The sequence below is a fragment of the Hoplias malabaricus genome, chromosome Y (assembly GCF_029633855.1).
Source record: "Hoplias malabaricus isolate fHopMal1 chromosome Y, fHopMal1.hap1, whole genome shotgun sequence".
In the NCBI taxonomy this organism is placed as follows: domain Eukaryota; kingdom Metazoa; phylum Chordata; class Actinopteri; order Characiformes; family Erythrinidae; genus Hoplias; species Hoplias malabaricus.
In genome coordinates this window covers 21,769,046-21,841,134 of record NC_089820.1, presented here as the reverse complement: position 1 = coordinate 21,841,134, position 72,089 = coordinate 21,769,046, and the positions used below count along the sequence as shown (strand labels likewise).

General features: G+C 42.9%; 1 protein-coding gene and 1 non-coding gene across 2 annotated transcripts; one reads left to right on the top strand and one right to left on the bottom strand.

Annotated features, from left to right (window-relative positions):
* Nucleotides 1–49,864: 49,864 nt before the first annotated feature.
* trnal-caa (transfer RNA leucine (anticodon CAA)) lies at nt 49,865–49,974 on the bottom strand. Its single transcript has 2 exons — nt 49,937–49,974; nt 49,865–49,910 (listed from the first exon to the last, which is right to left on the bottom strand). It is a non-coding gene; the product is annotated as a tRNA-Leu (tRNA).
* Nucleotides 49,975–50,326: 352 nt separating this feature from the next.
* Nucleotides 50,327–53,663, top strand: LOC136678700 (growth arrest-specific protein 1-like). The gene is made up of 2 exons (XM_066656801.1): nt 50,327–50,793; nt 51,419–53,663. The coding sequence occupies exon 2, from the start codon at nt 51,556–51,558 to the stop codon at nt 52,327–52,329; it is 774 nt and encodes a 257-aa protein (XP_066512898.1). The 5' UTR covers nt 50,327–50,793; nt 51,419–51,555; the 3' UTR covers nt 52,330–53,663.
* The last annotated feature ends 18,426 nt before the right edge of the window (nt 53,664–72,089 follow it).

Sequence of the window (72,089 nt, the reverse complement as noted above, 5' to 3'; positions counted from 1 at the left end):
CATTTAGAATTGACTCTTGTAACACACTCCAATAAAGTTGGGACGGAGGCTTTTACTAACACCGTTCAATCATTTGGGAACTGAGGATACACATTGTTAAAGTTTTGTGGTATTTTGGCCCATTCTGAATTGATACAACACTCTAGCTGCTACTGGATTCTTCTCTTCATGATCCACATAATCCACAGATCTGGACTGCTGGCAGGTCAGTCAAGCATATGCACTCTGCATCTAAGTAGCCATGTTGTAGCACATATAAAATGAAGCCTGACATTGTCCTGCTTCAGCCCACTGAATTGATTTCTTTTGTGATTTGCATGTTACATTTTCCACAGAAAACAGAGTCTCAAAGAGTGATCATTTACATATATATAAATGAGGCAATTTCTATTGCATCTGCCATGTTGGACAGAGCAGTTATTAAGTATAAGCTGAAGCGAAAAAAAAAAAAAAAAAGTTTAAAAAGCAGGTGAATTTGTAACAGGAAAATGTAAATTGTGTAAACATTCTGTAAACATTTAAAGTGTTAAATGTGAATTTTAATGTGATTTAAAACTAACATAGTTGTCGAAAGACATCTTAAAGGGTTTTCAGCTCATTGTATATATTTCCTTTTACTTAAGATGATACATCCTACCCCTCAGTGCTGCAGAAACTCCACTATGTATCTTCTGTTGAAGGGTAGGAAACCACCCCCTGCCCTCCCTGAGGAGGAGGTTGGGCAGTTGTAATGTGTCTGCACTCATAATGTATATAACGATACGAAGCACAAAATCTGATCAACGTGTTTTATCCCATGTTGTTTAAAAATTAAAAATGGATCTCTGAAGTATTGAAGGCCTTTTGTTCTCATCAAAACTGTGCTTATCTGCTGGGCAGGTTTTCTCCCAGTTTTCAAGAAGCACTGATTTACAATTTTGTATCTTTGCAAGGAAACTAAATCTTGTATCAATATTTAAACCTGAGCCCAGGATAAACTCTGTGCTTCAGCAGCTATAAACCCTGAAACATAAACAGTTTATCTGATGTGGCACCATCTTGTCCATGCGACTAGAAATGTGACTCGTTTTTCATTGACTGTGGCATCCGTGTTCATAAACTCAGACAAACATCAGACTGAAGTTGATTCTGACGGCGGGGCTTTAAATAGTTCAGGGCGTCTTTACTGGTAACTGTTTCTTGCACAACATTGTCAAAGCAATACCTACAACAGCAAGAAGAAGCATGAAGATAATAACCAGAAGTATGCCATCGTAACGTCTTTACAGCATCTTACAATCCGAATAATCCCACATATAAAGGTGTTAATTCAATACAAATTAAAATAAACAGTAATAACAAAAGTATTTGCAAAGTTATTTCTGTGGACTAGTGGACGGATGATTACATCTGTCCTCTCTCCAGAGATTCCAGTTGTTTTATTGCGGACAGTGACCTCAGAATAACAGGTGCAGAAAAGCCACCTCACCCCCCAGCTCTGATCCCCTCATGCCACTCCACATCCTGTCTAGACGCACATCATTTCCCCTGCTTTTTCATTTTTATTGACGATGGAAGAAAAAAATGCTGCTTGCTTTGGATCCGAAAACAATGCTGTCTTTCAGCACGCTCCCGTCTCTGTGAGACGTAAGGCTACTGAGAAGTGTCCCGCATAATAAACACAGTGAACCCGAGGCTGTCGCATCCATACACAGTCCATTCTTCACTCTGTGTTTAATGGCACTGCTGTGCCAAAGCCAGGCCCAGTGTCCAGGGTCTTAATACGTTTAAGCCACGCTTCCAAACAACCTGCCACTGCAGCCATCGGTTAATATGGGCCTACAGGAGAGTCCTATCAAAATACCTAGAGGGCAGTTCCACTATACGGCCACAAATTAGGATTTTGCTTCTGAAATAAAGAAGCTACTTATCTAGGAAGGCTTTATGCTACTGAAACATTACTGTGAGAGTTTGATGGCCTCACAGATCTGACACTGATGTTGGTTGATTAGTTCCAGATCACAAGCACCACTCAGACTCACCCCAAATGTCCTGCATGAAACTCCATCACATCAAAGAATGTGATTTCTTTTTATGTTTAAATACATTTACACATATTTCTTCAATTCAGACATCATAAGATCATCTCTCCTTCTTTAAGGTCTTGAGGGTTCATCTCTGCTGTCTCTATTATGGATATAAATTCTAGTTCTGATCCTAGATCAGCAGCTGCAGGATATTATGAGACTTCTCTCCTCCAGACCGCTTTGGACGGCCTGGTTTCTCCCACCGTCCACAGGAAGCTGCACCGCCTGAGAGCACGTCTAAATTGATTTGGCTCTGGCAGTTGGGGAGCAGACTTCTGACCCCGTGTCCTTGGGGGGAAAGCTGCAACGGCTTCGCCATTTGGTTCAGGCTTATTTTTAATGCCACTATCAGAGGACTCGCAGGGAAATATGTAACCTCTGTGCTTGCTCGGTGTCTCTGCCCTGGGAGAGTAGTCAGGGATCATTTGTGAACGAGTGTCTCTTTATGAGTGAGTCCTTGAAGTGACACGGTTCACATCCTTTCAAAGAGTCCAGTTGTTATAAGAGCAGTGATATCAGCTTGTCTTGAGACGTATGACAACTATGCATTACTGTATGAGTGGAAGGTAATGATTTTGGTCAATTCTGTGTTAATTTGGTTTGTTTTTTTCCCGCCCCACCCTGGCATCAGGTCTGAAAGTAATCCAGAGGTGTTTCTAAGAACACTTGATTGAATATTACGTTCATGTGTGGTGATTTTTGTGCAGCATTGAATGTATTCAGTGATGTTTAATTAGGAAATGTAATGGTACCTGATTGTTTCTTGAGCATTCAGGAAACAGAGTGAAGCGTTTCAAAGTGATGAGTGCCTATTGTTACGCAACACTCCTGGAACTTAGAGTGGTCTCTAGACCACCCCTTATCAAAAAGTATTTTATTCCCCCTCAATAACGGCACTGTTCCCCTGCATCTCATCTAGCTCTACTCAGGGTAGGGTACCTGGTATCTGGAACCTTTTTCTCTTTTAGTGCTGGCTCACTCATGGTTTCAAATGAGCCGAGTGGAGACTATATATAAAACGTGTAAACCTTGCAGAGCACTGACTGACCAGAAATCCGGTTGAAACACAGACATCCAATGTTTCATCCAGTGACCAAAAAGGCGTGTAGATCCGTGCCTAGCCGAGCCGTGTAGGTACCATGCAGTGAAAAAGCAACATAATATTTTGACTTTTCCTGCCTTTTGGGCTAGTTTAATGGTGCCTTGTCATTACAAATAGAACAGAAATATAAAATAAAACAACACCATTCCCCACCTTCTCCTTGAGACCCCAGTCTGGTCTTACAGTGAAATTGACTAAAGAACAATTTCCAGGATTTGTACAATGTGTAGAATATATACTTTGCCCTTTGTGGAGGTTACTTTGTGACACATGCCAAAGATGACAAATCACCCTACAGAATCATAACCAGGATCAACCCAGAATCACAAATTGACCAGTGTGAAAATACACTGAAAACCCTAATGCTAACCTCGGGTTAGTCTTCTGACATTGTGTTGTTCTCCGAGCTTCATTAAGGCATTGACACAATGACGTCTGAATAACTCTGAGTGTGAAGTAGTGTAAGATTCTTTCTTCAGCAGATGCAGACAAATTCATTCATTCATTCATTCATTCATTATCTGTATCCGCTTATCCAGTTCAGGGTCGCGGTGGGTCCAGAGCCGACCTGGAATCATTGGGCGCAAGGGAATACACCCTGGAGTGGGCTGCAGACAGATTCACTCCCAACAATTTAGACACACTCCACGACAAATTTACACACACCACAATGAGCTGAGGAGTGGCAGAGATGACATGGAAGCAAGAACATATGGACATGTGGTGAAAGCATTATGCAGTATCAAATTCCAGGCTGATTTAAACATGCCAAAACCTTCAATCAGTGTCTTGAAAAGTGAATGTGCTATTAAACCAATAGCTCTAACAGGTGAGAGTGAGATGTCGAATGCAGAGTGTGTTTGCAAAAAGAAGGAAGTGAAAAACTGTGGTCATCCACCTAGAGGTTCCATTTTAAAATAGACGAAGATAAATTGACAAAGATAAAGTGGATTGTTCTCTCAACATGAGACACAAAGTCATAAAAGTCACATCTGTGCTAAAACCATCAAAGTTCAGCTCTTTTATTTTCCATGAGTGCATGCCAGGTCTCAGGGGGTGATTGCTGCTTTCTTCCATTATTATATCTCTTCGGCTCCAAATACAACATGCTTCTCACAAAGTCCCTTTCCAGCCCAGCTTTTCCCTCTCCAGTGGTAGTCTATGTAGTCATCAGTGAATTTGGTTCAGTAACTCAGAGCCGCTGTGATGCCCATAAGCCTGTGTTTACATGTGCTCTTCATCCTCCAAGTGTATGTTCAAGTGTGTGGATATTGACTCCAGGAGAATGTCTCAGGTCCAGGCGTATATAGCTGCACTTTTAAAAATGTAATCAACTTTCAAAACTCAGGCCCCATAGGAATAATGTAGTGTTGTTAAAAGGGAAAGTGCAATAACAATGTTAAAATCTACTCCAAAATGGTTCCAAATGAGTTAGGAAAGTGTTGGAGGCATCAAACTGAAATGAGCTTCAGCAAGAAAAACACCCAGATTCACAGAGAGAGAGAGAGAGAGAGAGATCATATCAAACTCTGCAGTTCTCCAGTGATAGCTCCACATCCTTGGACAGTAACCTGGCAAGGAGCTTTTTCCCAAGATTTTAAGTCATTTTTCATGTTCTCGCTGTTGAGAAACATCCCTTGGCTCAAAGAACAGTCCTGAAAAAGTGGAAATGTCCACTATGGCCTCTGTAGCACAAACAGCTGGACACTTTGCAGCACCCTGATGTTTAAAGGCCTGCTCATTTAAAGTGTGCCTGTAAAAATGGCCCCCGCTGAGCTATAGGCTCTTCACGAACTGTAAATTCTGCACATTGTTTCTTGTAGTGCTCCTTTTCAGCCCCCCCCCCCCCCCCCCTCGGCTCTTTACTTTGTTGGAGTGTGTAACGTGGCACACAAACAGGCGTCACGACTGTAACAACAATTAGAACGATAAAATGGAAACTACTGCCATGTTACATCTGGTGTACTTCAAGCCCAGGCTGAGGCCGAAATAAAAAACACTATGTTCATTAGCTGCACCTTAGCTCTTGTGAAAGGAAGGTTTGTCTGGTCTTAGAAGTCCATATGAACACACCCAAAGGCGTCGGGTAATGGTAGGTCCCATTCAAACAGTTGGCTTGAGCAGCATCTGGAGGGAAATTGGAATTGATTACTAGGGCATTTTTTTGTGCTCCAAGAATCGCATGTGTAGGAATGCAGGTGAAGGCAGATGATTTATTGCCTGCGGAAAATAAATGCAGGAAAAAAAAAAAACAGGAAACCATTTGTTGTTGCGTGCAAAAAAGCAGGGGAATTCTGATTCAGTTTTTGGCCTGAATGAAAGACCATGACTTTATGTTCCCATCTGAGCACCCCTCAAGAGCACCCCTCAAAAGCTTATACACGCACACACAAGTGTTACCAGAACACATCATTTCACTGCACACATTAAATAGGGACAGTGTTGTATAGTCCCTATTAAGGTGGTAAGGACACATTCTTAGCAACACATGTATTTCCACCCTTTTTTGACCATTCTTTGAGCTCCCACTTTTTACAGATACGCTACATTCATTCATTCATCCACCCACCCACCCATTAATTAATTAATTAATTTGTTTATTCCATCATTTGTTGGTTTGTTTCTTTGTTCATTCATTCAGAAACACACACACTGGTTGGGGCACTAGTACATTACAGGGCAGCAGACACTCTCCCAATGACCCTTTCACTTACCCCAGTGGACAGTTTCACACAGTGAACACACCTACGTTTTTGGACTGTGGAAGGAAACCGTACCACCCAGAGGAAACCCACACAAGCACAGGGAAACCCCCCCCCCAACTCCTCACAAACCCAGGACCCCAAGATCCTGTTGCTGTGTGTCAGTGAATCTATGCCACAGTTCCCTGTATACGTTATATGTTCAAATATATATTGACACCCCTTATAGTCAGTGACCAGCTGTTTTAGATTATCTGTTTGTATAATTATCATAAAAAGACTGATATGAAAAAGAATGCTCTGTTGCCGCTGCACGTGGTCACTATGCTCAATGGCAAGTGTTGGGAACAGGGGCATAAACTCCCCGCCCAATACATCTGGGCTGAGATGGAATCAGCCAGCATCAGTACCTGACCTCACTAAAGTTCTCACGTCTGAATGTCATCAAATCCTCACAAAAACAGTCTTAGCTTTTCTTCATTTCACCGAGGTTATGAAATCCCAGTAGAGAGGCCTTTAGGTTTTGATGTGTTCCATTTTGCTCTGAGTATTGAACCCATACTTTATGCATTAAACAATCTCCATTAGAACCATTTGAGCAAATAGCACTGGCGCTGCTCTCGGATGGTGTTTATATAACACCTTCGAGTTTATTGGAGTTTATTTAACATTTTATCCTTGGTCTTTATCATCTCCCCCATGATTTTAGAGCCTGTCTACCAACAAAAATATCGTCTGCAGTGGAGCAGCTGTACTACACATCGCTATTCTAATGTTGATCTTGTAACATTACAGTATATAAATAACGTAAAAAAACAAATGTCCATGCGTATTTATAGAATATTACCCTTGACAAGCGGGAGTGCATGTGAAATACAGGCTTTGGTGCTTTCACTTATCTCCGCCGAGCTTCAACCTTTTTCCCAGACCTTTTGTCAAGAGCAACAAACACGCTCAGGCCCAGAATCAAAGAGGCTCAGCCTAAGACAAACGACATGCCCGAGACTGCGTGGGGACCTGGCCTGTTGCTCTGGTTCAGACTTGCCTTCAGGGGATAGAACTTGAGCAATGACCTATCAGTCTAATGGTCCCAGGGCCCACCATTTTACTTCCTGCTTGGCCTTCATGGTCATCAATTGAGCAGCTGTGGAACTGTGGTCATGTGGATGTAATGAAAATGTAACAGGGCATCAAGCATATGTCCATATTTGAACATGACCTTTCAGGCAAAAGGTTTCTTAAAGCTTGTATATCTTGTTCTTTAAACGGTTCCTTAAAGAACCCTCTACACTGTTGTGTTTGTTTGGAAAGTCCAGTGTCCAAACTGAGTATTCCCTAAATATTGAATTTAAAATGCATTTGCTTGTAAATGAGACTTAGCACTTGGCTTTTCAGTCTTCAATTCCGGACTTTTGATCAAGCTTCCAGGCCAGGATTTTACAAAGGCCGGCTGGTTATACACTATACCAGGACGAGGTGCATTAGCAGTTGTAGTGATAGTGTCATGCGGCATTCCATCTGTACTCAGAAATTTCAGCTACTACCCCACAAGTCATATTTCCTACCCAGAAAATAGGGAGAGCCTCATCAACCCCGAGTTCAGAATGCAAGGCTGCCTGCACATCGACAGTGTGTAAAAGCAGTAATATCCATTCATTCATTCATTCATTGTCTGTAATGGCTTATCCAGTTCAGGGTCGTGGTAGGTCCGGAGCCTACCCGGAATGTAAGTGGGAGCAAGGCAAGGACACACCCTGGAGGGGGAGCAAGCCCTTCACAGGGCGACACACACTCACACATTCACTCACACCTACAGACACTTTGGAGTCGCCAATCCACCTACCAACGTGTGTTTTTGGACTATGGGAGGAAATCGGAGCACCCGGAGGAAACCCACACGGACACAGGGAGAACACACCACACTCCTCACAGACAGTCACCCGGAGCGGGACTCGAACCCACAACCTCCAGGTCACTGTGGACTCACCGTGCCTCCCTATTTGGATCATGAAAAGCCAAAAAGGCAAACAATGTATTCAACTAAACTTTGCAGGCGTGGAAATATATCCTAACAGCTTTTTTTTATTTTAAAGCCACTCTTTGGCCATCAAACCGCTAAACACAAAACTACACCTGGCTTCACCTCTGGCTTCTTCACCGTAGCATTAAACCAATGACAGGAAAATCACCCCTGTGGCTCTGACTGCGTATTTCGCTCATGATTCGTCTTCTAGCGTATAAACAACACCACAGGGACATGTTAATTAGATTAAACACTAGATTTTTACTGAAGGGAGGCATGGTGGAGCAACAGGTAGTGTCTCTGTCACACAGCTCCAGGGACCTGGAGGATGTGGGTTCGAATCCTGTTCCGGGTGACTGTCTGTGAGGAGTGTGGTGTGTTCTCCCTGTGTCTGCGTGGGTTTCCTCCGGGTGACTGTCTGTGAGGAGTGTGGTGTGTTCTCCCTGTGTCTGTGTGGGTTTCCTCCGGGTGACTGTCTGCGAGGAGTTTGGTGTGTTCTCTCTGTGTCCGCATGGGTTTCCTCCGAGTGCTCCGGTTTCCCATGGTCTACAAACACATGTTGCAAGGAGAATTGATGACTCAGAAGTGTCCATAAGTGTGAGTGTGTGATGCCCTGTGAAGGACTAGCGCCCCCTCCAGGGTGTGATCCTACCTTGCACCCATTGATTCCAGGTAGGCTCCACTCCCATCGCGACCCTGAACTGGATAAGCGCTTACAGACAAAGAAATAATGAATTGTCACTGGAGACATCAAGTCTCCTGGATGTGTTGGACGTTGTGATAATTCTGATGTTATATTTGATGTTACATAATATCTATTTCACAGTGAAAAAGTAATAGTGTTTACCTAATGTCTGTTGTAACTTTAAATCAAATCAAATCAAATTTATTTATATAGCGCTTTTCACAACTGGTGTTGTCACAAAGCAGCTTCACAGAATTCCAGTAAGACAAGATTTGACATGAAATGTAAAGACAAATGTAAAACCCTCAAGTGAGCAAGCCAGGGGCGACAGTGGCAAGGAAAAACTCCCCCAGCTGAGGAAGAAACCTTGGGAGGAACCAAGGCTCACAAGGGGTGACCCATCCTCCTCTGGTCAATCTACTGGTGATGATAGTTAGTAGTCCATGAGAACTTCAGTGTAGGGACAGCTTCAAGGCACTTGGTGGTTGCTGGAGCGTGGGCAGCTGGTCTGAAGCGTGGAGGAGGATCTCGACAGTCATCCATCAGTGTCCAAACAGACAGGTGGGCAGTCGTTTACTCGGAAAGATGTAAAGGGATGGAATTAGTTTTGAACTGTTTTGTGTTTGTAAAGTAGAAAATATGAAAATTTCCAGAGTGTGGCTAATGACTCCGGCAGATCTGACTATGACAGCATTAACTAAAAGGAGAGAACCAGAAGGACACACAGACACGGGAGCATCCTGAAACACTGGCATCCCTCCGCTCCACCGTCAACAAACCTGAGTGATCGCGAGAAGCGGCGGGACGACAGCACCAGCGTCTCAGTATACTATAATTCCCTGTGTCCATGGACCCCCCGGATCTGCCGCCTTTATCTATGGGGGAGCATTAGCTACCAAATGATAAACTAAACAAATGAGTTTTTAGCCTACATTTGAAGATTGCGACTGTGTCTGAGTCCCGAACATTTTTTGGAAGATCATTCCAGAGTTGGGGGGCTTTATAAGAAAAGGCTCTTCCCCCAGCTGAGGCCTTCTGAATTCTGGGAACATTTAAAAATCCAGTATTCTGTGATCTGAGTGAACGTGGAGGCTCATAATAGGAAATTGTATCTTGAAGATATTCAGGAGCAAGCCCATGTAGAGCTTTATATGTTAATAACAAAATTTTGTAGTCAATGCGGAATTTAACAGGCAGCCAATGAAGTGATGATAAAACTGGGCTGATATGTTCAAATTTTCTAGTTTTAGTGAGGACCCTAGCTGCAGCATTTTGAACTAGTTGAAGTTTTCTTAAATTGCTGCTGGTGCATCCTGACAGTAGTGCGTTACAGTAGTCAAGCCTTGAAGTAATAAAGGCATGTACTAATGTTTCTGCGTCCTGGAGGGATAAGGCATTTCTAATCTTAGCAATATTGCGAAGATGTAAAAAAGCTGTCCTAGTGATACTACCTATGTGTTGATCAAATGATAAATCCGGGTCAATTATGACACCAAGATTTTTTGCTGCTGAACCAGGTTTAACTGGAAAGTTAGCTAGATCTAAAATTAAATCTGATAATTTATTTCTTGTCACTTTTGGACCCAAAAGCAGGACCTCTGTTTTGTTGCTGTTTAGAAGGAGGAAGTTACGCAACATCCAGCCTTTCACGTCTTTTACACAGTCCTCTATTTTCTTTAATCTGTGTTTGTCATCGGGCTTGGCTGAAATATACAATTGTGTGTCGTCTGCGTAACAGTGAAAGTTAATGTCATGGTTTCTTATAACTGTGCCTAGCGGTAACATGTATAATGTAAATAATAATGGTCCTAAAATAGAGCCTTGTGGAATTCCAAATCTTACTTTAGAATAATTTGAATTTAGATTGTTTACTTTTACGAATTGATAACGTTCCGTTAAGTAAGATTTGAACCATAATAGGGCTGTCCCTGTGATTCCAACCATGTTTTCTAACCTTTCTATGAGAATATTGTGGTCTATTGTATCGAAGGCTGCGCTTAGGTCAAGAAGCACCAACAGGGATACGTGGCCTTGATCAGAGGCAAGAAGAAGATCATTTGTTATCTTGACTAGAGCTGTCTCTGTACTATGATGTTGCCTGAATCCAGATTGGAATTTTTCATATATATGATTCTTATGTGGATATGAACTAAGTTGTTGGGCCACAGCTCTTTCTAAGATCTTAGACAGAAATGGCAAATTAGAAATAGGCCTGTAATTAGACAGTGTACTAGCATCAAGATTTGGTTTCTTGATCATAGGTTTAATAACTGCTAGTTTAAAAGCTTTGGGTACATGGCCCAGACTAAGCGATGAGTTTACTATAGTTAAAAGAGGATCAATAATAGCTGGTAGTACTTCTTTGAGCAACTTTGTGGGAATTGCGTCAAGTGTGCAAGTTGTACAGTTTGCGGAGGTGATAATCTTCTCTAGTTCTAATTGTGGGAGTGGGTAAAAGGTTTCAAGTCTTTCTTTTACAGTTATATTATGTTTTATTTCATTCACATCAGGTGGCAGCCAGGATGGATTTGATCCTGTGGCTAGAGTTTGTTGTCTAATATTCTCAATTTTATTATTAAAAAAGTCCATAAAATCTTTACTGGTGAGAGTTGCTGGAATTAGTTGTTCAGAACCTGCTTGATTTTTTGTAATTCTAGAAAACACACTAAACAGTGCTCTCGGATTATTTTTATTATTGGAGATCAGCGAGGCCAGATATGCTGAGCGAGCTTTAGTGAGGGCATTTCTATACTCTATAAGGCTGTCCTTCCAGGCAGAATGAAACACTTCAAGCTTGGTTGATCGCCATTTCCGCTCTAGTTTTCGTAATGTTTGTTTTAAAGTACGGGTCTTATCGTTATACCATGGTGCGAGCTTTTTCTGTCTTATACTTTTATGTTTAAGTGGTGCTACCTTTTCTAAAGTAGATCGACAGGTATTTTCTAGGTAGTCAGTTAGTACATCTAGGTCCATTGGGTCTGATGGAGTTGGAACTGGGGTCGATAGTTCTGGTAGGTTTTCTATAAATTGTAGGGCGGTAGATGGTTTTATTATACGCCTTGTAGAATAGCGAGGGTTCTTACATAGATTATGGATAAAACGTAGCTCATATGAAATTAAGTAATGATCGGAGATTGCTGAGGATTGCGGTAAGATATTAATTTTGTCAATGTTAAGACCTAGTGTCAGAACTAAGTCTAAAGTGTGGCTGCAGTAGTGTGTAGGCCCTGTTACATTTTGAGTAATACCAATAGAGTCTAAGATTGAGGTAAATGCCTTTTTTAGTGGGTCACTTTCCTTCTCGAAATGGATATTGAAATCTCCTACAATTATAACTTTATGATTGCACACCGCTAGGTTTGTAGCAAAATCGCTGAATTCTTTCAGAAATTCTAAGTAAGGCCCTGGTGGTCTGTAAATGTTGCATAATAAAAATGCGTCCTTTTTTGTGACCGGATTTGTAATAATAGTGGAGAGAACCTCAAAAGAAGAAAAGGTGTCACATTGTTTAAGACTAATTTCTAGGGTATTTTGGTAAATTACACATACTCCACCTCCTTTGCCTGATATTCTTGGGCTATGTGCATAATTATAGCCTAGGGGGGTGGCTTCATTTAGTGCTAAATATTCATTTGGTTTAACCCACGTTTCCGTGAGACAGAAAACATTGAATTTATGATCACTTATAATATCATTTACGATGAGTGCTTTTGAGTTTAGCGATCTTATGTTGAGTAACCCAAATTTTAGTTCTGAGGTGTTGCTGCTAGGTGTTGTGTATGATTTAATATTGATTAGGTTGCTGAAACAGGCTGATTTTGTTTTTCTACTTTTACATTTAGTTCGGGGGGAAGACACAGTCTCAATACAGTTGAACCTGGGTGACGCCTCAAGACAGTTCGCAGACGGTCGGTTTAGCCTGTCTGTCTGCGGCCTGGTCCCGGCTCTGGATTGTCAGCAGCTATCTACACTACTCTGCCGACTAACTAAAAGACTATGTGCTATACTGCAAGAAAGTAAGGCAGCACCCTCCCGCGTGGGGTGGATACCATCCCTACCTATAAGACCAGGCTTGCCCTCAAAACGTAACCAATTGTCTATAAAGCCCACTTGATTTTCGGAACACCACTTGGACATCCAGCAGTTTAACGCCGAAAGTCTGCTGTAAGCTTCGTCGCCACGCCGCATTGGTATGGGACCAGAGCAGATTACGGCATCGGACATCGTCTGGGCCAGTTTAATCACCTCTGTAATATTACCCTTAGTTACCTCAGACTGCCGCAGACGAATATCATTGGCCCCTACATGAATGACTACCCTCGAATATCTCCTATTAGCTAACAGTCTAAGGTTGCCACTAATATCCGGCGCTCTGGCTCCCGATAAACAGCTAACTGTTACTGCCGGCGCCCCTAAAGGAGTAGCTAGTTTCACGTGCCGAACAATAGAGTCTCCTATAACCAGAGCACTCTTAACAGGCTCCTCAGCGGGTGCTTCGCTGAGCGGGGCAAACCTGTTTGACACGCGAATCGGAGGAGCGTGGTGTCCCGGTGGGCTAGCTTTGGCCTCAGCGTTAGCATCAGCCTTAGCTTTCCGGCTATGACGCCGAGACGTCACCCATTCACCCCGCTGTGAGGGCTCTAAATGTGAGGGCTCTAAATGTGAAGAGTTGTCTGTGTCTGTGTCTTGTATACGTATATATACACATGGGATCTATGTAAAGATCTTGTGTACTGACAAGATATGAAACAAACGTGTGCATGTGTTTGAGAGATGGGGGTGATAGAATCCTGCATCTGGTTTCTGACCCCTATCATCGTCATCATATGCCAGAGTTGCAGCTGCATCTGTCCCCATTCCAACCCTTCAGCACACACACACACACACACACACACACACACACACACACACACACAGCAGCTGTCACTGCAGAAGTTGTGAGATCACATTTCTCCTGCAGTAATAGCCCCTCTCGTGGATTCACACTGCAGTGATTGTGATAATATGCCCTAGGTTTTGTTTGACTACATTTCCGTCAAACACTGCTCCTGCCCTCAGCACAGTTGGGTCCAGCAGCTAAACCCCACACTCCAGAGAAAATGCTGTTTTACAGACAGAACCATCCCCAAAACAACTTGAGACAACGTAATATAGCAGAACCTTTTAATCAATAATAAGGGTTTCCTCCGGGTGACTGTCTGTGAGGAGTGTGGTGTGTTCCCCCTGTGTCTGTATGGGCTTCCTCTGGGTGACTGTCTGTGAGGAGTGTGGTGTGTTCTCCCTGTGTCTGCGTGGGTTTCCTCCGGGTGACTGTGTGTGAGGATTTGGTGTGTTTTCCCTGTGTCTGCGTGGGTTTCCTCCAGGTGACTGTCTGTGAGGAGTGTGGTGTGTTCTCTCTGTGTCTGCATGGGTTTCCTCTGGGTGACTGTCTGTGAGGATTTGATGTATTCTCCCTGTGTCTGCGTGGGTTTCCTCCGGGTGACTGTCTGTGAGGAGTGTGGTGTGTTTTCCCTGTGTCCGCGTGGGTTTCCTCCGGGTGGTTACCTCCCACAGTCTAAAAACACACGTTGGTAGGTGGATTGGCGACTCAAAAGTGTCTGTAGGTGTGAGTGAATGTGTGAGTGTGTGTGTTGCCCTGTGAAGGACTGGCGCCCCCTCCAGGGTGTATTCCCGCCTTGTGCCCAATGATTCCAGGTAGGCTCTGGACCCACCGCGACCCTGAACTGGATAAGGGTTACAGATAATGGATGAATGAATAAAGAACAGTTTTAACTGATACAATAAACCAAATGAAAGACTAATTAAAGAAAAAAAATATTGTTAAATGCCTAAATTTGATTCATTCAAAATGTATATGATCCAAAAAATTAACTACATTAGGATTTTTAGTTTAGTTTAAAAAAAAACTCTTTCCTATTATTCTTTCATGTGTCAGGCTTTAAAGGGTTAATAAGGAGTTTATTTTTCCTTTCATGCAGTAACAGTCTCCAGAACATTGCTGTGAGGATCTAATGGTAATCAGCCAGAAGAGTATTAGAGAGGCCATGTCTAATGATTAGTACCTGAGTCATGATTTCATATCATCTTCCAGACTCTAACTGTTCCACTGATCTAACTCACTATGATGTTACTCTCAGTGGAAATGAGGACTTAAGCTCTTCAGGCTCCAGCAAGAGACACATCAGAACCTGCAATTATCTCTAATGGCTCGTCCATTTCACCACTAGCAACCGTTAACTGAGACGTCAACAACAACATCAGTCAGTGTTGGAAACTAGTGCTCTGCGCCAGAGAGCTCATTAAAGCCGTGTCAAGAACACCGCCCCTGACAGGTGAGTGTGTACTCTGATAATGTATCTCTACCTCACTGATCAGGGATGGATGGACTGTTGGCAGCACAGTGCTAAATAAAGGAACACTTCACCCAGTACCTAGGCTTTTGTGTAGGCCAAAATAATATCAGGCCAAAATGGCTCTAAAGCTATGTATCGCCCTGGAGAACAACACCAGTCCATCACCTCACTCACACACTCACACCTGTGAATAGTTTCACAACCAGAGCACCCAGAAGAAAACCCAGGCAGACACTTCACAACCTCGGTGTGGGGACTGAACCCAGGACACCAGGACCCTGGAGCCGCTGCACTACTGTACCCCCAAACTTAATTACATTTTCCATCCACAGCAGGGTTTTCCACCACTCCAGATGTAAATTAATGATTTGCGAAAAATGTAAACCATTGGAAGAACAAGTTCCAAATATTTGAATTCAACTGCAGTTATCTGCAGAGAACGAAATGTGACTGGAGTTTGTGGACACAGCAGGGAGGAAAGTGGGATGGATTAGCTGCTGAAAAGTCTGCAGTTTGGCAGACAGAAACATGGCTATCTCTGAATCTCGACAGAGGAGGGTGAAGGTGAGTCATTTGGAAGTTCGCTGGCTTGCGTCTGTTTCAGGTTTGTCACGTTGCCCCTCATGAACTTTGGCTTGGAGAACAATGGCCATTCTGTTCCTCTCGTCATCTCTCTCTCTCTCTGAGGGCAGGTATTTCCTGAGGGAACGAGAGCCATTATCACAGCCGAGAAGGGTCGGGTTTCTCTGCTAAACTTCTCAAGGCTCTCTGGCCTTCAAATCAATACCTGCGTATGAATGTGACATTCTTTGCCAGGCACCTCTCCCTAAATCTAACCCACCAATCCCCTCCCACCCAGCCGGAGGGGCTCACTTTGTCATACTGAATATGGCTTGTCTCTCACATGGGGCCAAGGCAGGATGCAGGCCTGGAGGCCTCACTGGGTGAGAGAGTAACAGAGAGAGAGAGAGAGAGAGAGAGAGAGAGAGAGAGAGAGAGAGGATACGGGTGCACAGCTGCTGGTAGGCTGAAGTTACAGGTTGAAAAGGTCACAGAAAGCTATGGTTCATCAATCTGAAGCTTGATGCTGTTAGAGAAATGTTGACATTTTCAGGGTTGAGAAGTTTTACAGTTTCAGTATTTACAGTGTGCAAACGTTTGGGCACCTCAGGTGAAATTCCATGCTTTGGTGAGTTTCTATTTAACAATAAGTTACTAAGACTTCTACATGCAACATGTACATAGCCTGGTTTCTTTTATTTTTCGCAGAGTATAGATAAAACAATAAAGCATCAGATATAACCTGCGTTGTCCTAGGGTCCTAAGTCCCTCACCTCAGGTTGCTGTCATTGAATACTGTAGTGTGTTCTCCCTGTGTCTGCATGGGTTTCCCATTGGTTTCCTCCCACAATCCCAAACAATTAAACAAAGTGTATTTACTGTGCGACTGGGAGAGTGTCTGAAATTGTCCACAGGGGTCTGTGGGGTCTTGTCTACATTGGCTACATTGCTTTAATAGTATTAACAAATGATGTTATCATGCATAATAATACCTGACATTTTGAAGTTCTATATTCTTGTTTGTAAAGTACGTTTATAAGCAAATCCACAAGCTTATCCCAGGCATTATGAAGTATTATACATTTCATATAACACATGGCAAAGGTTTTTTTCTCCACAAAGGATACATAGAAAACTACTTCAAAATGTACAAAGTCAACAAAAAGCCATAACACCTTGTTGTATTCACACAAGCTAGAATCTGTCAGACTGAAAAAAGCCCAGTTTCCCAACGTGTCCTGGGTCCTGGTCTGTGATGAAGACGCAGATATCTGGACATGATAATCCAGGCCTGGCTCCTGGCCAGCAGCAGCCCCCCACCCCCCGCCGCATCCCGTCTCTTTGATTTATTGGGTGCTGGTGGAGGGATGTGTTCTCCTGTTTAGGAGGAGTTTGCTCGCTCTGGATGGTTCACACTAATGTAGAGAACATGCAGGTGTTGAGTAGGACGGTGTTGTTCGGGCAAATAGAGACGTGACAAAGTTAATAAAAGAGCTGCACTCACATACTCTCAAAAAGATGGAGAAGAGTCCCAAAGAAACACTGACATCTTTAAGAGAACAATTCTTGATCTTAGAGAAGTGCTCTTTCAGCCACAAGAACGGTCGCTATGACGTTTCCTTAGAGAGGCAGATAAAATTGAAGTATATGATTTTGAGGATAAAGTCAATACCTTGGTAAAATGTTTAATATTCCAGTAAAACTGTGGCACAGCAGCTAATAAGTCAGTATTAATGGATTAAAGTTTATTATTCTGAGAATTATATAAATGCTGTTTAAAAATAAAATCATAAAACCAGGAGAAATCTGTGACAATATTTCAATGATAAATTCATCAGTGGTAAATTCATGAAACGCCCCATCATCAGTAACTTTAGTTTTTCTGGAAATAATGGTATATTATTCTCTTAAATTCATTCATCCATCCATTATCTGTAACCCTTATCCAATTTAGGGTCGCGGTGGGTCCAGAGCCTACCTGGAATCATTGGGCGCAAGGCGGGAATACACCCTGGAGGGGGCGCCAGTCCTTCACAGGGCAACACAGACACACACACACGTTCACTCACATCTACGGACACTTTTGAGTCGCCAATCCACCTACCAACGTGTGTTTTTGGACTGTGAGAGGAAACCGGAGCACCCGGAGGAAACCCACGCAGACTCAGGGAGAACACACCACACTCCTCACAGACAGTCACCCGGAGGAAACCCACGCAGACACAGGGAGAACACACCAAACTCCTCACAGACAGTCAAAAACTGTGAGACAGCCATAGACAACACAGACAAGACATGCAATTAAAGTAAAGCATTAATAGTGTCAACCAACTAAAGTGGAATTATATAAAGTGAATGGATATTCCGTTTATTCTTGAACTCTAAAAGGAACACTAGGTTCCTAAAGCAGTTACAGAGTGGAGTTCACTTTTATAGCACTGTCTTGAAATCAAGGAGGGTGTGGGTGGTTTCCTACTGCACCAAAAGCTACATAGTGCAGTTTCTGCAGTGCTGAGCACAGAGTAGCAACAGCAGAGGCTATATTCTCCCTATTACAGCACAGTGAAGTATCCGATGATTTTGCAGCTGTACTATTAAGGTAAAAGTATTACCTTAGAAAATATACAGTAGTTAGAAACACAGGCTGACTTTCCCTGATATAAAGCTGGAGAGAAGCCTCAGGTTTTTCAGATGACAATCTGCAGATCTCTGTGAGTTTAAGTGCAGGCGGCCCATACTCTCAGATTTCAAGAGAAATATTACAGAGCAGACATCAATGCTCTGAATCTTCTATACACAGTGCAGATAGGGGTTCTTAAGATCTATGTGATATACATGTGATATACAAAATTTGTAGACACCCCTTATGATTATTGAATTCATTTACTTTAATCTGCACATGAGGGTGTGCTTATACTCGTAGTTCAGTTTCCTCGATCTGGACTAAAACTGATTGAAAATTACACCTTCCATCCATCCATTATTTGTAACCCTTATCCAGTTCAGGGTTGCGGTGGGTCCGGAGCCTACCTGGAATCATTGGGTGCAAGTCAGAAATACACCCTGGAGGGGGCGCCAGTCCTTCACAGGGCAACACACACACACTCACACATATTCACTCACACACACACACCTACGGACACTTTTGAGCCACCAATCCACCTACCAATGTATGTTTTCGGACCGTGGGAGGAAACCAGAGCACCCGGAGGCAACCCACGCGGACACAGGGAGAACACAAAATATCACCTTTTACATCTTCATCCTGGTTTGGTTAGCGTTCACACTGACATATGGCATGCATCATGTAAAACGTATATAATCTGTGAGCCAGTTGAACAGTAGAACAATGCACCACACTTGGCTTAATGCACTTATTGTGGTTGTGTACCTGGTGAAATTAAGGTCATGAAGAAATTGTTCTCTTTTTTGCAGGTAAAGCTTATACTCTAAAGGTTTACACTACAAAGTGGAACTGGGTCTGGTTGCAGCATTAGTGCAGTGAAACTCATTCCAAAGAAATTAGCGTAAGACGGTGCTCCATCATTACAGAAAATGTGATTCCACAGTCTGTTGCTGGGAGGTTGTATACACTTCTAGCTAGAACGACACATTTATGATTTATGATGTGCAGCTGCTCCAGACTGTTCCATTAAAGAACATGCAATTGCAGTTGGGAGCAGAGTCTGTTCTGCCTTTCAGGTCATTTTAGTTTTGGATATGGGTGCTGCCCTGTGAAGACTAGTCATTCATTCATTCATTATCTGTAACCGCTTATCCAGTTCAGGGTCATGGTGGGTGCAGAGCCTAGCTGGAATCATTGGGCGCAAGGCGTGATACACCCTGGAGGGGGCGCCAGTCCTTCACAGGGCAACACACACACATTCACACCTACGGACACTTTTGCGTCACCAATCCACCTACCAACGTGTGTTTTTGGACTGTGGGAGGAAACCGGAGCACCCGGAGGAAACCCACGCAGACACAGGGAGAACACACCAAACTCCTCACAGACAGTCACTTGGAGTGGGAATCGAACCCACAACCTCCAGGAGCTGTGTGACTGCGACACTACCTGCTATGCCACCATGCCACCCTGTGAAGACTAGTGTCCGCTCTAATCAATTCAGAGCTAGAGCAAACAACGTTATGTCTTCTTGTAGAGTGATTGTAAAATGCACACTCTGTATTTGTAGATCTTCACTGACTTCACACTTCTCAAATAGTAAATTTACTTCAATTATTCTGTCATAAAATGGACTTGTTTTGCTGGTTATAATTATTAACATTAACCAAGGCTTCATTATACTGCACTTCCTGAATATGGAGGGAGTCAAAAAGGGTCAAAAAGATTTTAAACAATACTCACAAATGTAACTGTATATAAAATATTTGGATTTTAAAGATTGAAGATCTCTTACAGTAGAACTGATAAATAGGAAGTTGTGAAAATAGAACCAGTTCAGTACTGTGGAATGTTTTACAAAAATAAGGAGTGTGACAGTCCTGAAATATACCTTTAAATATACCTTTATATGGACCTGCTAAAAGGGAACCAAGGGTGCAGCAGGTAGTGTCGCCGTCACACAGCTCCAGGGGCCTGGAGGTTGTGGGTTCGATTCCTGTTCCGGGTGACTGTCTGTGAGGAGTGTGGTGTGTTCTCCCTGTGTCTGCGTGGGTTTCCTCCGGGTGCTCCGGTTTCCTCCCACAGTCCAAAAACACACGTTGGTAGGTGGATTGGTGACTCAAAAGTGTCTGTAGGTGTGAATGTGTGTGTGTATGTTGCCCTGTGAAGGACTGGCGCCCCCTCCAGGGCGTATACTCACCTTGCACCCAATGATTCCAGGTAGGCCCTGGACCCACCGTGACCCTGAACTGGATAAGCGCTTACAGATAATGAATGAATGAATGAATCTTCCATATTTTTTTGTTTTCATTGAACTGTAAGGAATCTGTCCATTCTAAACAGTATGACAACAGAACCTGTCTCATTTGTCTCAAAAGAAAACCCATGTGAAAAGCCATCGTACCCAGAGAAAGAGAGACCAACGGTGCTGTCTTTTGTCCCACTATTGATGGCTGTGAAATCACTGTGGGTCTGGCTTGTGATCTGCTGATGACGGTCCAACACTTGGAGAGTTGAATGACTGAGGAGCCCCTATGCTATTTCTTGATATTTCATTGGCCTTTTTCTTCATAATCATTTCTGTCACAGAGATAGTCTTTCTCATCCAAAAGTTTGCACATGGACGCAATATTTCGAAACCGATTCAGCAAACATTTTGATAAGGAATTCTCAAGGCAACAGGGGCCAACCTTTCAGCTATATTTCCAAAAAGGCCAAGGGTGCAATAAAAAGCAGTATTTCCCATGGTTACCATCCAAGGTGAGCAAGGTCAGTGTCTCTTGAAAGTTCATTTTTTTACACTTCATTTTTTTTCCACCACTGATTTTTTCCCCCCCTCTTCCCCACTTTCCCCTCAGGACTTGTCCCAAGTATCAAACGAACATCTGGAGTTAATATGCAGGAGACAACAACAGCTAAAACAATTCCACACCAGAGAAACTGTTCCTGGGCAGGGGGGAAGATAAAGTATCAGCAGAGATAAGACTGGCCCGAGATGTCTTGTCAACCGCAGGAATCCAGGCTGTGCCCTTGGGAATGCTTAGTGCGTTGATTGCTTCCTATCCCTTTATTAATTTACAATTTCAAGCCTCCTGTGTGAGACCCCCGCTACTTGTCATGGTGTTTTATACATTAGCGTCCTTCTTTGGTCTGCTGATCTGGGATTGTCGTTTGGGTCACATTCTTGGCTTTGTTTTTTCCACCTCGCCTCCTCTTTCCCTGGTAAATCTTTCCGCTTGGGTTTGAAATGTCTTGCTAAAGAAAACCAGGTTGGATTTCAGCACTGCAGGTCACCTCCTGTTACCCCAAGGCCTTGATCATCAATGGTAGCATACTGGCTACCCTTCAAAATAAAGGTACCAAAAACAGTTCCCAAAATGGAAAAAATTTGGCAAATATGACTTATCTTTTTCTTGTCTGTGAGACCAGAACAATCGAGCCCCACTTGGACAGATCTGAAAAGGCCTACAGGTGTTTCTGTTCATAATTAATTAAAAAAAATTAAAAATCAATCATCCAAAAGAATCAAAGCTGAAAATATGTAAAGAAAAGGGGCACAGAATACAATTAATATGTAATTCAATTAATTGTGAAAGCATATTTAATAGTCGAGGCTTTACTAAATATTATCGTTAGATTATATACATTTTTAAAATGGAAAAAACAAATAATTTGTATTTAATATCTGTTTTGACTGAAAATTAAAATCACTGAAGTGTACCATTAGACGTGTCAATGTATACGCAACTATATGTCCAAGGCTCATTTAGAAAACTTATTTTTAAGGGTTAGTTGCTTGGGGCTAACGTTTGGGAACCGGGTCAGCGTACGCAAGGCAAGTATGTGGACCCCTGGTAAAATTAGCCCATCATATTGAGTGCTGACAGAAATGCTGAGTGCGGAGGAATCCCGCAGATGACAGGAGCCAGTGGGCCAGCTGCTGCTGTCAGGTAGGGGCCGCTCTGTGGTAAATCACAGCCGTGCCCTGGTGAGAGTCTGACTCTCTCCCCGGCCTGATGGGAAAAACAGAGCCAGGCCCAGGCCCCGCTGGAGGCCCAGAAAGAATTCTGTTAACTGTCCTCTCTGGGAGGGTTATCTCTTAATCCCCACAGCATCTGCTGCAGAAAGCCCAGCCCCCAGCTCTCACTCACAAGAGGATCCTGTAATTAAGATATTTGTATCCCGTACTGTAATGGTTTTATGTTGTAGCACAGTGATTATAAATTCATTTGTGTTTTACGTAATACCGTATGGCCTGGATAACGGACTCTGATTGGTAGAGTACCTTCAGATTAAAGACGATGTAATTGATTTTAATCTAATATACGCTTTTTAAAATTCAGAGAATGTTTCATTACCATTTCTTATCTTACCTCTGCTCTGTTTGCGCACTGGAAAAAGTCTGGTGTTGTACACAGCACTGGCTGAAGAGTTCTCTTTCCCTTTGTTATCCCCTCAGGCATGGCCTAGAAATGTTAGGATGGGGTAGAGGCCTCTGAACACTGAAAAGCATGAAAAGAAATGAGCATGTTAATTCATTCATTATCTGTAACCCTTATCAATTTCAGGGTCACGGTGAGTCCAGAGCCTACCTGGAATCATTGGGCGCAAGGTGGGAATACACCCTGGAGGGGGCACCACTCCTTCACAGGGCAACACACACTCACACACCTACAGACACTTTTGAGTCGCCAATCCACCTACCAACGTGTGTTTTTGGACTATGGGAGGAAACCGGAGCACCCGGAGGAAACCCACGCGGACACAGGGAGAACACACCACACTCCTCACAGACAGTCCCCCGGAGGAAACCCACGCGGACACGGGGAAAACACACCACACTCCTCACAGACAGTCACCTGGAGCAGGAATCGAATCCACAACCTCCAGGTCCCTGGAGCTGTGTGACTGCGACACTACCTGCTGCACCACCATGCCGCCCCTGTTAATTCATGCTCTGGCTTATTTTTTAATTACTTACGGTGGAACTGACTCCAAATTCAAAGACGCTACCTGCATGAAAGTAAGCACAGACTTACACATCAGTTTCTGTGGTCATTCAAACACTGAATAAAAATGTAAAGACAAGTTAAACTTCAACTACAAACAAGCTACAGTCAGCTTCTTACTCAAACATGCCATTCCCACCTCCCAAAATATGTGGAGCTCCTGAATGAACACAAACAGCATTAGTTCTCCAGAGTCACAATGTTACCTTGAAGTGGAGCTTCTGAAAAGGCTTATGGATATCTGCTCCTCAAAAACTTCTTCTGAAAAGCCCATTGTCCCCCTCTTTAAACTCTGCTCTTCTGGGACGGTTTTAGAATAGTTGTTGGAATAAGGACTTGATAACATTTAGCCATGAGGACCTAGCTAGTAGATGGCTCTCCATCAGTTTAGAGTTCCACAGTTCCACAACCCAAACTGGCCCAATTTAGCATTGAGCATGGTGACCTTAAACTCACGTACAGCTGTTCTAGAATGTTTCTTTTCTTTCATGGTTTCTGTGGAGATTATACAAGCTGTGCATGCACAATTAAACATTTAGAATGGGGGTCTATAAACATTTGGATATGTGTGCTTTTTCAGTTTTAATCAGGCATCCTAGGAGACGCCTAATGAAGTGCAACTCAACTGATTGTTTGTGTCAGGTCGAGGCGGCCTCTTTTACAGTGTCTCCACCAATTGACTTCAAACATGACTCCTCCTGAGGGAGTGTCCGACCTCTTTTTCCGACACAGGAATCCAGACGCTGGACAAACTCAATATGAAGTTCTCAGGGGCTCTTCTGCTCTTCATCCAGACAGTAAAAAAGAAAGAACACAAAGACGGAAAGTAAGTTAGAAGAGAAGCGAAAAGCAGAGAGAGGGAGGGAGATGGAGAGACACATGGTAACCATGTGGAGGCTGTCTTATCTCAAGTTCAAAGAGAATGAGCCGGTTGGAGAGGCTTACTCAGGCCCGGATTATGCTTTCATGATAAGAGACTGCCGGACGGCATGTTGGCTTGCCAGGGGATAGCTGGTAAACCCGGGGGTCCTTGAGGAGACGTGCTTGAACCTCCTTACTGAGTGATGAGAGCGGTACGTTTCTACTCCTTCGAGAACTTTGAGAGGACTGGTTTTTCCAAACTCGTCATCTCCACTGCAGACTCAACTTCACTCCCACGCGCTGACAGCTCGTATTTCACGCCGGTCTCCAAAGCTACATCAAACTGTTATCATGACATTGAGAATTTGTAGCCATAAGGGTTCAAGGTATGCATGCTGAAGGAGTATCAGTGGGAAATTTATTCTTTCACATGGATAATGCAAAACAGATAAGTTATAGATACCTCCCTGTTGAGACATGACTTAGTTTGTGGCTGACTTATTCATCAAATTTCAGTTTAAAGATCTGTTTCTGGACCGAAAAAACATAATCAAAGCTAAATCTTTCAAACTGTCTTTTGCTTCTTGCCTAAAACAGCTTCTGAATAATTGGAACATCTTTCTGCAGGCCTCCTACTTTTCATTCCAGCAGCAAAATGGAAATCAACTTGAGGATTTTAAAGGATTTGTTCGTTTTTTTGTTCATTCATTCATTTTCTTTTACTGCTTCGTCTTGTTCAGTGTCACTGTGAGAATCACTGTGAGCAAGGCAGGAAAATACACTTGACAGGGCACCAGTCCATCACAGGGCTTTACACACTCACAACTGTAAATAGTACTAAATGGCCAATACAAGTACTCAGAGGAAACCCACACAGACACAGGGAGAACACACCACACTCCTCACAGACATTCACCCGGAGGAAACCCACGCAGACACAGGGAGAACACACCACACTCCTCACAGACAGTCACCCGGAGGAAACCCACGCAGACACAGGGAGAACACACCACACTCCTCTTAGACAGTCACCCGGAGGAAACCCACGCAGACACAGGGAGAACACACCACACTCCTCACAGACAGTCACCCGGAGGAAACCCACGCAGACAAAGAGAGAACACACCAACTCCTCACAGACAGTCACCCGGAGGAAACCCACGCAGACAAAGAGAGAACACACCAACTCCTCACAGACAGTCACCTGGAGGAAACCCACGCAGACAAAGGGAGAACACACCACACTCCTCACAGAGAGTCACCCGGAGGAAACCCACGCAGACAAAGGGAGAACACACCACACTCCTCACAGACAGTCACCCGGAGGAAACCCACGCAGACAAAGGGAGAACACACCACACTCCTCACAGACAGTCACCCGGAGGAAACCCACGCAGACACAGAGAGAACACATCAACTCCTCACAGACAGTCACCCGGAGGAAACCCACGGGGACACAGGGAGAACACACCACACTCCTCACAGACAGTCACCCGGAGGAAACCCACAAACCCAGGACCCCATAGTGCCAGCCATATTTAATTTGAATAAGCAGTACCTGCTGTTTCACTGTACTTCTGTTTTAAAACACAATATTTTTGGGTCTTTGTGTGCAACAGGATCTTTAAAAAAATAGGAAATATATGAGGAGGAGGAGGAGCACCCCAAATATTCAGAACATTCCTGCATTATGTTTGATAGTTGTTTTAGGATCACCAATCGAGCTCCTGTCCACAGGTGGTGCTGTTTTACTAAAACCAAACAAACTGTTATGTAAGAAAGAAAGCACACTGTAAACTAGGGGCGGCATGGTGGCACAGCAGGTAGTGTCGCTGTCATGTAGATCCAACTTCCTTGAGCTGGGGTAGTGGGTTTAAGCCCCACTTCGGGTGACTGTTTGTGAGTTTGGTGTGTTCTCCCTGTGTCTGCGTGGGTTTCCTCCCATGGTCCAAAAACACACGTTGGTAGGTGGATTGGCGACTCAAAAATGTCTATAGGTATGAGTGTGTGTCGCCCTGCGAAGGACTGGTACCCTTCCCTGGGTTTGTTCCCACCTTGCAACCAGTGATTCCGTGTAGGCTCCGGACACACCGTGACCCTGAACTGGATAAGCGGTTACAGACAATGAGTGATTGAATGAACACTGTAAACTAGTGTGGGTTAATGTTTCACTGGAAGATGACAAAATAAATGTGTGCTGCTTCTAAACATTTAGGCTTAGGCTTAGTTTTATGCTTAAGTTTATGGTTAGCTTTAGAGGCAGGTTTTTGGGAGTATTTTCCACATTGACCTTTTTAGCAGTTATGTGTACTTCCACAAAGATGAACTAGGTCAAATATGAACAAATTCACGTAAAAATAAATTTGAGAACAGGTAGAATATGAAGTACTATTACTCTTTGTTGAGCTGTTAGTGAGCAATGAGGAGTGCAATTTGAAATGTCAACATTCCTTGAGAGTTGTCACCATCTCCAAACGACTCTTGGAGCTTTTTTGATATCATAACTACCACAAAAAATAACATTTTAATGTAATTAAACACTTTGAACTCTTATCACTGAAAATCCAGTTTTAAAAAATTTGTGGACATGTATCAAAATGTCTACCCTATCTGAACTATCATAAAAATCAGTAGTTCATCATTGAACAAGTCAAGGAGACATTCATTGCAATTCACAGCAGATCACAGACGTTTACTGATTACCCTTACACCCCCTTATCCACACTCCAGCCCTTGTTCCAAGCCAGAAATAGCCCTTTTACTAGTCACCAGAAGTAGAGGAGGCTTCATGTAATGCAGAGCTGCATAGTGAACAACCTTGCCTCTGAAAGCAGGCTTCAGACCAGGCAGAGCTAGTATGTCAGGGGCGTTTGATGGATGACAGGGTGAAGTCTTCACTCTGACATTATCCAGTCATTTGGCCCCATCCATAGGGCCCAATGTTGACAGACGGCCTGGGCCACTGGTCCCCCCCATCCATCTCCATTTGAGCCTGAAAGAGTGACAGTAAGTATGTCAGACATCGGAGGGCAATAGAAGGTTCTGGATCATTCCAATGTTATCACAAACGGGTTGAGATTCCTTAACCAGTGGTCGGCTGTGTTTTTCTGTGGCTTTCTGAGAGGACTCTGTGTTCGTCTGTTCACTTTGGAGACGTTTCTGTGGTCCAGTAGACTTCCAGTCTCCAGACAGACTTACTGTCTCGCTGTCTCTGTTTCTGTTTTCGAGCGATTTGTCAAGTAATATCCCAGAACAATTCACCCTATTGTGTATGCATTGGTATTGACTGTGGTTTCTGCCCATTTCTGGGTGAGTTTCTCCTCTTTCACCACATATGTACTCACAGACTCTATCAAAACCAAGTGGAACCTAGCTGGGGGGGACAGGTCAAAAGACATCCGCTTCACCATCTGCACTGGCACTGCTGAAATCAATAGCACATTTTTCATTGCAATTGTGTAAGTGTTTGGCTGTTTATTTGTGTGTGTGAATGTCTCAGAGGGATGGTCTCATTAGTCAGGGATATGGCAGAGAGTCAGCGGGTGTAGTGAGCGTTATTTAAATCCTCCCCAACAGACCACTAGCAGCTCCTCAGTGCATTCCAACAGGGTGAAGCCCGGCCAAAGGCCAAGGATATAGAACTGCCTCTTCTAGCATACCCAAGTTCCAGCGCTCAGGTCATAAACCTTTGCCTTCCACTCAAAGCCAACATCTGCTGGTCTTCTTAGGCAGCTGCATCGACAGAGGTACAGTTACAACATTACAACCAGAGTTAAATGTGCTGCATTGTCTTAATCCTTCTAGCTTAAGGCACTGGAAGGGCTCTTCTTCCATTTCTGGCACGTAACTCAATGAAACAATCAAAAAGTTTCTTTGGAACATATGGAGAACATGGGCCTTCTGCTATGGTTCTGAAAGGAGTCAGAACAATGGCAGAGTTCAGCCCTCAGCATTATTTAATGCGTTCGGGATTACTTGGACTGTAGGAAGCAGAAAATGCAGGCAGATTTTAAGACTGTAGCAAGGACCACACACTAAGCAGATATTTAGATGTTTTTTCTTAGGCTACAATTAACCAGTATGGATTATTACAGGTTTAGTTCACAGCTGGAGTGTAATGATAAATATATACAAATGGTATCTGTCTCCTATTGTAAGCTAAAGCCCAGAACCAGCACATGGTTAACACAATCCTGTACTGGTCAGTATGTTTTGAACTGTGAAAGCATATGGGCGGGTGGGTCCATGCTTGTTATAGCCGATGAAGTCATCTCTGGTGTTAAAACTAGAATTAGATCAGCTGCTTTGACCAAAGACTCAGACATCTGCTGTGACAGGCTGAGGACAGCTGCGGGAATTGCCTCTTTCTCATGTCTTGTGATGGCTTCATTAACGCAGGGGTTTGGGATTATTCACTGGGAAAGTGACAATGCACTGGCATGCAGTGGGATTCATGATCGAGTCCACATTAAGTAGATGAAATCATCTCAGAAATGAACCCTAAGGAATCAAGGAATCAAATGCTTAAAGGGGCTCTTTACAGTAATAGAAGAATCACTTGTGTTCAGACCAGATTCATCCATTTTCACAGTTTAAAATACAAAGAGAGAGATAGCATACAGACACTGGATGTTGCATACAAACAACCAAGCTATATTTTATTTAAAAATCCTATAAAATATATGTGAAAATGTCTTGATGAATGAAACTAATAGACCTATAAACCTTTGACCTCCTTCCTTCACCTGTAAAGTTGCTATTTTACAGAGGCATGCTTTTCTTTGGACAGTGAAGATAGAAAAAATAACTTATCTGTATTTATAGTCAAATCCTTCATCATGAACCACGTCAAAAGTTTAAGCAAAACAAGTCAAAAAGACAAATTGAACTGTCCTTACTTGGTTTAATTCATCATTTGTAAATAATCCTTGGCAAATTCCCTGCTGTTGACTGTTATCAAATGTGTTCTAAGCAATATTTGGGCTATACCTAAGAGCAGCTTACACATTATCATGTTTGACATTTTTCATTGCGTGTTTGAGGTCTTGTGGAGGACGCAATACGACACTTTCACTTCAAGCGGCATCATAACAGCGAGCCAATTAATGGGCTACACAGAAGGCCACAAAGCAAACATTCCTCAAGAGCCTATCAGTGGGGGCACTGTGTCGACTGTGAACCCAAAACACACCGCCATGTTTTCACTGCGGTCTTGGCTGGAGTGGTTACGGTTTCAGGAAGAGAGAGCGAGAAAGAGAGAGAGGGAGCAAAGGAGTGAGAGGAGGGAGGGTAGGCCAAGTGGGAAACACTAAAAAGGACGTGAAGGCTACACACTCGCGCCATACTCTCAACAGAGCACTTGCACGGCCACTTGCGAGACCACAATGCCTGCAGGACAGCCCTCACATGTGCTCCATTTAATGTTCCAGAAACAGGACATTAACTTCCAGTGCTTTCTTTAAAACCTTTTCAGGGACTTTCTTCCTGATACAGTTCCAGTTAGGAATGTCTTTGTTTTACATATAATTAATTACCGGTGACACAGACCGACCAGAAAGTCCTCTTTTCACAATGCACAGAGGACAGAAGTCGTTTCATCCAGTGTAAAGCTAACAAAGCATTTCATAATAAGAGCATCGTACTGACAGTGCAACACAGCCATGGTAGTGTCGTAGTATGAGGATGCTTTGCAACATCAGGGCCTTGGTGACGGTGACTATAAGTTCTGCTTTTTACCTGAAAATCCAGTTTCAGTTCAGTCTAGGACTTTAAGCTCAAGTGCAGATGGGTTATAAAGCAAGATCTGAAGCACAAAATACAGAAAAAGGGAGTGAAAGGAAGGAGCAGGAGGCCAAGCGATTCAGGATGGTCCTCACTCAGTCCTCCAGAAATGGTAGGTTCATTTCTTTACTCAAGGTTCCTCACAGTTTAGTTCTTGCAAGATCCACGGTTTAACTAGAAATAACCCAAGCACAAAATGCAGTTAAGATGAGACTGTAAGCTGGCATACACTTTCACTGAGAAACTGGAGAGCTCAACACATGTGGAGGAGAACATTAACTGCCCATGTCTGTTATTTCTGCTAGCAGATCAGTGTCTCAGAGTGGTGGGAGGAGAGAAAGGACTATCCACTTCTCTTCTCTTGGACTCCTGCTGGATTTCCCATTGATAAGGTCTATGCTTAGCTAAACTACGAATGCCTCTCAGGCTCCCACCTTCATTGAGTTCATTGTTTTGGAAACAGTCACACTTCTGGTGATGCAGACCTACCAGAGCCCCCTGCATGCCTCACAGTGTGAAGCTTTCATGCTCACTCTATTTCATACTGCAGCTCACCAGCATTCCATTGTTTATGTCCTTCAGTGGTGTGTATATCAGAAGCTGAAGGTGGTCTCTGTCCTCAAGGAGTTGGGAATGATGTGTGTGTGTGTTCTGGGAGGGTGATTAAGGTGTTGTGTGGGAGAACGGACCACCATGAGATTGACTATGTGTATGTGAAAGTGTATGTTGGTTGTCATGTTACTGTGGTTCAGAAATTCTTTATTGATTAGTAATCAAGACTAAATGACTGGACAGTTTGTCCCGATGTCCAATAGCGATGTGCTTATCTACAAATGCCCAAATGACCAGATGAAACTCACCACAACCTATCAGCAGTGCTTGGGTTAGGGTTAAGGTTTAGGTTAAGGATAAAGGTTGTTCCACTTTAAGCTGCTACAATGAACGATCTCCAAAGTGGATCAGCCCACTCAACTTTGCACAGGTTTTACACCAGAAACCCTCCCAACCCAACCCTGCCATTCCACCTGGGTTTGGGGTTGACACTAGAGATGCATTGAGCAGTGGACACGGGGAGAAAACATTAACTCCACACAGACCTGACCTAATGTCTAGACTGAAACCTGGACCCAGAGGCCCAGCAATATCACCATTGAATTACAGTGGTTAGAGAAAATAGTGAAAACTAAGTTAGTGATCAGAGGGTGACCAGGCCCAGTGTCAGGGGTTCATTTATGGTCCTTTCTCACTGCATGATGCCTACCGTACTTCACTCTACTTGGCTTTATTGGCTTGTTGGTCCATGGTCCATTGTTCTATTTTATGATGACACACAACCTCAAGTGTTCAATTGCTTTTATACAAAAATTTGTGTAATAAATGTGAAATATATAAACAGATCTGCGAAAGTGGTGTCAAAATATTTATGAAATGAAGCGTGTTGCTACGTCAGAGTAACGATCTTCACAGCACTGCACTCACCACCCAGACTGGATCAGCCTCAGCTCACCACTACAGCATCACTAATCTGCCGAGTAAACTACTCCAGATAAATTGGCTTCTGCACAAGAGAGTCTTTACCTAGCCCGGTGAGCTCAGCTGAGCTGCAACTATTTGCACCTGTACTCTTTGAAGTGCACCATTAGAAGTAACCAGTCATAATGCATTATACTTCTAATGTAACATATATCCATACTGAAACATGGTTGCATGACCGGTTCTCAACCCACAGTCATGACTTACATGTAATTTTAATGCACTATGCAATGAATGGGGGATGATTTGAGACGCCCTGAATGTGCAGCAAAAAAAAAGCTCCTTACGAACGCTAAGGACGGTTACAGCAACTGAATCTCAGATGGGCTTTCTCTCCACTTGTATATGTTCTCTGTCTTTGTTTTTCTTGTTTTGTGTTCTTAACTTGGCTTTGCCTCAAGTCATTTACTTAATGTCGTATTTTGAACAGTATTTGTGTTGAATTAAACAGTCTTTAGCGCCAGTCACTGCCCTCAGTCTCCATTTATTTCATTTATTTAAACATAAGAGTTAAATGTTTTAATAACAGTGATTGAGAATAATTGGTATGTCATTTTTATTGTTATTAGTATTCTCGAAGTAAATTGAAGACAGTTTATTGGTGTGAAACATCAACTGAAGCTAATTTAGTGGTGAACAATCTGATAAGGACAGCTGCAGTGTAGAGAGTTGTTAGCAGTGATATGCAGCGGACTGATACAGTGGTTGTGAAAAAAAACATGCTGATATCGTGAAATAAAGCATGCTTTAGAAAGCTTCTCAACCAATTAGAGAGCGCAACTGAACTAACAGTTGTATAATAACACAAAAAGCTTATTGGCTTTTTTAAAACGGCGTTCAACATAAAATACAATAAAATACACAAATGTTTAATTCATAAATGTATTAATTCATAAACAAACATTCATAATAAAGTATTCTTCTTCCACAGTGTAGTCTGTTAACGGTGAACACTTTTGCTAAGCAACATGAGGGTGATACATAGCCATAGTGTAGGCTGTGTTTTTAGCCTTTAGCTCAAGAAACTGGCTGAATAGCATTTGCTTGACTAAGCACTGTGTTGTCTCCTGATTTCACTCTCTTTCTTGATAACTGAAAAAAACAGTGACAGTGAACATACGTGTTCATTCATAAATCACATGAGTAAGTAGTATTTGTAATAACCATTCACACCATTCATCCACTATTGAGGTTTAAGACAGTGGCGCGTTAATATGGAATTCAGATGTTGATTTTGTTTCTTGGGGCTGAACACAGCTCTGCACATCAGTACAGACAGTTCAGTAGAGGTTTTTTAATTACTTGCTCCTGCTCTATTCAGGTCTTACTCATGTCTTTCATCATCCACCAATGAGCATTTTAACCGCTTCATAACATTCATTCATTATCTGTAACCGCTTATCCAGTTCAGGGTTGCGGTGGGTCCAGAGCCTACCTGGAATCATTGGGCGCAAGGAGGGAATACACCCTGGAGGTCCTTCACAGGACAACACACACACATTCACTCACTCACTCACACCCACAGACACTTTTGAGTCGACAATACACCTACCAACGTGTGTTTTTGGACTGTGGAAGGAAACCGGAGCACCCGGAGGAAACCCACGCGGACACAGGGAGAACACACCAAACTCTTTCACAGACAGTCACATGGAGGAAACCCACGGGGACACAGGGAGAACACACCACACTCCTCACAGACAGTCACCTGGAGGAAACCCATGCAGACACAGGGAGGACACACCGACTCCTCACAGACTGTCACCCAGAGGAAACCCATGGAAACACAGGGAGAACACACTGACTCCTCACAGACAGTCACCAGGAGGAAACCCATGCAGACACAGGGAGAACACACCGACTCCTCACAGACAGTCACCCGGAGGAAACCCACGCAGACACAGGGAGAACACACCACACTCCTCACAGACAGTCACCCGGAGGAAACCCATGCAGACACAGGGAGAACACACCACACTCCTAACAGACAGTCACCTGGAGGAAACCCACGCAGACACAGGGAGAACACACCACACTCCTCACAGACAGTCACCCGGAGGAAACCCACGCAGACACAGGGAGAACACATCACACTCCTCACAGACAGTCACCCGGAGGAAACCCACGCAGACACAGGGAGAACACACCACACTCCTCACAGACAGTCACCCGAAGGAAACCCATGCAGACACAGGGAGAACACACCACACTCCTCACAGACAGTCACCCGAAGGAAACCCATGCAGACACAGGGAGAACACACCACACTCCTTACAGACAGTCACCCGGAGGAAACCCACGCGGACACGGGGAGAACATATCAACTCCTCACAGACAGTCACCCGGAGGAAACCCACGGGGACAGAGGGAGAACACATCAGACTCCTCACAGACAGTCACCCGGAGGAAACCCACGCAGACACAGGGAGAACACACCACACTCCTCACAGACAGTCACCCGGAGGAAACCCACTCAGACACAGGGAGAACACACCACACTCCTCACAGACAGTCACCTGGAGGAAACCCACACAGACACAGGGAGAACACACCACACTCCTCACAGACAGCCACATGGAGGAAACCCACGGGGACACAGGGAGAACACACCGACTCCTCACAGACAGTCACCCGGAGGAAACCCACGCAGACACAGGGAGAACACACCACACTCCTCACAGACAGTCACCCGGAGGAAACCCACGCAGACACAGGGAGAACACACCACACTCCTCACAGACAGTCATCTGGAGTGTGAATTGAACCCACAACCTCCAGGTCCCTGGAGCTGTGTGACTGCGACACTAACCTGCTGCACCCCCATGCCTCCCCGCTTCAAAACATACGGGGGCATAATTTCTAATAAAACGTGATCACTAATGTAACATAGAGATTTCACAAATGCCTATTCTGAAGGCTCTCTGGTCAATCAGCACTCTACAAGGTTTACAAGGTTTCAGTTAAGGTGGCTTTTCTGTTGATTCTCTCCTGAATGTGTGGCCAAACACAGTCTGTGCTGGATGCCAGTGGCTCATGTCTGCAATCCATATGCTGGAAGCTTGAAGCTAACTCTACAATTTCATTTATAAAGAAAGGAAAGTATACGGATGTCAGCCAAACACTGTGGGGGGAAGTGGATAACCCATCTCCAGAAAGGCCCAAGCAAGGAAAGTTCTACAACGATGGCGCAGCTCCAGTATGGATGGGGTCCTTAAAGATGATTAAGAAACAGAGAAAGGGTCTCCCTCATTCTGTGATTCTGTATTTATAACGTGTGAAGGCTTTCTGTTTTTAACCCTTCCAATGTTTTGTGCTCTGTTGGAGTTATTGTGCTTGTGCCAGGATCATAAGCTCTGCTGCACATTATAGCACATGCTGTAAACCCTCCGAATTAATTCAAGATTTTTTTGCACACAAGATGTGAAAAATGAGTTTGAGAAAACAAAAACACAGATGGTGAGACGTATTGTTCAAAACATCTTCTCAGGTTGAAAGGAATTGAAGGTAGCCTTAAGATCTGAATATGTTTAGTCAGTACTGGCAACAGATCCTGCTCCACTGGAGGAACTCATTTGTTTGTTTGGGTGTGTAATTTTTTGTTTTCAGTTCGTTTTCATGCTACCTAAACAAGAGCCTCTGTAATCTGTATAATATGAAAAGATGTTGTAAGTAGGATATCACGTTCTATCTTACAATTAAAGTAGAAAGACCCAACAGATTTGTCATCAGCTGTGGAATTATGCTGGAGGGTATTACACAAAGCAGGATTACTCTGTTATCTAGCTAACTTAAGCCCAGATTTGAGAACTGCACAATAGAAATCTCCCTTAGCTCTGTTCCTATACAACAACCACCTTGTATTAACATATATATTTTAAGCAGGACAAATGAGCAGTTCAAAGCAAAGAAACATAAAAATCTGAATGCAATATTGAAATTTGTCCAGCTCTTGCCTTTATTACTGCTTCCACTCTTTGTGGAAAATTTGCTTACAGTTTCTCAACCAAATCTGCAGGATTGCTCATTGCCAGGTCCACTTCTCACAGTGGTGACTTGGGCCTGTGTGAGGAAACATGTTCACGTGTGTTTGTGTATTTATAACATTGCTGTAGATTCCTAGTAGAAGCTTTTCAGAACATACTGGGCAACAAGAATTCTAATCAAGATTCATTCCTGTGAGTCAGGTATAACTCCACAGCAGATACGGGAGTAATAACTCATTCCAGAACCAAATTGGCCCCAGACTTGCCCCTTGACCCATTCTTAATGCTATCAGGGCTACTGACAGGTTGCTCTTAATGACAGTTCACTCTTGATGATACATATCTTGTGCAGCAGTCAAGGGAGACAGATCACCTCTGAGGGGGCAAGGCAGATGTCACAACTTGGTTTACTAGCTGAGGAGTTGATGATGAACTTTGTGCACCATGTGCCGCTAAGAACCGTGGAGGACCCAGTATCACAACCGTGACAAGACCATCATCCAACATAACAACCCACAACAATAACAACCAAAAAAAAATCCCCTACAGCCCCCATAACACATAAATCCAGGCTGATGGGTCGTAACCTGGGACTGAACCATGATCAGGAAGGGGTAAATAGAGATACGTCTCCCTGCTTTATAGTCTGGCCTTGTGATTTACAGGAACTTCCTGATGGATTACCAAGCAGTGACCTTTAGGCGTGCGGTGATGAATATGTCTGAAGGCATCTGGAGGTCCAAGGACTTATGAGCGAGGGTATTATTGGCGGAAACCAGATATGGACAGGGTGCGTTATTCCAAAATACCAGCATCCAGGCTTCTTTTGTTGAACATTCATGGCTGGGGCCTGGGCTCAGCTGTGAGGGGATAGCTTTCCGGAGGAACTCTTGACATTGCATGAGTGCCGAACGCTTCCTTCTGGGACATGTTTTCTTTCTTAGGCACAGCTTTAAATGATAAGCCCCGGCAAGTAACAAATGAGTCCTCTAACAAAGCACAGCTACTTGGATCCGGAGCTAAGGAGTTCTCTAAAGTGATATTTATGACCTTCCAGGCGATTGCTTGACTCAGTCCTCCACATCTGATTACAATTAAAATGGCCTTTTTTAGCGCCAGGTCCTATAAAAGCGCACCATGACATGCCACCTTGAGTCATTTCTCCCTTTCGTCTCTGCCGTTAAAAGCAAATGAGTGGTGTTGAGTGAATGGATGGCAACACCTAACAGGTACTAAAGCAACAATTTAAAAGAGTGGAAACAGTGTGTCGCAAATGTCCAGAGCAACAAGTACATCAATGCTCCATGTCGAAAAGAAAGAGAAGCTCTCAAATCTCAGCCTAGGCCCCGTGACGGCTCCATTCTTGCTGTTTGTAGATTCCTTTTGCAGAAGTATCATTTTGGCCACAGCATTACTTCATTGCACACGAGAGCTAGAGATTAAGCTGCAATGCGCTGGTTCATTACGGGCCAAGATAGTATTAATGTTATAATGCGAGAAACCTTGTTCTGAGGTCATAAATCATTCCATATAAAAATAATTACGTTCTTTGCTGGCATGCTCTCCATGTTGCTTGGCCCTCTAACTCGAGTTGGAAGCCAGGAGATATATGAGAAGGTTTGAGGGTTTTCACTGAGGGTGAGGATGCCAGGCAGGAACTTAATTTAACACTAGTGATCTTACAGTGTGTTGACAGCTAAAAGGGCAAATAACCTTAGACTAAATCCACAGTTGTCTAAGTTCTCAGCTCTGTAATTACAGCATGTTAAAAGTTATTCATAAAGACAGTTGCGTGTGGTTCAAATGGGGGGCATCCAAAATCCATTACAGTCATTCCTTCTCAGGTTGGTGTTTCTGAGGTATTTTTTTTTTTATCCTTAATGCTTTATTCCCCCCTCATGTGGATGCACACTTTTAATCCCCGCACGTTGAAACCATCCCTGACAACATCTCTGAATCTGCTCACACCACAAGCCAGCTTCCAAAACACAGAATATGCTGGTTTTGTTGGGAGTTTTGCTGGAAGCAATCTTGAGTGCACTCTAAAAGTGTAGGGACTTATTTACAGAAAGATTTATGTGACTGTTAACTTCTGGTATCAGAAAGTGAGCAAGCTCCAGCAGTAAACTATAAAGGGACATTTGAACACGGCCCATGTTTTGTACTTGCATGGTTTACTGAGCTATTCCTTTAAGGACCATGGAAAATAACTGGACAATAACCATGAAATGTCTTAGGGGTTAATACAGAGGTGTTTGTAAAGACAAAATTTGAAGTGTGAAGGGAATGTGTAGGAAGTAGAAACTGGTTTGGAAACTAATTTTATGGCTGAAAAAATGCTTAAAAAATACAATTGGGGTTTCCCCACCCATGTATACATACAACAATGAAACAAGTTTTTAAATAATACATAGTTTATTTTAAAGCTATTCATCTTTACCATTGTTTTTTAGCTTTCTTTGTCCTGTCCCATCAAAGCCCACATGTCTTTCCATAGCAACCATAAAAACAACACTATGTTCGTACAACATTTCCAATGTAAACATTGTTTACATGATACAGGCTGGTCCTTGGCTGTTATAACAATGGTGCTGTTGATCTCACTGTAATGTGAGAGTCATTCATTGCATCACAATTGTATTGAGAATGAGCCTTAATAAATTCCAGCCTTTGGAGAAACCTACTCAGAATTCCAGAGATGTCTTCATATGCAGGGCCTTCAGGATTTAATGACTTAACGGGGACATTTTTTACCACTTTTCCTCAAATGAACACAGTTCTAGGGTCTAAATTAAACATCCGTAATGTGCTTTGGTCAAAATACCACAAGGACAGCACCATTCTTTCCCCTATTCCCTGTTCTTGTTTTTTCCGTATTTACTTCTCTGCACTCGTTGTCTGTTTTGTTCATTTTAACCTTGTTTTTGTACTCTCACATAAACGTGGGTCCAGTGCTGTGTATGGAGAGACTCTGATGAGCGTCTGCACTTGACATAGAAAGGGGTGCAGAATCAAAACAGTTCATTTTATCTCACATTTACTGTAAATTGCAGTAAACATGCACTGAACAAATGAGTTTTTCTTAATTTTAAATAAAGTTTTTCAATAAGGATTTAGTTGGTTTTAAATGGAAACACAAGAGTTATTGTTTACTAACAACTACATGATATAAATGGTTTCAGTCTGTGGTGAAATAAAACTAGCATTTTTCAGAGAATCTCTCCTTTCCTCTACATAAGACATACAGGGGTTGGACAATGAAAGTGAAACACCTGGTTTTAGACCACAATGATTTATCAGTACGGTGTAGGGCCTCCTTTTGCGGCCAATACAGCGTCAATTCGTCTTGGGAATGACATATACAAGTCCTGCACAGTGGTCAGAGGGATTTTAAGCCATTCTTCTTGCAGGATAGTGGCCAGGTCACTACGTGATGCTGGTGGAGGAAAACGATTCCTGACTCGCTCCTCCAAAACACCCCAAAGTGGATCAATAATATTTAGATCTGGTGACTGTGCAGGCCATGGGAGATGTTCAACTTCACTTTCATGTTCATCAAACCAATCTTTCACCAGTCTTGCTGTGTGTATTGGTGCATTGTCGTCCTGATACACGACACCGCCTTCAGGATACAATGTTTGAACCATTGGATGCACATGGTCTTACTGGTGCAATGTGGTATTAATGAAGATTGGACACCAGGCTGCTTCAATTTAGCCATGAAACTTCCCACACTGAAATGACAGGTGTTTCAGTTTCATTGTCTAACCCCTGTACATACTTCTCAGGTGTTTTAATCTAAGAGACTGTGGTTGGAAATCAGTAAGGAGGTGATCCATGATCCAGTTATTGCCATTTCCGTTTGTGTGTGTTTGAGAGCCAGACAGTTGCTCCATAAAAGTGCTCTGGAAGTAACATGAAACTGAATTTGAAAGTAAGACTTTTTTAATTTGAATTCAACCTGAATTTGAGGAACAATTTTCCATGACTTCACTTGAGCATAAATATGAGGTGACAGACAGCAAGGCCAGATTTTAGTGAATAATCATAGAAAAAGAACATAGTTTGTTGATATTCATAAAAGGGGCATTGGCCATAAAATATTTAAATTGCTGAAAATGCACAAATCCAAATTTAAAGCAATAATAAAGTATTTTAAAATGACCACAGCTGCAGAGAATCAGCCAGGAAGAGAACACAAGGAAATTTTCCACACCACATAATTGTGCTAATACATATTCCACACATACATGCATTGTTTCAGAGGAGATAATGGGTAGAACTACAGAAGAAGTAAGAGTACTGCTGACGAATAAAGGAGGCAGTAAATGTACAGTGCCAGAGGGCTGGATATGCTGTTATTTCCTTGGCACGTGTTTCTGTGCTGGGACTGTGACACGACTGGAGAGTAAAGTAGACAAAATGCAACAGTGAGAGACAGGAACTGGGAAAGACAGAACAATTATAATAAAAGTTTCTTGGACGTAGGTTTCTAAGGTGTCATTTAACTGGTTAGAAACCTTTACCTTCTGTGGTTCTTTAAAACTTGCTCATTCAGCATTCTCAAGTTGTCCTTTTAGTTTTAGTTTGATTAACATATTTTGAAATTCAATTTGATTTGTTTGAGAAAATGCTATATAATCGATAGATTCAATACTTTCTGGTGCTCACTTAAGTTCTACAAATAGTAGGAGGATCATTCAAGGCTTAAACTGATGTGGACACTTGGGCCAAGGCATTCATTCACCTTCAGGCTTTTGTTTCCATCATTTAGGTTCTAATTGAGAACCTTTAAAGAGGCAAAAAACAACTAACAACAACTATAGCGACTATTATTTTAGGAGTAAACAATGTGTTATTGGGTGCTGAGGATAGAGGATAGGGCCATTTCTTTACAGTTTCTGATTCACTAGGGTCTTGTAAGACACACAATTTTAAGTAAGAGGCATGTACGAATTGATACATGTGCCGAGTAATGGACTTAGTTTATAATCATAGCCAAACACAAACAGTCTAAAATAGCACATGCTCACATTTTTTGGACTGCAGGAGGAAACTAGAGCACCCAGAGAGAACACACTAAACTCCTGACATTCACCTCAAACCCACAACCCCAGGACCCGGGAGCTATGTGACAGAGACACTACCTGTTGTGCCACCGTGCAACATGTGATAACATTCACTAAAACTGAACACAACGTGAAAACTCACAAGTGAAATTCATTAGCCCGGAAGTTGCTAAGAAAGTTAGCATGGGAAATTCTCCTGTTGCAGCAAATGGAATTTCACATGTGGAAAAAAAAAAAAGTTTCAGTGCTGTTTTAGGCACTTTCTGATTACGGAAACAGACAGAGATAGAAACTGTAACCAGGCTCATAAGTCTGGACCAGAGCAGGATGCACAACAGGGATATGGTTAACATCTCACCAAATAGAAACAGGTTCTCACAAGATAGTATCTGGTGCTGACTAAATAGCATTAGCTAATAACTTAATGGCATTTACTAAATCTAGCATCAAGCATTTACTAAGTCTTTAACACTATACCTATAGTATCCACCAAGTCCTCGCCAAGTAGTATCTAGTGCTCACCAGATGGTTTCCTAAAAAAGCCACATCTTTTCAGAGCCTACATAATTTAATTTTTAAGACAATAGGCCAAGACAGAAATTACAGAAACTAGGGCTCCTACAGAGTAACACACAACTGACTGGATCCTAAGGAGATGGACGGTTTAGCATTTTGGGTAACCTCTTGGCCACTCAACAGGGCAAACTGGGTTCAGTTGCCAGTTTAGGCAACAACACCATATTGTACAAGTAAGAATGTTGGTATAGGACACCTAACACTAACACAAGCCTTCTAGTCCATCTGTAATTTGATTAATAAAGTATGTCACCATGGAAAATACGTTTCTGCTAAATATAAATACACGATATGTTCTGAGAACCAGGTTGCTCCATCTTAGCTCTGGGATGAGTGGGGGATGATACGGAGCTCCAGCAGCTGCCTGTCCTAACAGATGCCCATTTCTCAGAGGAGGAAACACAAACGAGACGGGAAAAAAAATAAAACAACCTTCCTAGCACACAGATGGGAGCAGCGCGGGGGAGGAGGAGGGCTCAAATCGGAAAAGAAATGGCTCTCAGATATTTTAACAACATACCCACATCTGTTTATTTAGAGAAGAAACTATTGTGTCATTCAGTTATTCTAACAAGTGGTGCTGTGACCACCGTTTAGGCCCTCAACGTCGGCTTTTCAAATACACAGTTTACGCTCAGGCAAAGTGGCCCCCAAGCACCATATGGCCAGCTACGGAGCTCACCAGATGGGTGAAATGTGCCAAACGGCTTCACATTGCTTAACAATCTTTGCCACTTGACACCACTCTACAGCTTTAGTATGAAAAACCTGCTTATAACTGTGTAGATACATGTTAACAATTCATGCAATTACAAGGTATCTACTGGTCATTCATTTACTGTTGCAGAGGGATGACAGAGCGTCTTACGTACCAAAACAGACTTCAGCTTTTACTTCAGGTTATTACACATGAATGTTGTGGCAGATGTCATAGCGTGTTATTTTGAAGGTAGTTACACATGTGTAAATAGTTAGGATTAGGGTTAGAGATAGTTAGTTATATTTACATTTTATTGTTAACATGTTCGGTAAGTCTACATAAATGAAAAGTGGGATCTGGTTGAAAAGTGTCTACTGTCAGAGACAGATCATGCCAGCGACCTTCAGCAGGAGTCTGGGGGAGGAGGAATGGGGATTGGGCAGTGGTTGAACTGATTAGCCAGTCCTAGACTTTTTAATTGGCTCAATAAGAGCCTTGAACAGCTGCCATGCTGATACAAACATAAGGGTTCAAATGTCACTGTCAGGCTCACATTGTTCCATTCTAGAGTTTCCATCTGCAGACTTGCAGCGGTTGAATGTGCCTTAAGTTTGTCTTATCGAAATGCCATGATAAGGCAAAAGAGGCTTGATAAGATGTGTGGAACAGCTATACTGAACTACAGAGGCTCTTTATGGGCTAAGTGGATGGTGAAAGGTTTTAAAAAGGCACACGTATTCTTCCATCTTTTTTAACTGTGATAAGCTGTTCTAGTTAATGTTGTATGTATGAATAAATAGCTATGACCGAGCGATTAGCAAAGGCCCTGGCGTATCTGTGAGGAAAGGCAGATATTTCCACAGCGATGAATGTGTCCAAGATGAATCATGACCAGAGTGTTGTCACATATTTTGAGTATCGGCAGATAATGGAGCCCGGGTTCCATCAAACCTTATCTTCCAAACGGAGATATCTCAGAACGGTACTCTGTGCATGATTCCAGCACTGCTGCCTGATTCACCAGAGCCATTATCACAAATAGACAGGGTCTAATTCATATCAGATCTGAAATGGTGAAGGCTTGCGGAAACTGAAGGTTTTACTTTATTTTCTATTTATTTATTTTTTGGTCACGCTTCGTTGTGTCTTGTGCTGTAAAATTGTTCCACTCTGTGTTTGCTGGATTAAAGTCATGTCTGTGAGGGGTTATGTCTTTATTGGCCCATGTGCGCACATGGCATACTCCCCCCTGTATGCAGTGGTATGACGAGCCCTTAGGCCTACATAAATAGTCACTTATGCAGTATGGAGAGGCGGAGGGGCCATGTGTTGGAACAGCTGGTGTGTATGTGTGTGTGTGTGTGCGAGGACAGAGTGAATCAGCTCAGCCAGGGGTTCAAACAGAAATTGCCAGAACGTCTTCCTTCTGATCTGCCATGAATCAGGACATAGTGTTATCTCAGCGGCATTCGGAGTCTGAAGCTCCTTCGCTGTACGGCAGGAATGAAGATATGTGGACCACGATTAGTAACAGGGCCCCAGCATTCTCAACTGAGAATCTGCTCCATCGTTAACCTTTGAACGCTCAGGCAAATGGCAGCGTTTCCATCGCTGTCCAATGAAAAACACGTATGTTCATAACAGCAACTTTAGAGGACAAGGAAGAACTTTCTAAATTTTCAGTGGAAGTCAAGGTAAAAAATATTGCAATCAAAGTCAGTTTGGAAGATGTCTGTAGGTCCATTCATCATTAAATGTTTACGCAATGTGAAGGACAGCTTTGGTGTTCAAATGATGTAGTAAATTAAAAGTCAACAAAAAAGGAGAAACAGGTTTTTCATTGGACAGCGAGGGTATGTACATTTACATTTACATTTACATTTATGCATTTGGCAGACGCTTTTATCCAAAGCGACTTACAAAAGAGGATCTAACATTCGAACTACAGCACAAATTATACAAAGTACCTTACATTAAGTGCAATATGCCAGGAAGTAATAAGTGCATTAAAGAAAGACATTCAGTGCAAAAGATACTCTCGGAAGAGCTGGGTTTTCAATGATTTCTTGAATGCAGAGAGGGTTTCTGTTGCTCTGATAGTGCTTGGAAGCTCGTTCCACCAGCATGGTACCAGAGATGAGAATAGCCTCAACTGACCTGTACAGGGGGTTGGTCGTGTTAGTAGGCGCTCCTTTGAGGAACGGAGAGGGCGGGCGCTAACGTATGGTTTTAAGAGTCTATTGAGGTAGATGGGAGCAGAACCAGTGAATACTCTGAAGGCCATCATTAGTGATTTGAATTTGATGCAAGCAGCTAAGGGTAGCCAATGCAGCTCAACTAATAGGGGCGTGACATGTGCTTGTGTCTTGACATGACATGTGTATGTAAAGATCTGTAGACTTTATTTGGTGGTATCAGTAATTTCAGTTTTGGGACTGGCAAATTCTGGATAAGAAACTGCTTCATTGTGACTAGGAAACTAAAGTTAAGCTCTAAGCAAAGAGAATTATGTCTTGCATCCAACAGTAGATCAGTGTTGTTTGAAAATGTAATCTGTTCTATTTGAATCTTTGATTCAGCCTGAGAAATAAACAATAGCCAATGAGATGTTGTCACTGATAACTCGTGCTATAGACATGCAAACACACTGACTTTTACAGGCAGCTCCTTTCTGAGCAGTTAGGATGACTTGATCAGGCAGCTGTCTATCTCTCTATCATGGTGTTAACAACAGCTGTTGCCATGTTCCAGGCTCTGGTAGGAGCAAGAGCAGCTGTCGCTGCGTAAAAAAAGCGTGAAATCCAGATAGCATGTCCTGTAGAACGCAGCCGTTTGCAGACCTTCCCGAGGTCAACTTGACAAACTACCCATTAATACCCTCGATTACAGGAGAAATGTAGGATGAGCAGGTGTCCACATTTGGCCGTTAGATGATTCACAAATCTAATTTGAAGAATCTGAAAGTGGTGATATTCAGGTACATGAGTTTAACATGTTGGCTTTTATTAATGTTCCTGCAGAAGACGGGAGAAGGTAAAAAAACTGGCTCTGAGTGTAATTTCCAGAGAGATGGAATTACGAAAGCAGGTGAGCTTAGTCTGAGGCGGACCTGGGAGAATAACTAATAGAAAGTAGTTTGCGTTTTGAGGTGCCGGGGGAGTAGAATTCTGGCAACAACTCCCCTGCAGCATATCTGGGAAAATCTGTTTCTTATTAACGTCCGGCCAGTGCTGCGTAAGAGTGGAAACAGGAAATAAATCTTTATTTATTTCCAAACCTAAGAACGTGGCAAGCCACAGTGATGATATTGGTAGCTCTGAAAGCAAAGAAATATATGATGCGTGGCCTTGACTTACTACAAAGTCAAACTAATCAGGTTTGTCATAAAGACAATGGCTACATATCTTAGCAGCATGATGTGTGCAGTGTCATAATACAATAACCAGGTAAACAACTGCCTTTGCTCAGAGTAACAGTGTGAATCACCATTGCATGCACTGAAATAATAGCGAGCAGACGACAAAGCTGGACAAAATTGCTCGGGCTGTTAAAAGCCATCTCCTAGCGGAAATGTACTGTCAATTGACTTATCGCTCCCTATTATCTCTCTTCCTTAAGGTCCTATAGAGGAAGTTCCATTTCCATATCCATATAAATGGATTGTTCCTGTGGACTCATTTCCTGTAGTTTGATATTTCCTTTTCTCCTTCCAAACGCACCACCTCCACCCACACATATATGTACACAACACAGACGTACACGACACACACACTTATCAACAGTCCAGCTCCGACCACAGCCATGTTCTACATCTGCTTAGATGATCACTCGACCTACAATGTACATTCAGGGCTCAGTTTCCGGCCACAGATAAAGCATGCTCCGAGACTACAAAGGCTTCTCAATGGAGAAATCCCAGGGCCTTTCTAATGTACATCAAGACAAGGATTAAGGTGTGTCCGGAAAACTAGTCCCCATTTTCTTCCACTGATTAATAAGGCTCCATTATACTCAGATCCTGGAAATGACAGATGATCCATCTAACCGTGCTCTGCCCCAGATGTGCTTTGGTAGATATTGTTGATATTGCACAGGGTTTATACTCTTTTTGTGAAATGGCCGTCTGTTTGTTGTGTTATTTATGTGATTACTTTGCAAGGATCATACAATTTAATCAACGTAATTTTCCATAAGGTAATTTTCCCTCACAGACTTTGCTATGAACGGCTCCTTTTCATCTCACATTAACGAAACCCATGAAGCAACCTGCTAACCATATTGTAGTGGCCAATATAGTGTTGACATTTCCTGAATGTATCGCTGAGTTACCACCATGATAACTGTGGACAGAACATTTTCAAAAACAGCAGTCTCTCTATGACTTGACTAAGTTTGTTGTTCAGTGACACATTTAGTAAACACAGCCCTGGTTAGTTTTAACTGGCTACAAAAAAAAATGCAGCTACAATTTCTCATCAGGTTGAATGGGATTCTTTGATTGATACAAAAAATCCCGCCTTGCGCCCAGTGATTCCGAGCCGGCTCTGGACCCGCCATGACCCTGAACTGGATAAGAGGTTGCAGACAATAAATGAACGAATGAATGAATGATTGCTACAAAGGAACTAGAGCTATAAATATTTCTAAAATTCTTTACTATATACGATGCCCTTACATCTCAGCTCAGTGCACACTGAAAAAAATGAGAGTTTGAATGTACTCATTTATTTACATCAAAGTGTTGGATGAAATTAAATACAGTGGAACCTCTACTAACGAACACCTATACTAACGAACTTTCCAAGATACGAACTGGGCCTTTGAATATTTTTTGCCTCCACCAATGAACCACGACTCTAGAAACGAACCCGAGGCTCCGCTGAGCCGGCGGCTGGAAATGGCCACTGACCCCAATCGGCGAGTCTCCCAGCACCCAGACTTGAGTGAGCTTTTAAGATTAGCAAATTGTAGCTTTAGCAATTTAGCATTAGTGTGAATAGCAGACATCGAAATTCGTGCTAAGTTAAGCCATATCTACGCTTCGTCTCCCCACATTCACCCACCTACTCTCCGTTATTCCACCCACCCCCCACCTCCCGTCATACAGCCAGTGCCTGTGTTACTCCTCCAGCCAGTCGTCACGTCTTCAAGGTAGCGATGTGTAACCACTTAAAACTTTTTTATTTCTTTTTTACTACTGTTACCACTGTATTTCTTTTTTATTTTTAGTAACGCTACATGTATTTTTTACTAATTTGAGAGTGTTGTAAACATATATCAGTGCAAAAAGGGTGACTTTCGGGGTGGGGGCTGGAATGCATTAATTGCTTTACCATTATTATAAATGGGGAAAACTGACTCGTGAAACTAACTTTTCCATTTACGAACCGGGTCATGGAACGGATCAAGTTCGTAAGTAGAGGTTCCACTGTAATCTACATTCAGATATAAAATATGAGCACAAGTACATGTCAAATTATATCTCTGGATGTATATGACTTAATTTCTTGCAACCCTTTGACATAAAAACAAATTAAGTTCAATGCATGTTTGCTTTAGGAAGCACTAAAAATGTGCTTTTGATCAACAAGTAATGTTTCCATTTTCAATTAGTCAACTGCAAAAATAAGTTAGTACAGTATCCTAAAGTATCACATTGTAATGCTTATCCACAAATATGTTAATTGAAATCTAACACAACTTAACAAGGTCAATTAAGCAAAATAATAACAAGTAATAATTGATGTATTGAACTGTCCATCCCCAACACCTGGAGAACTAGACGTTTCTAGACTTTATATGACTTGGAGAAGTGAATAATTATAGAGGATCATCGCTGTAAAAACACAGAATCAGAAACAGATCGAGCTAACAATGTCTTCCAGCTGACGCCTTTCTCATCATCAGCAGAGAAAGTTATATTTGCAGTGACTTCACTGTGTTTGTCCCTTAATTGCATTATTGAAGCATGAACACACTTTTAATGGCACCATCAAAAAGTAATGACATGCAGCTCTCCGGCGTTTGAGCACATCTGCTGCAAATAAATTCCGCCTGCCAAAGAAAATAGTTTGGTTGGTTGAAAGATGTGTTTTTTCTTTCTCCTCCCTTGTTTTCGTCCTCGTTTAAATCCATGCAAAGTTGTTAACAGGTTGCTCATTAAGGAGATGGATTTTAGTGTAATTAAAATGCGTCTAATGCCAAACATTCTTAGACAACAAGGGATGAAACTGTTTGAAGCTGGTTGGCAGTAATAGAAAAAACCACAAAAGTGAGCAGGGATGGAATTTGGTTGAATCCAGGTGCTGGATTTGACCTCTTTAAAGACAAAGGCTCTCCAGTGGGTCTAAACTTTTATTTTATAACTCTATAAACCATTACAAACATCAACCATTTTGCGCTACACACCCCTTGTTACTGAGTAATAAGACTTTGAAATATTAAGTCTGGGATTCTCTGTGGGAAAATGACAACAGCCAGCTTCAGTTTGGATTAGCATAGCTTCAGGGTTCACCGTTTGACTGACTCATGGAGGATAGTGTTGCCTTCATCCATCATGAGGGAGTGGCGGGATGTGGAGAAGCCTCCACCACTCTCTCTCTGATCTGACCATCCATAACTGACATTGAGTGCATTGTTTTGGGTGGAGAGCTCAGCGCACACTGGCCTAAAGGTACATTCCTGACTCTAGAGGACTGTTTGAAACACAAACCCCCTTTGTGCCTAGCGGACCAACTAAAACCCTCCAACCTGAGCGTCCGTAGCTGACACAGGCCTTTTTTTTTTCTCTCCCCATGCTCAAGTGTGAACTTGCACAATATCATTTTCACAAGTGCAGGCCCAATACCTTCATTTTCCTCCTACACACATAGCCACAATTCATATCAACATACAGAGATAGCCGGTTTAAGAGCTGTGTTCGATTGTCCCTTTTTCCATTGTAGTCATCCGCAGTGGTGTACTGTGCCAAGAGGGATCATTTTCAAACATGTAACCACCCTCTTTCCTGCTTCACTTACATATAAGGCCAAAATGATGTCAGCCCAGAATTCATTTTCCAGTTGCTGACTGTGAAATGGGAGATCTTATATCTGAAAGCAGAAGTAAGCTGGAAAGACATGAATGTGTGCTGCTTCCAAGGCTACACTTTCAGACATTACTAAGATCTCTTGATAGACAGGCATTAAAGCTGTAGCACTGATACTGGAAATGTGTATCTCCTGTAGAATTATCAAGAGAACTGGCATTACCACACAGTTTTAAATCAGTGAATTAAAATATCAAACAATCATTTTTCAAACTGTTTGCATTAGTACATTGTTATTATAGCTAAGTCATTCCAAGAGGACATCAAACCTACGGACTCCGAATAATTCACAGATGTGGTGATAGCTGCTACTGAAAGCTGCCTTATGTCTCCAAAATTGATTCATGATAGTTTTGAAACTAGAATTATATCTGCAGCATCTTAAATATAGTAAATTTACTTCAAATTTAAAAATAAAGTGTAAAATGGTGCGGTTTTCCTTTAAAATACATTTCCTACAGCATATTTAGAGTAATTTTGGAGTAGTTGGAGTGTTAAGGACACAGTATTTCATTATAAAATCCAGTTATATCAGTACCTTGATTTACTGATGCAGTTAGAACCTGTAACTTTTGTGAATCCTGAAACACCACTATGTTATGACAGTTATGATTGTTTCTGTTATTTTAATTGCTGGGATTGGGATATACACGAGAATCAGAAAAAATATATATATATGCTTCTCATACTATATTTTAAAAATGTTCTTCATTGGTTCTTTAGAAAAGGCAATTGATATATAGACCATTATCTCTGTATAGAATCATTTGTGTACACAATAGTTATTCGCATGGTTTTGTATAGTTCAATATAGACCCTTTTTGAAAGTGGTTCCATAAAGAACCAATATTATTCAGCAATATCAGCAATAGCAGAATCATTTTGGTGTTATATAAATGAATTTTCACAAAGTCTGTATATAGAACCATATACAACTCATTCTCTGTCAAGGTGTGGAAACATTTCACCATGTAGAAACGCATTGAGCCTGTCAAAGAGTAAAACAATTTGCTTTACTTCAAAAACTTGACATGTATTATGACCATAATACAATTTTTACTAATGTAAAATGTTTAAAACTGAGAAAAAAAACAAATTAAATACGTTTTCTATGCTAACACTTGTGTTAAGAGAAAACATAAAGTTTTGTCAGAAGTGGGATTCGAACCCACGCCTCCATTCGGAGACCAGAAACCCCGCGTTGGGAAGGTGTTTGAACCTTGAGTCTGGCGCCTTAGACCGCTCGGCCATCCTGACACTGTCGCGATACCTTCCGTGACCATATACTACCAGTCCTGAAAATAAAACTCTGTTCTAATATGCGTTATGACATATGTGTGATAAATATAACATCATACTTTATTCTTTTTTAAAATCTTGTTGTATCAAGTATTATTATATACAGCCGTTCGGAATGAAAGTCCTCCAAAGCTATGCCCATGTGTCTGTACTCTTTTCTCTCGCCTCTCCAAACGACAACACACTTTTTTGGAAAGCCATTTCTTTTTCAGACCAAAGCCCCGCCCCTTGCCCTCCCACTTATGACGTTTAGGTTTACGGTGGTGAGCGGCCGGGCCAATGGGAGCACTCAAAACTTCAGCACCACTCCAATGGATAAAGCGGAGCGAGCGGCGGAGAGCGAGCCGCAGAGAGCTGGAGAGAAAGAGCGGAGAGGGAAACTTTACCGTCTTTTCACCCCGTGTTTATCTAATGGTGGACGATACACTCCGACCTGCGCGACTTCTGGACTCTTTTCCTGTTTTTGTTATTCTATTTTGGCGGTCTCTGGACAGTTTGGAGCACTTTATAGAATTAATTTAGTCTCAGTGGGGCTAATGAAAGCGTGAACTCGAAGACATACAGAGAGGGAGAGAGCAAGATAACGTTAACCGAAGACGGGAGTCGTGAACTAAGGATACGGAAGGATAGAAGTGAAGAAGGAGAGTGAAAAGAGAAGACGGAATTAACGGGGAGACGAAAAGAGAAAAAAACAACCCAAAACAAAACATCTCCGCACTCTGCCTGGTGCCTTTCTCAAGCTATGACCTCGGTGTCTACGTGAAGCTCCGGAATGAGGTAGTGTGCCTTATCACTGTGGGGTTCTGAAAAGAGTAACATTTGTTGAATGTATTTGTTCGGTAACAGAAGCTCAGTTCGTCGAGAGATGTACGACTCTCGATTTTAAATCTAAAATGGCCCCGGGACTGCCCGGAGGAGCAGGGTCCCGCTCCCCGCGTTTCGGCTCAGTGTTCCCCGCGGACTATTCACTTCAAATCTCTAGAAAATAATGGCTTCGGCCACCAGCGCATTAGGCTGTGTAGGCTATAAAAAAATCCGTTAATTTGTTCAGTCAAAAGCTGCAGTGGACGGTGTGGTTATATATTCACTTAAAATAAATCCTGAAAGTGTTAACTTTATAAAAGTTCTGTTAATGTCTGTGTAGATCTCATTTAAAGTGATTCTGGAACTTTTCCAATCCTCTGTATGTTCAGTTTATGATTTTTTTACTATTATTATTGTGAGCAGTGTAAAGAGTAACTAGTTGAAAATGAAGTAGAAAGTTAATAATATGATACGCCAGTTTTCATTCATAGTATCACCTCTCAACTCTTTAATTTCACTCTGCTGTTCACTGTTTTGTTTTGTTGTTTTAAAGGTGCCATATGTATTAAGTTTGTAACCACATATTTGTCTCTTTCAGGGCTAGGAACTAGGGAGCTGTCAGAGGCTAAGCTTTCACCTCAACCTCTCTAGTCTCTCTACTTTGCCCTTTCCTCAGCGTCATGGTGTGAGAAGTCCTGTAAGCCCCCTTCATCCTTCTCAAGAGAGAACGTCGTGATGTCACGTGCCCCCTTCCCCGCCGCTGTGCTCGTGTGTCTGGGCGCTGTGGCGGTGGCAGTGGTGGAGTGTGCGGCGCGGCGCCTTGTATGCTGGGAGGCTATCATGCAGTGCCAGTCTGAGCCCGAGTGTCACTACGCTTACGGTCAGTACATGCACGCGTGTGAGCCCGTGCTGACAGGCCGCAAGACCACATGCCCAAGCCACTGCATTGCATCTCTAGTCCAGCTGAACCTGACACGTGGAGGCCCGGCGCTGGAGGATTGCAATTGTGCATCAGACCCTCGGTGTTTCAAGGCAAAACGTGCCATCGAGCCATGCCTGCCACGCACCAGCAGCCTCGGCTGCACAGAGGCCCGGCGCCAGTGTGAGGATGACCACCAGTGCAGTGCGGCCATGTCCAGCTACATAGCGCACTGTGGCAAACTTTTTGGCGGGGCAGCATGCTCAAGCGCCTGCAAAGAAGTAATCGCAGACATGCGGCGTCTGCCCAAGGCACAGCTGCTGGACACTTGTATCTGTGATGGCAGAGACCGTACCATATGTGAGTACGTCAAGCTCAAGATGAAGAACCTGTGTTTTGGCGAGCCGCCTGAGGATGACGTCGATGATGAGGATGAAGGGTCAGGCCCTATCGATTACTACGAGGAGGACGATGAGGATTACGCAAAAGTACGCTCAACCACAGGCAGTGGCAGGTCCACCTTGGGGACTTCAGCTTGTCTAGCGCTGCCAGTGGGGGTGATCTTTTCCCTGGTTCAGTTTTTAAGCTAAAACTTGAACAGGACAGGTCTTTGGGAATGATCAATCTGTGAAACTAACCAGGAAGATTTCCAGTGAGCTACAGGGCCGGTGAAAACCACTTGTCAGTGGAAGTGACTGGTCTAAGCTGTGGCTGGTCAGACAACCCAACAAGCTTCAGTGGAGTCAGTGAAAGTGACTGGACGATGAAAATCACAGCTCTGTCCGGACACCTGGCCTATCAGAACAGTGGTGAAAATGACTAATCTGTGGCCATGACTGCCCAGCCTCCCCAGAGTGGCATCTACCTGGTGAAATCACACTCAGAAAATGATGGCCACTGAAAATGACTGGTCGGTGGAAGTAGCTGCTCCGTCTGGTGAAAGTGAAAAACAACAGGACAAACTGGTCAGATATGTGATTGAGAATGACCAATTATTGTGATTGGTTAGATTCCCCACAAGTTACAGTGAAGCCAACGAAAGTGGCCAAACGGTGAAAACTCCCAGACCGTGAATATTTGAGGTGCTCGTTAACTACGGATCTGATTGTTTATGTCTGTTCATCTCCAAAGAGGACACATCCACTTTTGCATGACACTTTGATTGAGTTTTGTTCACATCTCAAGGTTGGTCACGTTGCACCTTTGCTATGCAAATGTACCATTCAGTGACCCTTTAGCCCCTAGCACACTTCTATATTTATTCTATGTTACAAAGCTGAACTCAAGCTGAAAATAGCAGTCGGTTCCAAATGAAAACTAAGCTCATTCTAACACTACTGTCTTTAAAAACAAAAGAAAAATTATTGCCTGTATTGTGAAACAGGACACAGCTTTTTGATTTTTTAAAAGAAAATATGTAGACTCTTAAAAGCTTTTATTTTGTTACTTGGAAATATAACCATGCAAGGTTTTTAATCTGAAAGCTGTGCACTGCCAATTTGAAAGTGGATACGTAAAAGTATTTTTCTATCCTTTAAAATTGAGTGAACAAACAACATCTCTGTAAAGTGTTCAGACGGTTGGAGTAAATTTGAAGTAGGCTAGTACTGGAATCTGAAGCATTCAGTTTCAGGACAAGTACTGACAATATTCATGAAAAATAATTTCATGAAAAAAGGCAATATTTTGTACCAGAAATATCTACGAGAACAAAGGGTGATGATTCCAGCTTTAAAGGGAAGTTATCAGATATTTTTGATGTAACTGATTCTCCTTGTATTTTTCTGTACAGTGTAAATATATTTGCAGAGAATTTTTAAACTTTTGCTCTCAAAGATGAATTATTGTCTGTGTAGAAATGTCTAAATCCACTGTATGACTGCCTCGGTGATGTACTTTTTATAGAAGGCATAAAAATGAAAGTACAACGTATTTAACGAGTATGTGTGGTTTGTTAATGATGTCTCTGATATCGGGGTTTGTATTTGAGAAGCGGTAGTAGGTTGTGACTCTTGTAAACACAGGCTAACCCTAGAGCGGCTTTTTAGGAACAGATTAAGTATTACGAGGAATTTGAAGCATCGATAGCCTTGACTTTGCAAACAGAAGTGTTTGCAGAAGGCCTAAAGCCTGACTTTCAGATATCTTTAGAATGTAAGCACAAAAGCGAATGGCTTTTCCCTGGGGTTTCACCCGGCCGGGGCAGACGGGGTTTGTTTACTTTTCAATCACTGTGTTTGCTTAACAGACTCTGTCTACACGCCGTGGCTGTGAACAAAGCTAGCGTCTGCTAATCTGAAAGCGAGACAGTAGCATTGACTGCAAGGTTCAGAAGATTAATTATCTTGTTACAAGTTGTATATTTAGGTGTTCTTAAAACTGAGTGCTTCATTTTATTAGACTTTTGAGGACAAGGCCTGCTGAGCCGCACCGTTCCGAGGAGGAAGTAGGCAATGTTGGGTTTATTTCGAAAGTTAGCATGACATAACGGTTGAAGATGTTTCCTAAAAACCAAATGTTCACAGGCTGCTTATGTGGAAATGGCCCGTGTAAATTAGATTGTTTAGCCCTGAACTATTCAGGCTTAAATGTTTGTACTGTATCCTGCAGAATGCAAAGTACATTATCTACTAGCAATTAATCAGTAACTAAACTTTATAGAAAGTCTTAATTCCATTGAAAGTCAATGTAAAAAAAAATATTTAAGTCATTTTGAAGCATTCCTATTGGTCCATTTGTCATGACATTTTGCACAGCGGCTGTTTTCAAATGGCATAAAAAATCCACAAGAATGGAGTTAAATGTTGTTATCTGGGCAGTGACTGTGCAGTTTTAATATTAAGTACAGAGTAGCTGTAAAGAACTAGCTGTAAAGAATAGACTTAATTTAACTAGCTGCTGCTGGAAAATATAATACACAGATTGTTTCAAAAGCTGCGGTCACTCAAACTGTATTTCCTAAATTGACATTAATACATCACATACTTTATAAATGACCGCGGGTTTGTAATTTTCTTTTAACAGTATTCTTCAAGCCAAAGTATTTACGGAACCAGTCTAAAGTAGAAAAGGACGTAAAGATTTAAAAATATGCAGATTTCTTACCTTGGGAATATTGCAGGCTGGTAATTGGTTGTTAATTGTTTGTGCACAACTTCACTAATGTTTCAGCAGAGTGGGTAAATATGGTAACCTGCATTTACTGGAGGAATGTTTTGAGGTTTGTGGTTACATTTGTTTACTCTGTCACATGCAAACCGTTTAAAGAGATAACCAGCTCTCGCTCTCGCGCTTTTTCTCTCTCCTCTTCTTCATCCTCTTAAACCCACCCGTCTCTCTCGTTTTTTCTCCCTATCGTCACCATGGGTCTTCAAAACGGAGCGATTGCAGCAAAATGTTTTATTAGAGCGGGGACAAGAGGCCTGGAGCTGGCTGAATGGAGGAGAAGTCGAGTGGCACTTTTGTCATGCTAATCTTAAGCACATAATGGCCTCGGCCGCACAATGCCCAGGCACTTCATTCCTCTAAGGCTCGCTGACACCTCTTCAGAGCCCAGCCACGGGGAAGCATGTGGGAAAGATCCGCTGGCCCCTGGTCCACACACTCCATGTGGCCACCGCTGCCTAGCTGCGCATACTCTCCGTCCATCCAGCAGCGGGGGCCGTAATCGCAAAACCCCCATTTTCCTCTTTCAGAGCTCAGTTTTAGATTCTGTGCAAAAAAAAAAAACCCAGCATGTTGCGAGTGTAATAAATAGCAAAGGCCTTGCACGAGCAATGGGCTGAAACAACTGCAACCGAGCAGCCAAGCAAGAGTGATGAATACCAAGATGGACTATTGCCGGAGTTCTGATTTATAATGGGCTGACAGGGCTGAGAGGGGCAGATAATGATGGATGAAGTGGGGTCCATTGTGGTGCTTCATCACATGTGAAGAGTTTTCCTTTATTTTTCCCTGTGTTTGGAACTGCTGGATGTTCTTAGCATTTGTATTTGTTGACACACTCTTGCCCTTAGCGCCCCAGAGCACTGATCGGGTCCACTTTGTCCATATAAATACACTCAGTTGAATGTGGAAAGGAAAACGTTAGACTACATCTACGGTGTCATTACAGGAACATCTCCAAGTTTCAGTGGAATTCCAAAATTGGGTAATGATTCTAATGATTTTTTTCAATAAAAATCCAAAATATAAAAAGTAGACTGTCTCAGGGTTTTTCAGAATTTGGTATAATGCGTTAGTACCCCACCTTCAGTAAGAGGTGTTAGCTAAAAATATTGCAGGAAAAATCCCACTCACACTTTTGGCATAAATTCAAATAATAAACAATTCTCCAGCTTTTGTAAAGCTTTGTTTAAATGTTAAAAATTAAATAAAAAATAATATTTATTAATTTTGTTATTGGTACGTTAAAGGGTCATTCAGGTGCATTTTTGTGGAACAGTCTCACAACTGGCCAATCAATATTTGATTCCTTTTCAAGGATTAAAAACAATAATAAAAATGCCTAAAAATAAGTCAATTCCGGGTAGGCTCCGGACCCACCGTAACCCTGGATAAGTGCTTACAGACAATGAATGAACAATAATAATTTGCACAATCGTATTCAAGCTCATGATCAGTATTAGGTTTTGTTTGTGTCCAAAAAACAATTCAGGAAATCTTTCTGCATTGTGTAAACCTTTCATGAAAAAGTGGACCAAATGAAATGCTCGAGAGTCACTTGGAATAGAATTGCTTTTCAGTAACGACAGTAAATTATGCAAACAATTTCACCAGAAATGTTTTTATTAAACATTCTTGAAATAAGCAATAAGTCTACTTGTTTTTAAAGAGAGCAACTCTGAAGTCCCCGTTTTTGTTTTTGTATGTGATATGGGGATATAGCATTGAAGGAAGTTTCTCCTCCCTCAATATCCACAGCTGGAGTGCCCTTGAGTAAGACAACTAACCCCCAGCTGCTCCCCAAGCATTACGACTGGTAGCCCACTGCTCTGAGTGAGTTTGTGTGCTACATTTTTTCACTTCAAATAGTTCAAACAGCAGAAAAGCATGTACATGTATCAGTAACAACATTTCTCATGTAATATTTGAAAGCTGAGATAAAGATCTTTAATTTTAGTGTTAACTGAAGTATATTCCAGTCTTTTTGTGCAGATGACTGGAAGGATGAGAAGCCAAAGGTGGAATTTGTCTTAGGGACTTTCAGTTGGATGGACCTGGAGGACCTGGTGTTATTTGTAGCAGATAGAGTGTGTGTCAAATTTTGTAGATAGGGTGGTGATTGACCGATGAGGGTTTTAAAAATGAGTGTGAACCAGTGTATACTGCGACGAGTATGTAAGGAGGACCAATTAATCATAGAGTAAAGTGAGCAGTGATGAGTTCTAAAGGGGGTATTTGTAGCAAATCTGAGAGCTGAGTGGTACAGAGCATCAAGGTTCTGAAGAATACTTTTGCATGACGTTCTATAAAAAGTGTCACCGTAATCAAACTGTGGGAGCATTGCCATCTGCAAAAGAGTGAGTTTTGCAGCATGAGTGAGGGAGGCATGATTGTAACTTTGTGATATATGATGAGAAAATGATAATGAACTGTCTATTTACCAAACGCCTAGGTATTTGTAAGTGGTAACCTGTTCCAAGATGGCCGCCTCACTGGTAGTGAATTTGAAAGTAGTAATACTGCCCTTCGGTCCAAACCATGTAATCTTTGTTTTAGAGATGTTTAGTGATAAGCTCAGAACAGTAAAGGCTTTTTGGACCTGAAGAAAGCTTTCTTGGAGCGTAAACAGTACACAGTCAGGGGAAGAGACAGAGATGTCCTTAATTGTATCATCTGCATATAAAAGAATAGAAGAATTACCAGCAGCAAAAGGAATATTGTTGATATATACAGACAATAGTGTAGGGCCCAATATTAATCCTTGTGGGACACCTTTTTATTGTGTACCACCCTCCTCTATTCAGTCTGTACTTGTTCATCATCTGTTTATCTGTAACTAAACACATTCTCACACTTTAACACACTTTCGGTGAAGAACCCTATGGTGTCAGTTTTTGTTGTTTGTTTTGCTGAACTTGCTGAATCGGGGAAAAATGACTTTCTCCCAGAAGCCCTTATCTCTGTAGACTAGGAGCAAAGTCCTGCTCTGCAGGTTGGGTTTAGAAGCATCTGAATGCTTGTGTGTTTGTGACCCACATTTACAACACTAACAGAATAATTCAGTTGTAGTAATCTCCTACTCAAGACTTACCACTGACTTGTGGAACATTTCTGTGCGTGTTTGATGGCATACAAGCTGTGTGTGTGGACAACTGTATGACAGTGTCCCAGGGGTCCACCTTGCAGTGGATGAATGAGCTATTTACCCAGCTTTTGGGCATGTAGAATATGTTGAAACAAAGTGGTGTGTGCCACTTTAAGACAAACGTAGCAGCTGCTTTCACAGCTATAACGCTTCTTTATTATTCTTTTGGATAATGAACCAATTTGGCGGTGCAGGCCTCAAACTTAACTTTCCCCTTGCCATGTTTTCAATTAACTCCTGGCACTTTCTACAGTCGCTGAACTGCTGGAAAGAAAAAAACATACCGAATGATGGTGTGGGGGGCAGCGAAGAAGGGAAAAACGTCACAGCAGGGACCTGGATTTTCATTACAGCACCAGAACATTGAGATAAAAAAAAGGCCTTCACTGATTTGACTTGAGGCGAACATCTTGAGCTTTTGTTGCAGTAATTACGCTTAGGTCAGATGCGCTGCTTCTCGTTGTCGGCCTCTTTGAGCCTCTTATGGGGGAAGTGATGAAGAAACAAGGAGACAGGCGGCAGGATTGAGATTGGGGAATGAGCAGTGAAATGGAAAGTGCATTGGATAGGATTTGGGGGTAATCCTTTAAAGTTAACACAGGGTATTTGATGAAGGGGGCTTTGACAACCCTCTCTCCAGGAGTGGTTGGACTTCTTAAAACTGGAGCCGTTTCTGTGGCTTGTTACTGAGGTCATATATGAGGCCACTGTCGTAGCCTTAAATGTGCAGATATAGATCTTATTTAGATTCTATTTATTCCTCTTCATCAGATTTCTACTCATCCCATCTGAAAACATATTCCAAGTGAGTGCACCACTCCCTGTGCTCTCAGTGGAGGAAACCCACTAAATCCGTTTTTTTTTTAACTTTCCCTTCGCTGTTCTTTTCACCAGCTTTTCGGCACTCAAGAGCCAAGATGGAATTTTTAAGTTCTCTCCCCCCATCCGAGCTGCCACTTTGATTCCATCACGGAAGACCTCTGTTGAGTTCACGGCTCTTTGAAATGAGTAAAAGGACCTGAGCCTAGCCTCTCCGTAGGGGTCTAGCTCTTTTGCCTGCTAGAAAATGAAAAAAAAAAAAAAAAAAGAAAAGAGAGAGAAAACCTCACAGGCTTAAGTCACTCACAAAGAGATCACTTACCTGAGAAGAGCAGCTTGAAAAATGTTCCCTTCCATTTATAGCAGCACTGAGCCAGGAGCTTCTTCCGAGTTCTTGATTGTCGTAGCCACTGAAACAACAGCTCAGCATTTGTTAGCGCCGATGTAAACATGGACACACTTTGTTGAAAGTGAGGCATTCTTCTTCATTCCAGATGTGGATGGGGAATAATATTTTGAAATGCTGTTGCATTAGTTAGAGTGTGGTGTTGAAGACCTGCAGGATAGAGTTTATTGTAGTAAGCTGCAAACATAAATATGAAATAGTCTGAAATGCCTCCATTACAGAGGACTGCAGTTGTAAATATAAACGTGGCAGAAGTTTTTTGGGGCCAAACAGCAGATAAAATGCCCTCAGTTCTTTATACATATTGTTGTAAATGAGATTTAGGATAATCCCTTCATACATTCATCTGCTGTAATAGCAGTGTCGTGGTGGGTTCAGAGTTTGGACAACTTCACACACTCGCCCAGTCACTCACACACACACACCTGTGGACAATATCATACACTCACCCAGTCACTCACACACCTGTGGACAAACTCATACACTCACCCAGTCACTCACACACACCTGTGGACAATATCTCACACACACTCAGTCACTCACACACTCACACCTGTGGACAATATCACACACTCACCCAGTCACTCACACACACACCTGTGGACAATATCACACTCACCCAGTCACTCACACACACACCTGTGGACAGTATCTCACACTCACCCAGTCACTCACACACACACCTGTGGACAATATCTCACACACACTCATTCACTCACACACACACCTGTGGACAATATCTCACACACACTCAGTCACTCACACACACACCTGTGGACAATATCACACACTCACCCTGTCACTCACACACACACCTGTGTACAACTTCACACACTCACCCAGTCACTCACACACACCTGTGGACAATATCTCACACACACTCAGTCACTCACACACTCACACCTGTGGACAATATCACACACTCACCCAGTCACTCACACACACACAGACCCGTGGGCAATATCTCACACTCACCCAGTCACTCACACTTGCACCTGTGGACAATATCACACACTCACCCAGTCACTCACACTCACACCTGTGGACAATATCACACACTCACCCAGTCACTCACACACACACCTGTGGACAATATCACACTCACCCAGTCACTCACACACACACCTGTGGACAATATCTCACACTCACCCAGTCACTCACACACACACCTGTGGACAATATCTCACACATACTCAGTCACTCACACACGCACCTGTGGACAATATCACACACTCACCCTGTCACTCACACACACACCTGTGGACAATGTCACACACTCACCCAGTCACTCACACACACACACCTGTGGACAATATCTCACACTCACCCAGTCACTCACACACACACCTGTGGACAATATCTCACTCTCACCCAGTCACTCACACACACACCTGTGGACAATATCTCACACTCACCCAGTCACTCACATACACACCTGTGGATAATATCTCACTCTCACCCAGTCAATTACACACACACCTGTGGACAATATCTCACACTCACCCAGTCACTCACACACACACCTGTGGACAATATCTCACACATACTCAGTCACTCATACACTCACACCTGTGGACAATATCATACACTCACCCAGTCACTCACACACACACCTGTGGACAATATCTCACACTCACCCAGTCACTCACACACACACCTGTGGACAATATCTCACTCTCACCCAGTCACTCACACACACACCTGTGGACAATATCACACACTCACCCAGTCACTCACACACACACCTGTGGACAATATCTCACACTCACCCAGTCACTCACATACACAGCTGTGGACAATATCTCACACTCACCCAGTCACTCACACACACACCTGTGGACAATATCTCACACATACTCAGTCACTCATACACTCACACCTGTGGACAATATCTCACACTCACCCAGTCACTCACACACACACCTGTGGACAATATCTCACACTCACCCAGTCACTCACACACACCTGTGGACAATATCTCACACACACTCAGTCACTCACACACTCACACCTGTGGACAATATCACACACTCACCCAGTCACTCACACACACACAGACCCGTGGACAATATCTCACACTCACCCAGTCACTCACACTCGCACCTGTGGACAATATCACACACTCACCCAGTCACTCACACTCACACCTGTGGACAATATCACACACTCACCCAGTCACTCACACACACACACCTGTGGACAATATCACACTCACCCAGTCACTCACACACACACCTGTGGACAATATCTCACACTCACCCAGTCACTCACACACACAACTGTGGACAATATCTCACACACACTCAGTCACTCACACACACACCTGTGGACAATATCACACACTCACCCAGTCACTCACACACACACCTGTGGACAATGTCACACACTCACCCAGTCACTCACACACACACCTGTGGACAATATCTCACACTCACCCAGTCACTCACACACACACCTGTGGACAATATCTCACTCTCACCCAGTCACTCACACACACACCTGTGGACAATATCTCACACTCACCCAGTCACTCACATACACACCTGTGGATAATATCTCACTCTCACCCAGTCACTCACACACACACACCTGTGGACAATATCTCACACTCACCCAGTCACTCACACACACAACTGTGGACAATATCTCACACACACTCAGTCACTCACACACACACCTGTGGACAATATCTCACACTCACCCAGTCACTCACACACACACCTGTGGACAATATCTCACTCTCAGCCAGTCAGTCACACACACACCTGTGGACAATATCACACACTCACCCAGTCACTCACACACACACCTGTGGACAATATCTCACACATACTCAGTCACTCATACACTCACACCTGTGGACAATATCATACACTCACCCAGTCACTCACACACACACCTGTGGACAATATCTCACACTCACCCAGTCACTCACACACACACCTGTGGACAATATCTCACACTCACCCAGTCACTCACACACACACCTGTGGACAATATCTCACTCTCACCCAGTCACTCACACACACACACCTGTGGACAATATCTCACTCTCACCCAGTCACTCACACACAAAACTGTGGACAATATCTCACACACACTCAGTCACTCACACACACACCTGTGGACAATATCACACACTCACCCAGTCACTCACACACACCGGTGGACAATATCACACACTCACCCAGTCACTCACACACACCTGTGGACAATATCACACACTCACCCAGTCACTCACACACACACACACACCTGTGGACAATATCACACACTCACTCAGTCACTCACACACACACACACCTGTGGACAGCATCACACACTCACCCAGTCACTTATACACACACACCTGTGGACAATATCACACACTCACTCAGTTACTCATGCACACACCTATGGACAATATCACACACTCACCCAGTCACTCACACACACAGCTGTGGACAGTATCATACATTCCTCCAGTCACTCACACACACCCGTGGACAACTCCACACACTCACCCAGTCACTCACACACACACATGTGAACAATATCACACACACACACACAGTCACTCACACACACACACAGCTGTGGACAATATCACATACTCACTCAGTCACTCACACACACTTGTGGACAACTCCACACACTCACCCAGTCACTCACACACACCTGTTAACAATTTCACACACAAACACACACACGGTTAAGTACACACCTGTGGACAACATCACACAGCCAATCCACCTACCAGTATGTGTTTTTGGATGCTTGGAGGAAATTGCTGTATCCGGAGTGAACCTCCTCTCAAAGTGGCTGTGATTCCATTAGTTATTCCTGGAATTCCTGGATGTAAACAGAGTCATGCAGAGGGGTCTAATGAGAAATGCTCTGTTCCAGAGAAACGTGCAGACTCAGTCTTTTTTAAAGTGAAGGTGACAGGAACCAGGGATCAGAGTGTTTCCAAAACTTAGTACAGTGTACCTAAGTGTGACTTCTGAGATTTATGAGTCATGTTGCTACTGGTGAAATAGTCTGAAAAATGCACAGTGATAAGACAAGTAATCTTTCCCCGTTAAGCTGCTTTGAAAAATCTAACCATTTAATTAGGCAGAGTTTTTTCATGTAAGGATATCAATAACACTAATCTGGTGTTCCAGTCTGAACTTACCCTTAATAAACTGGGTTTAAAGTTGGAGCATTTCACAGTAAAAGCTTTCATTGTTCCAAATCTATACCCGGGAGTGTTGGCAAACACTGGTCTGATTTAATATGATATAGCTTGTGCTTCTTGGATTCCCATGAATCCTCCAGTGACAGAGCTGAGCAGGTGAGACCCTTCCCCCTCCTCCCGGGACAATGTGCCTAATCCAGCACTACCATAACAGGCAGAACAGGAGAGAGTGGCCCGGGCTCAGGTTCTGTGGTGAATAACAGCCAGAGAAAGAGAAGCTGGCCACTTGTTTTCGCTCCCGCGGATAATGAGGTGATGGAGGGGAGAGGTGTTTTTTTTTACTAGCACTGAGCATGGCCCCCTCTTTCTACAGCAACAGCCATATAATTCATCTGACAGCCAGGGGAGGAGAGGGCCAGCAATGCGCCAGGGCCTCGGCCACACTGCTCATGAATGAAGGAGAAACAGCAATGAGGCCGCCATGAATATCGGCCATTGAGTTTGAGAGACAGCCCGGCTCTGGCAACATCACAGTACCAAATGGGCTTCAGTGGGTGGTGATTTGATGTGGCTTTATATGTAGTTGATATATCACTTAATCTTCATGTTTACTTTAAATCAAACCCTTTGAGCGAATGAGCTGCTTTAATTAGGATTTCAACAACCACCAATAATTGGAGAGTCATAAACACCTCAGTCATAGCCCATTCCTCCAACGTGGATCAGGTTCCGTTCCAGTTCGCACACCTAATTTAGAACTGTTCAACACATTTTCACCAACATAAATAGGTTCGGGAACCCGAAAGGTTTATTCCCAGCTGGGAAGAAGATCAAGAGAGAGCAGAGACAATCCACTTTCTGGTTTGAAAAATGAAAAGAAAATCAGAAGAAAGTTGTGTTCTAGACTAGTGTTGCTACTTTTCTACTGCATGGTACCTACACCAGCAGGAACAGGGTACATTTTTAGTATGTGCTTGCTTGTGGTTCCAAATGGCGCTGGGTAGGGACTAAACCATCATGTGTAAACCTTGCAGAATGCTGATAGGCCAGAGAGAGATTCATCACTCTACATGACTCAAGGCAGACTTCCAGAATAAACTATCCAGTTATACAGTAGCCATCACATTTTTTTAATCTCACTCACAAAAGTAGCTTGTAAAAATACACCATGGTCTTTTAAAGAGGTTCAAATGTTCCTTGGGTCAGTGGCTGATGAAAGAATCCAGGGAGAGCTGGACAGTGCAACAAGGAATAACAATCTCTGCTGATGCACAGATCAGCTGTGTTCCCATAAACAGCAACAACATGTGAATACTTGATGAATAAACAGCGCTTAACAATGCCACTCCTATTGTTGTGGTTTCCAAAGCCAGCTGTTCCCATAGTGACAATGATTTGCAAACTGCATTTTGAGGGGATGTAGTAGAAAATGAAGCATGTACCAGGTAGCAGTATTGATTAGAGTCAAATAGTGTAGATACCATGCAGTGGGAAAGCACCATATGATCAGAACATGCTGTGAACAGTGGATAAACCATCACTCCATCCTGACTGTTTGTTCATCTATAGCTGTGGTGCTGTCCACCTGATAGCACCAAGATTCTTAGAATCCTGAATGGAACTAGCTCAAGATCTAGGGTCCATTTGGTCAGTGACATTCACACCCATTCAGACTCAGACAAAATATTTAAGAAGATGCTGGAAGGGAAATGAAATCTTGGAGCTTTATGTGGTGCTTTTTTTGTGAACACATAGTTTTATAAGCTCCCTGTGAATGTTTCAGGTCGACACTAAGCTCCTGTGTCTGCACTATGTTTATATGTATGCCAGGTTTCCAGTGCCTGTTGGTCAGTTTCCACAAAATGTAGATGGACACCTGAATCCACCAAACAAGCACAGCAAGAGTCAGATGAGGTTTATCTCCTGTATGTCATCCTCATACATAAACATTTAATTTGACTCACCAGCTTCAGAAACCCCAGAGGGATGAGTAGATTATCATGAATCATTAACAGATACAGTCCATAAAGTAAGGCCTTTTCACTCACAGTCACTGTAAGCAATACAATACCGCCTTAACAGGAAAGCAGTTAAAAGACAGTTAAAAGACTCTGAAAGTGGACACTTCTAACAATTAATTAAGGTGAAAAATGTTTTGCCCTAAATGCCTTTTTTAAAATAATGCATGGGTTCAAAAGCAGAAGGCTTTTCCTACAATGTGATGCATTTAGGAACCTTTCTTAATGACTGTTCTTCATAATAACATCTCAAAAACTGTTTTTCAGTCCATTCTCCCTCTGGTTGACAGCTCTAGACCTTCAGCAGTCTTAAAAGCAGTGAAGACTAAATGCTAGTTTGACCCTCTCTGCCCTTGCTTGCAGTCTTTGGCTGCTTTACATCCTCAACAGCAGCCACAGCAGCAAGAGGCATCATCTGCTACTTCATCTGACCGCAGGACAAATAAACTGTCCCACGGAAAAGCTAAACAAGAGCGCACGTCCAAGCAGGAAAGAGGAAGGGGCGGCCGGGAGAGAAGAAAGAATGGAACTGTGCGAGGAATGAAGGGGAAAAAAGAGAAATGCGAAGAGTGGCTGTTTAAGCCGTTGTTGCTGGAGGAGCTCTGTATGTGTTTGTGCCGAGGCCATTGACTCAACATTGACCAAGTGCAAGGACCCCTCTCAGTTACAGCCACACAAAGCCTCGCTCTGACCCTGCACTGGCCATTAGGTCCATTTACCAACACTGAATGCTCCCGCGACTCCAAAGCCTCCAGTGGACTCTGGCTCACAAAGAGAAAAGAGAGTCCACTTAAGAGCGAGAACGGGGGAAAAGACAGAGGGACAGAGAAAGACCGAGGGTGAGAGAAGGAGAAAAAAAAAAGACAAAAACCTGCTGACATGGGGCATAACTTAATTTCCACGGTTTGGGGGCAGCTGGGCAGCGCAGTCGGCTGTGGAAGGCCATTCCCTCTTCAATGGATCCACTGACCCTTAAAAGCCACTCAGTGTGTGTCCGGCTTCGCTGCACTTTATAAGCTTGACTTCTAGAGCCCAACCTGCACTCACGTGATTGTGTCTTCTTCCAGAGATTCAAAACATTACAGCAAACAAGATGTGTTAACATGTTTTTAACATGCACCAGTGTAAAGTTAGTAAATCATATCCAAGTACAGTTCAATACTGTTACCATGAAATACAGTCTTCCTATCTCACTCCACCATATCACGTGGCCTCGTGCAGGTTATGAAGACGGTTCGTGATACGCAATATACACACATTGGATCAAGAAGAGTTGGTGGATTCCTGTGTCCATCTACGTTTTGTGTGAAACTCACCAATGGAAATCATGACTAAAGGTATGTTTTCACAAGAGATGAAGAATTAAAAAATGTCTGATTAATGTGAAATGCTCCACTGTAGATAATCTCACAGAGTGGAATTGTACACCACTGTAGTGATAGGAACCAGAAGTGAGAAGACGATGATGTATCTAAGGTTAGAGGTATACAACTGATAATATTTAAAGTGGAGAGGTATGTGCCACAAGCCATCAAAGGAACACTAGGTATTTTTGCTTTCCTAGCCTCCTCCTAAAGTTACATACTGCAACTTCTGTGGTGCTTATCAAATTGTCGATTTTTAGCTGTAGAAAGTTGTTGTTGGTGCACTTCTTTACAATTAACCATTTTTAACCACATCAACCCACAATGAATGACTTTGATTACATTTTAATGAGCTGCGAAATATCACTCATATATTATGTCTAGTTCAGAGCTCGTTGAAACAAGCAGAAAAAAAATATTCAGTGTGGTCTAGTCGCTATATCATCCCTGAATTGTGCTTTGTCTTACAGTGGCACCATCAATAGTGGCATTGGTGCTTTGAATTAATGCCACATTTTTGGAACCTGTAAGACCCACTGGTTTGGAGGCGACTGCAGGAAGAGTTAATGTAAACTGGAATCTGGAAACTCAATTTTCTACTTCAGATTTTCTTGTTTTGGATCAAGCCACGCTTTTCTCACTCTCAGGTTCCTCTCGTGTACTGAACACAGAGGGTAAACAATCAATTTTTTGGGCTCAGTTGAGTGAAGCTATTGCCTTATTAACTGGATTAGCTGCTTACATTATCTATTTTTTTTCTCAGTTTATTACAAATAAGTCACAGATCTGAATAGAAACATCCTCTGGACCAAATCTGGACCAAGGTCCACCATGTGGTGATGTCCATTCTAAACATTCCATGTCTTTGTGTTTTTGTAAATTAAATTTAGCCTGGTTTTTCTCACAGTTTTATGTGCGAAGATCTAGATCTCAGATCTAATACAAACCTAATATAATTATTTTGAATTCATCATGTAATTATATATGTACGATTTCATAATAATATATTATTAGTGTTGCAAAACACAAATAACAACTCTCAGATTCTAAGTTTTAAGGGCATTTGGCAGTCTTTGAACCCCAAGTGTCATTGACCAATCCTTTTCTCTCTTTTTTTCCACTCTTTTCCAGGCTATTTCAGCTTCTTTGAGAAGAGCCACACTTAAACATCTTGAAGCACCAACTTGGTTGAAACCCACAGAGCGTGGTTCTAAAGGGTTTTACCACAGTGAGTCAAGAAGGCTCTTGAACGGTGGTTGACATTACTTACAAACCAGGATAACACAGAACGATGGAATGATTAACTAAGTACAAAAAAAAAATCAATCAGAGACAATGAAACCAAAAGACAACAGAGAGAGTCGGGGTGGAGGGCAAGAAGGAGAAAAGGCTTGAAGAGAATAAATAATGAGGCCCAAGCTGGGGAGTTGTTAAGAGTTAATAGTCTCTGAGGAACTCAATGGGGGCTGGGGGTCTCACTCTATTAAGCCGACCCCCAGGGCCATGGGCCAAATTGTGCCCAGTTGTTGTCTTGAAAGAATTCATCCTTCACACATTCAACTTCGCCCATTATGTTGTCCCTTTTCATGGCTAAGGCCATGCAGGAGAACCCAGGGGCTAAAGGAATAAGTACAGGCTCAGAGAGAGAGAGAGAGAGAGAGAGAGAGAGAGAGAGGGAGAGAGAATGAGAGCGCGAGAGAGTGGTCATAAATATGTTGAATTGGTGCGCAAGTTTAACTGGCTTTGTGTAGCAAACACAAATGATCCCTCAGAGTAATTAATTAATTCAGCTCATAGGGCTCCAGCCTTTATGCGGCGACACAACAGCCACAGCACCAGAGGAGCTGGAGATGTTTCCCATGGAGTTTTCCTCTCTTTTCCATTTTCTGAGGCAAGAGTGTGATGATAAATTATATTTACTGAAGTGTGTGTGACCATGGAATGTGTGTGTGTCTGTGTATCTGTGTGTGTGCTCTTATGAACACAGACATTTGTATTAGCGTCCAGACGGTAACTAAGCCCTTGCCATGTTTAGGAAGAGTGTTATTGCCTTGTTAAGCATTAACTGAACCATGAACACTCAAACTCAATAGAGACGCCGGGATGGAAGTGAGAGGGTTTATTTATTTAAAGGGAACGCCACTGATGTTTCAAAATTGTCTGCATAGTTAAATGGTGAAGGCGTAAACAAATTCATTCAGAGGCTTGATGTAAAGTGAGGTGTTTCAGTGAAACTCAGCATGTGAGTGCTGTTCGCTGTGGTGATGATGGGAACCAAACATCTAAAGGAATGAATGTGTTATTAAAAAGTCTCATAAAATGTTATTACACAGAAATGGATACAAATACACGGCCTATGGTCTGAGTTGATTTTGGAGAACATCTGGACATAAGATGTAACAGACCAGCACAAGAAAGCCCCCTCACACACACAGACACGTTGGTACCACTATACATGTTAGGACCTTCCATAGACATCATGATGATTGTAGCTAATTAACACTAAACTTAACCCTAATCCCAGTAACTGAAATGAAACATTTTGGCACTTTTAGTTTTTTGAATAAAAACATCATATTTGAAAAAAAAAAAGTTTAGAAAAGTGTGTGTTTTCTGGAATTATGTCCTGACATTTCACATAAACATTAATTCATTCATTGTCTGTAAGCGCTTATCAAGTTCAGGGTCGCGGTGGGTCCAGAGCCTACCCGGAATCACTGGGTGCAAGGCTGGAACACACCTTGAAGGGGGCGCCAGTCCTTCACAGGGCAACACACACTCACACCTATAGACACTTTTGAGTCGCCAATGTGCATCTACCAATGTGCAGTTTTGGAACGTGGGAGGAAACCCACACAGACACGGGGAGATCACACCAGACTCCTCACGGACAGTCACCCGGAGCAGGACTCGAACCCACAACCTCCAAGTCTCTGGAGCTGTGTGACTGTGACACTACCTGCTGCACCACCGTGCTATATGAAGATATATTTCCAGGTACTGGCGACACAGCAGGTAGTGTCGCAGTCACACAGCTCCAGGGACCTGGAGGTTGTGGGTTCGAGTCCCGCTCCGGGTGACTGTCTGTGAGGAGTGTGGTGTGTTCTCCCCGTGTCTGCGTGGGTTTCCTCCGGGTGACTGTCTGTGAGGAGTGTGGTGTGTTCTCCCTGTGTCTGCATGGGTTTCCTCCGGGTGCTCCGGTTTCCTCCCACAGTCCAAAAACACACGTTGGTAGGTGGATTGGTGACTCGAAAGTGTCTGTAGGTGTAAGTGTGTGAGTGTGTGTGTTGCCCTGTGAAGGACTGGCGCCCCCTCCAGGGTGTATTCCCGCCTTGCGTCCAATGATTCCAGGTAGGCTCTGGACCCACCGCGACCCTGAACTGGATAAGCGGTTACAAATGAATGGAAGTCCAGGTGCTCCAATTTCCTCCTATAGCCCAAAAACACCTGGCTGGAGGATTGACTGTGTGAAGCTGTCTACATGATGTGTGAATATGTGAGTGACTGGATGAATCTGTGATGGACTAGCGCCCTGTCCAGGGTGTGCTTCCTGCTTTAGCCTGCTTAGCCCCTTATACAGTATCTTCATGTGCAGGCTGAAGAATGACACAGTGAAATATGTCAGAATGGTGTAGTATAATATATTAGACAGATCCAGCTTCTTCCACACTGCGATATATCTCTAAGATAATCATTAACTTTATTCAATACCATCCAATACCCCAGTTATTCCCAGCTCAGCTCTGGCTTGAGGCCTACATCAGAGGTTTGAAGAAGGTCAGTGGTTTTAAAGTATCTTTCCAAGCCAACCAAGCAAGAGAGTGAGGGCATAAGAGTAGATGGGTTCACTATTCCTGCGGGGTCCCATTGAAGAACAAGGTAAAAAAAAGTGTTTATGATTATAGAACCGCAAAGTGATCCTGTGAATGTGGATCTTAAGCAGACAGCAGTCTTTAACATTACAGCTTTCATGTGTATATTTATTGTTAAATCAACCTATTAGAGATAATCAGTAGTTATTGATAGTTATTACAATGATTATTTGTTACTGTACATCTTTGTCATTTTGTAATATTGCCATTTTTGAAGATACAAGGTTTTGTTATGACCTCAGTGGCCTGGCCAACTTGGACACAAGCTGGACACAGACATAACAAAATGTGCTTTCTCAGAATTCCCTGCTCGGTTAACCTGCACTGAGGCAGCTGCCTTGAATCTGTCCTGATCCCTATGTCAAACCTGGTCATATGTTTTCTCCATCCCTTTATTCAACCACGTTTATATTTCTCTTTCTCCGTCCCATCTCCCCGGCCCGCAGAGCCCAAGAAAACGCCTCCTTTTTCCACTCTCCCCTATGACCTGCCTGATTGGGAAAGACAATGTTTTGACTCTGGCCCTCATTGTGTCTTTTTTTTTCCTCTCCCTCTTTCATAATTCTGGGTTGTTTCCTGGATCCGAGCACGGCTACAGACTTTTCTCACAGGGGGGACACTCTGCTCCTCACTTCTCTGTGGAAGACAAAATAAGGACCTCAGCGTAAATAACAGCTCAGATCGATAAAGCTCAGCATGGCGCTATCTTCACCAAAGTTGGATCTGCTTTTAATTAAATTTTGCATTCCTTTGGCAGTAGTGGGGAATATATTAATCATCTCAAATGCGCTGGCCTTGATTACGCTCCAGTTATTGCGCTGGGTTTGGTGTTTTATGTCGCTGGGAGGAGCAGTTCCCATTAGAGGATTCGCCTTAAGCATTCTTTCCTTTCCTGGGCCCTGCCATTTTGGTCAGAGGCCTGTGCGGGAGATGGGATCAGTGGGACAGACGTGTGCTGCTAAAGCGTTGATGTTTTCTTGTCGTTTATCTTCGTAGCTCTGGATAGCCCTATCAAGGTGAGCTAAGTGGGCGCCCTTATTCTCCAAAGGCAAGACAATGTGGGGGAGGGGAGCAACAGCTGTTGCTTTCACAGAAACTTTTTTAACCTCTCCACTCTTGCCAAGGCGCGTCCGGACTTAAAAGGGCCTCGTCGCCTTGGAGACGACCCTCAGCCTGTCTCCCCTCCCCCACACGCCTACTCTCCCTCTTTCCCTGCCCCTTGTTTCTCTCATTCTCTCTCTCTCTCGCGCTATTGCTCTGCCTCTTGTTTCTCTCTTTCTCTTTCTCTCTCTACATTTTTTCTGTCATGCTCTTGCTTCTCTCTCTCTCTCTCTCTCTCTCTCTCTCTCTCTGTGAGTTAGGGGGTATTGGTTTACAGGCCAAGGCTGGGACCTGAAGCTCC

Bases quoted from the DNA above. Each gene is read 5' to 3' on its own strand.
- LOC136678700 (XM_066656801.1), top strand. From the start codon at position 51,556: ATGTCACGTGCCCCCTTCCCCGCCGCTGTGCTCGTGTGTCTGGGCGCT.